Here is a 72,089-nt window from a genome sequence, read left to right as displayed (position 1 = left end):
TGCATGTTGGTTCTCGTAATAAGAACACATTATTAACCACAACGTCTAGTTAGATATTAATATATAACGTTTGGCCGTAAACGCGAACTAGAAAATATTAACATAAATCCATAATAGGTCAGGTGAAGTGCAATGAGGTTTAACGTCGCTTTCGAGATTATTGCTGGTTGTACTGGTCCGGACTTGATAGTGCTGGCCCATTGCAGTATCTTGCAACAGTTGGATACCTTACACAGACACATTATACTGACTCCGAGCCGACCAGTCCTTACCTTAATGCCGAGCGCCAGACAGAAAGTACATCTTTTGACGTATTTTGGTTTGACACGGCCAGTGGATCGGACCACCGACCTTCCGCTCTCCCAGCAGACGCACTATCCAGTACGCCACAAAGGCGGGTTTATTCCGAGTAGAAATGTGAAGAGCGCAGCGTCCGTCTGCAATTCTCCATAAGTAGTGACTGGTTGGCAGTGACTGGTTAGTAGTGACTGGTTAGTAGTGACTGGTTAGCAGTGACTGGTTTGTAGTGACTGGTTGGCAGTGACTTGTTAGCAGTGACTGGTTAGTAGTGACTGGTTAGCAGTGACTGGTTTGTAGTGACTGGTTGGCAGTGACTGGTTAGCAGTGACTGGTTAGTAGTGACTGGTTAGCAGCGACTGGTTAGCAGTGACTGGTTAGTAGTGACTGGTTAGTAGTGACTGGTTAGCAGTGACTTGTTAGTAGTGACTTGTTAGCAGTGACTGGTTAGCAGTGACTGGTAAGCAGTGACTGGTTAGCAGCGACTGGTTAGCAGCGACTGGTTAGTAGCGACTGGTTAGTAGTGACCGGTTAGCAGTGACTGGTTAGCAGTGACTTGTTAGTAGTGACTTGTTAGCAGTGACTGGTTAGTAGTGACTGGTTAGTAGTGACTTGTTAGCAGTGACTGGTTTGTAGTGACTGGTTTGTAGTGACTGGTTAGTAGTGACTGGTTATTAGTGACTGGTTAGCAGTGACTGGTTAGTAGTGACTGGTTAGCAGTGACTAGTTAGCAGTGACTTGTTAGTAGTGACTTGTTAGCAGAGACTGGTTTGTAGTGACTGGTTTGTAGTGACTGGTTAGTAGTGACTAGTTATTAGTGACTGGTTATTAGTGACTGGTTAGTAGTGACTGATTAGCAGTGACTGGTTAGTAGTGACTGGTTAGTAGTGACTTGTTAGCAGTGACTGGTTTGTAGTGACTGGTTAGCAGTGACTGGCTAGTAGTGACTGGTTAGTAGTGACTGGTTAGCAGTGACTTGTTAGTAGTGACTGGTTAGCAGTGACTGGTTTGTAGTGACTGGTTAGCAGTGACTTGTTAGTAGTGACTGGTTAGCAGTGACTGGTTAGTAGTGACTGGTTAGCAGTGACTGGTTATTAGTGACTGGTTAGAGTGACTGGTTAGACCTGTATGTACACTGCCTGCCATGCATCAAGTTTGATAGTGGCTACACAAAAATGGTTATTGAATGGTGATCGATGTATTTGATACGGGGATCAGAGTTGTGTTTGCAGTGTTTCGGCGACTGTTTTCAGCCAAGTAACCATGAGTTGTGAGTGAGTGAGTATGGTTTTACGCCGCTTTTAGCAATATTCCAGTAGTATCACGGCCGGGGACACCAGAAATTCAACATAAGTAATTGTCATGATGATTGTATGTAAACGTATGTTTTTTTATGTATTTATGCATGGATATTATGTTATACTTAGGCGATGTACTTAAACGATATGTAATATTGTAAATAGGGGGAGAGCCCATATGTGTGTTACCTTTGTTCATTTATCTGATAAAATTTGTTTATATTATCTAATTGGACATATACATGTAAAACAAAATCGAAAATAATTTTTCCTGTTGGGTACAGTGCCAGCTAAACTTTCAGACCATAAATGATTGTGTCCAATCAATAATTACTTTACAACTTGGGGCACGGATTGCCCAGTCGCCTTAGGCGCCGCGGTGCGCTGTGCAGAGTTGCGTCCCTTGGGCACACCAGAAACCTATGATTCTGGGTTTGAATCCCGGTTCGCCCCGATTATGTTTCTAGGTTTGTCAGCACCATACCCGTGCTCGTGGGTTTCACCGAAGTGGTAAACGTCTGAGACCTGCATCACGCCGTGATATAACTGGAATACTGTTAAAAGCGGCGTTAAACCCAAATCACTCACTCACTTTACAACTATTGCACTGAACAATGTAAGGAGGCGTGCATTTATTTCAAATTTGATATATGTTTGGAAATTAACGTCTCTTGAGCGATATATAATTTAAATAAAATATTTTGTGAAACTGACGTGTTTCATCAAATTAAAATCAACAAAACCCTTTCATCATAAGAGTCAATTGTCTGATTGCGTCTATTTCGTAATCACGTGTTCATGAATCACTTTCAAAGAAATCTTATAATTACCTTGAAATGAAATCCGTAAAAACGTGATTGTGAGCCCTGGTGACGTGAGATTTGGGGAATTGTGAGAGCTTCACATATCAATTTCATCAATATAACATTATCAGACTCTATAGGGAAATCATGCTGTTAGTTAATGTGAAATGAATGTATTATGACCCTATAAACATAGTACACTCTTGTTACACCGTGGTAAAGCAGTCCTCAGAGGCGGCCTTGTCACATATGTCCTAATAATGCGGGAAAAACACATATCGGTGGAGGAGAGCATTATTTAGATGTCAGGTGAATGCGATTTAACGTCGGGTTTTAGATTATTGCACTCATTTAGCGAATACTCCACTCACTCAGTATACCGACTCCGAACCGACCAGTCCTGGTTTTATCCCCTCAATGCCGAGCGCCAGGTAGGTTAGCAACAAACTATCTTTTCAACGTCTTTAAGTATCATAGGGCCGGGAATGGAACACCCGACCTTCCGCTCTCTGGACAGAAGCCATTTCACCGCTCCTCACAGCCAGTGATGAGCCCGGTGCTATGGTGTGGTACTGTGGACAACTTTGGAACCCAACTCTTGATGTCGTTGTATGTGGAAGAAGGGTTGTTTTCACAAGCCCATGAAGTATTGACGATGTCACATTAAATGTCTTGCTGTTTATAGAGGAAGTATTTTGGGATTCTAAGTATTGGCGATGAAATAAAGTCAGTGGACACCTTTACCCCGAAAAGAAACTCGTCATCTGAAATTCAAAGCGGGTTAAACCCACATCATTCATTATCCCTTATCCCAAAGGATATAGGCGACACCATTCCACGCACCACAACGGCCACCGTGAGCATACATGCAATACAGGTACCAGTCACAAGCGTGTTTACCACACACAATACTGTCATTTGTTTGCTTGTTGTTTAACGCCGCACTCAGCAATATTCCAGCTATATGACGGCGGTCTGTAAATAATCGAGTCTGGACCAGACAATCCAGTTATGGGCATCATCAGAATCGATCCACACAATTGGGATCGAATACATGCATCAAACCAAGTCAGCGAGCCTGACCACCCGATCCCGTTACTCGCCTCTTTCGACAAGCATAGTCACCTTTTACGGCAAGTATGGGTTGCTGAAGATTTATTCTACGCCTTATCTTCATGGGTAACAATACTGTCATGAAATATTTACATGAATATGCAAACGTGGTTATATATTCAGCTTTGCATTACAGTGGTAATGAAACATTAACGCATTAGTCGTAATCTGTTGAAGAAACACAGGCAATGGCAGGTGGAAACATATATAATGTATGAGGTCTAGATTGCTGTAATGAAATCAGTGATATTAGATGTTTTGTCTTGTCGGGGGAGTAAAAAGCGTATACTACATGAAACAAAGAGTTCATGCAATGTTACGTTACAAAATGAATGGATGATTATGATGATGATGATGTAATGCGACACCTCCACGCCCATAGCGTTACATTCCTATCCCGGTCAATAGATCAGTGTGCACTGGATTTTCGTTCTCGGCTCCCTGTGGAGTATACGACCCAAAATACCCTATAAGGTGCAAGAAGGTTAACAGTCACATTACGATCTCATCCTACCTGGTACCCATCCACTGCTGGGTGAACAGAGGCATATTTCAAACAAAGTCACCTGACTAAGGTGACACCAACACCGAAGCCCTAGAACGTTGAACGCAGTCACCCATCCAACTTCTCTCCGTAACCAACGTTGCTTAACAGTGCGTCACTGATTTGTAACCTGTGCGCTGTGCAAAGGACAACGTGCACGTGCCTTCAGCTGTCGTACGTCTATGTTAAAGTATGGCAGTTACGCCTTTAGTGCTTCAACTGTTGTAAGTCTATGTTAAAGTATGGGAGTAACGCCTTTAGTGCTGCAACTGTCGTACGCCTATGTTAAAGTATGGGAGTGCCGACCTTAGTGCTTCAACTGTCGTAAGTCTATGTTAAAGTATGGGAGTAACGCCTTTAGTGCTTCAACTCTCGTACGCCTATGTTAAAGTATGGGAGTAACGCCTTTAGTGTTTCAACTGTCGTACGCCTATGTTAAAATATAGGAGTAACGCCTTTAGTGCTTCAACTGTCGTACGCCTATGTTAAAGTATGGGAGTTACGACCTTAGTGCTTCAACTGTCGTACGCCTATGTTAAAGTATGGAAGTTACGGCCTTAGTGCTTCAACTGTCGTATGCCTCTCGTAAAGTATGGTAGTGCCGACCTTAGTGCTTCAACTGTCGTAAGTCTATGTTAAAGTATGGCAGTTACGCCTTTAGTGCTTCAACTGTTGTAAGTCTATGTTAAAGTATGGGAGTAACGCCTTTAGTGCTGCAACTGTCGTACGCCTATGTTAAAGTATGGGAGTGCCGACCTTAGTGCTTCAACTGTCGTAAGTCTATGTTAAAGTATGGGAGTAACGCCTTTAGTGCTTCAACTCTCGTACGCCTATGTTAAAGTATGGGAGTAACGCCTTTAGTGTTTCAACTGTCGTACGCCTATGTTAAAATATAGGAGTAACGCCTTTAGTGCTTCAACTGTCGTACGCCTATGTTAAAGTATGGGAGTTACGACCTTAGTGCTTCAACTGTCGTACGCCTATGTTAAAGTATGGAAGTTACGGCCTTAGTGCTTCAACTGTCGTATGCCTCTCGTAAAGTATGGTAGTGCCGACCTTAGTGCTTCAACTGTCGTAAGTCTATGTTAAAGTATGGGAGTAACGCCTTTAGTGCTTCAACTGTCGTACGCCTATGTTAAAGTATGGGAGTTACGACCTTAGTGCTTCAACTGTCGTACGCCTATGTTAAAGTATGGGAGTGGCGACCTTAGTGCTTCAACTGTCGTAAGTCTATGTTAAAGTATGGGAGTTACGACCTTAGTGCTTCAACTGTCGTAAGTCCATGTTGAAGTATGGGAGTGCCGACCTTAGTCCTACGATTGTCGTACGTCTATGCTAAAGTATGGGGGTGCCGACCTTAGTCCTACGACTGTCGTACGTCTATGTTTAAGTATGGGAGTGCCGACCTTAGTCCTACGACTGTCGTACGTCTATGTTTAAGTATGGGAGTGCCGACCTTAGTCCTACGACTGTCGCAAGTCTATGTTGAAGTATGGGAGTGCCGACCTTAGTCCTACGACTGTCGTACGTCTATGTTTAAGTATGGGGGTGCCGACCTTATACATTCGACTGTCGCAAGTCTATGTTTAAGTATGGGAGTGCCGACCTTAGTCCTACGACAGTCCTAAGTATTTATCTGAAAATGAATAATAGATATATCACTTGAGGAAAATAATACTTCATGTCGGAACTACTTTGAGTCTGCCTCAATAACACTGTGGTTTCCAGAAAAATGTCGTGAAGATAAGTAAAAAATATATAAGAATAATTTATAAAAATATTTCTGGTAAAAAAGCAAGAACATGAACATCAAATTCGTCAGCTCACGCGACAGACAAACATGCTTTACAGCAAGACAATACAAATAACCACTACATGTATGGATTGAGGACACCTTACTGAACGGACTCAAGTGTATAAAATTACCATTATTATAATAAATCATGTAACATAGACCGCACGTTGAAGGCTGTAATGTTTATAGGCCCTACCCGCAACCTATGTGAACATGCTATATGTCAACCTGTCACGACAAGGTACATGTGTATAGGGAGATCTCAAGCTGGGAGTAGGATTTCACATTACCGTCTCCTGGGGACATGTACACTTGGGGACTTGTCAGGACTTTCAGCCGTACTTGTTTTATCTTAACCCGGCACTCTTGGTCGCTTTACAATACACTTGTTATATGGAAACCCGGCATTGACACGCGCCCGTACTTTTTATATGGGAAAAAGAACATTGTTTTTCATTTTACGACATGCCGGGTGTCGGAATGGTCTTTTAAAGCACGATACAATCACCATCCTTTTTATGGGCTTGTACAGTTTTAGAATGTGGCAGTTACATACACGCACATACCACATACTTATGTTCCTGTAATACCTCACGTGTGCTATAAGTTTAAAGGAGCGCTTGATACTGCCGTTTCTTGAGTTACGACTGATTGGTTCAGGTGGAATATGTAATACTCACGACATGCTTCATACGACATTCTGCGTTATGAAGCGTAAATCTAAACCTGCTTTGCTTTTTACGTTAGATATTGTTCCATCCTTTTAGGACAACCTGGGTAAGAATTGGTCTTCAGCAACCCATGGTTTCCGTAAGAGGTGACTATGCTTGTCGAGAGAGGCGAGTTACGGGATCGGATGGTCAGACTCGCTGACTTGTTTGATGCATGTCATCGTATCCCAATTGCGTAGATCGAGGCTCATGATGTCAATCACTAGATCGTCAGATGCCGAATCGATTAATCAAAGACCGCCGCCATGTAGCTGGAATATTGCTGAGTGCGGCGTTAAACAACTAACAAACCTCAAAACAAGAAAGGTACTGACGGCACATTAAAAACACTGAATGGTCACAAGGAACAAAATGAGTCAGAGTACTAACGGCATTAAAAGGTCCAATAGGTACAGATTACACTGACGGATGTAGATACACTAAAAGCCCTGCATGCCTGTTATGCACTACATTATTAAAGCCACTTACGGATTAAAACGCACGACATGTGCAAAATGAACCGAAAACCCGGACATTAACACCAAGCGAAATCACAATATTGTAGCATGCCATTATGGAGATAATCCTTTTCTGGTGTGAACTTGTTGCCATCTCCTTGACAACACAACCCCATCATTATTTTAGTGATGATGTTGTATGCATCTGTTGTTTGTTGCAGTGAAGGACGCAACTTGACGACAAAGCCATCACGTGACACGCCAGCATCCACTCGGTTATACGTAGATACTATAGATAAGCATGGAGAGAAGTCACCATGACAGCGATAAGTAACATGACACTTGTGATGGTCCGACACATGGCACTTATCCTTGACACAAACTCCCAGCTTATCAATTAATGACACAAAAATTCTGACGTCTGTTTAATATATCAACAATCTGCGATATTGATCAGTGTTATCTTAACGCCAGCAAAGATCATCCAACGCTATTTGTATTATTTGCGTGCATTATAACAAGCGTTAGCAAACATTGCATTAAAATGTGGGAGTATCTAAGCGTTGTAGTCGGCAATACCACACTTGTGTATCAGTAGACGTGTTTCTCTATAGCGTTGTAGTCGTCAATGACACACTTGTGTATCAGTAGGCGTGTTTCTCTATAGCGTTGTAGTCGGTAGTGACACACTTGTGTATCAGTAGGCGTGTTTCTCTATAGCGTTGTAGTCGGTAATGACACACTTGTGTATCAGTAGACATGTTTCTCTATAGCGTTGTAGTCGGCAATGACACACTTGTGTATCAGTAGACGTGTTTCTCTATAGCGTTGTAGTCGGTAGTGACACACTTGTGTATCAGTAGGCGTGTTTCTCTATAGCGTTGTAGTCGGCAATGACACACTTGTGTATCAGTAGACGTGTTTCTCTATAGCGTTGTAGTCGGCAATGACACACTTGTGTATCAGTAGACGTGTTTCCCTATAGCGTTGTAGTCGGCAATGACACACTTGTGTATCAGTAGACGTGTTTCTCTATAGCGTTGTAGTCGGCAATGACACACTTGTGAATCAGTAGGCGTGTTTCTCTATAGCGTTGTAGTCGGCAATGACACACTTGTGTATCAGTAGACGTGTTTCTCTATAGCGTTGTAGTCGGCAATGACACACTTGTGTATCAGTAGACGTGTTTCTCTATAGCGTTGTAGTCGGTAATGACACACTTGTGTATCAGTAGACGTGTTTCTCTATAGCGTTGTAGTCGGCAATGACACACTTGTGTATCAGTAGACGTGTTTCTCTATAGCGTTGTAGTCGGCAATGACATACTGTGTATAAGTATACATATATTCCAACTACTTATCTAGGAATAGAATAAAACATCAAGGTCAGTGAACATCCAGTCTCCATTATCTGCCAAACATATTCCACTGTGCTTTAAAGTCAAAATAGTGATGGAAATTATATGAATGGAGCACTGAAAAACATCAGGTGTTCGCGAAAAGGATAGGCATGCCCTACTCTACCGGTGTGCCACTCACACAATTTCATTATAGAATATATATGTTTATTGCTTTTGGTCTCACGGCAGTCCTCCGACCAAAACGCAGCCACATATGCCAACTCGCAGCAGGTCTAATCTCATTTGCTAACTGATACGGGTGATGTAGGTTCCCTTGTCTTGACACACATGTGTCTACTATATATTTCGTGTGTTTCTATGTCATGTCGTGTAATTTGAGTGTTCTGTCTGTCAATGTCAAATGAACATGTCAAAATTTACGATCTCCTGACCACGAGTGTCAAATGAATATATGTTCAAAGACGCATAGGGTCGACTGAACTCCTCTGTGTTTGATATTCTAATAAATACAGGACCACAAGTAGGACCGCCATCAGAAGGTTCTGGAAAGGAAGACATACGTATTTGTAAAGTTTAAATAAAAGTCACAAAACCATTTCTATAAGCATACGATTTCTGCGCTTAACTCAGAGTCCAATGTACGATTCCGACTATATCATAACGTGAGGTGGTGAAATTTGGGTTTAACGTCGCGTCCATGATTATTGCACTTATATAGCGATGTGCATGCACGTGTGTGTGTGCCTGCTTGTACGCGGCCGGGGATCAAATTCCGGACCTTCCGCTCTCCGGGCGGACGCTCTATCACAAGACCACGGAGGCGGTCTCTATATAATAAGCATGTGTTTATGAATAACTATTAAATAGTGCTCGAGGTGTTTGCGAAAAGGTGAACGTATGCTGTCACGCCGAGCCTTCACACATGCAAAGTCAAGTCAATTGCACACCTGCAACTGAGCTCACGGAAACATGCTACAAGTCAAAGAAGAGAGCTACAAGGACATAATTTTGTCACTAATCAAATTTTGAAATTTCTCCATATATCTTCCATTGAATTTTTGAAAACTTTACCCCGGCAATGAAATTTGTAACCCTGATCGAACGACGCTCTTTGAAATCTTCGTAGAAACAGCATGCTCGATTATACTTATAAGTTGGGAAATGTAGAGGCCTAACGCTGCAGACACCAATATTGCTCGACATGAAGGGACAGTTGTCAAGTTGAAGTCATCCCTCTTCTCATACAGTCTTGTGGAGAGTGTTTTGTCACTCTGAATCAATATGCAAAGATCTAACTATGAAACAGATGGGATGGTTTCACTGGTCTCTTAAATTTCCAGCTCAGGTGTGTGAATCAATGGAAGTGAACAAGCTATTTGGCCTTTATTGAACGATATCCCATTGCCGATATACCTGAAGCAATATTCAATGTCTTTATGGTCTGGAGGCAGAAGCCGGCACAATCTGAATGTCACCTCACTGGTCTGCATGTGGATCGTTAATCAATGTCTTTCTTCGCAATGTCTGAAACTGAAAAGGATTGGAGACAAGTTATTACAGCCTTGGCCGCCCAATCCCGCAGGTTTTCAAGCATGCTTATGTCATGTAAAAAGTAAAACCAACAAGCCTTTCCGTAGTTTATTCTACGATTTAAAACAGGATAGTATAAACGAGGGTTCCGAATCTTTGGACTTAATAAGTATACAGTTCATATTATGACAGTTCTAAGATTATCCATTATATTTGAAGCGTGGAACATGGATATTCTTGATAGTGCAGTCTAAGTATCAATAATCTATATGTCAAAATATATATCATCTTTTATCGCCATTTGGGCAGGGATCGAACCCATGACATCCGCTCTCCGGGCGGACTCTCTATCAACTAGACCACGCAACCAGTATACAACGCCCTGGTAAGAGGTGAAAAATGTGATATGAAAAAAATAATATATTGTTAGAGTGTTAGAATCAAAATACAATGATTGAGCACGGGTGATCATACTTCCCGACTACTTGTCTTGTTAAAGCCTGTTTGCCAATGTTATTTCCAACTTCATATAGAAACCAGAAAATAACCAGACTCGATTACCCGTCCAAACAGATTCCATTGGGAGGGAAAGGCAAAATAGCGGTGAAATGGATAAGAATGGATCACTGAAAAGCAGTGAAGACAGCATACGTTCGCGGAAAGGGTCAGCATGTCCTGCCCTACCAGTAGCGCCTGCCATTCCCGTAATTTGAATTTAAAAGTGAGTGTTTGTCTGTTGCCTGACGCTAGGGGCAGTACTCCTGCAAAGTAAAACTGTTTCCTAAAATGCTGGAACCCCGACCACTGATATTTGAGCACGGGTGATCACACCTCAAGACCACATGCCTCGATTAAGCTTCTGTTTGACAATGTTCTTTGCCCCTGTTTGTATGTATAAAGCTCTCGATAACACGCAATATGACAGTATTTTTGCCCGGATTAGGGTTTAGCAAATACACACTGCTGAACGTTGGTGACCATCACCGACATGAAGACATCAGGGCATCCAGTCAAGCCATGCCCGTTTGTTGATGAATTGTGTGTTGGAGCAGCGCATCCTATACTGTGAGACCAAAAGGGTAAGATTTACAAGAATGGGTGTATCAAATCGCAAAGCAGGACGCCGTGGCCAAAGGGTAATGCTAAACGCGGTAGATCTGCTTCGTTCCAAAACGCGATCATAGAGCTCTGCTGTTGTAGTTGCTACACTTTATAAAAGCTTTAAGCGAGCTCTGTGCAAATGGGTCCAAGGCCCCGTTCTCTACTTTAAGATGTCGAAGAGCTGATCCTGCTCAAATGGGTGGTAACCTCGTGGTTGATGATTTCCCTCCACGCCAAAATCCGGGTTCAATTCCCCACATGGGTACAATGTGTGAAGTCTATTTCTGGTGACCCTCGCCGTGATATTGCTGGAATATTATTGCTAAAAGCGGCGTAGAACCATACTCACTAATTATATTGCAGGTATGTCTCGTGCATGCATGTTTTGGTCCGAATCGGTAAGAATATCCAGTTTATCCAAATCCATTTATCCACTTTTCACATTCATCGAAGCAGCAGACGACAGAAACCAAACTTAGAGTTATTCCCCCTAGAGCTATTTCATTCGGAAAATGTCGTAAATATCTGGAGAATGGCGTCTTACATTATTAATTCGAGATACAAAATAGCGGTTGGTATGTAGCAAATGTAGAACTGTAAATTACGTGTTAGTGGGATTCTAATCAGTCAATCATAATCTGACATTTATGTGTGAGATATATGCATGGTTTATGTAGGTGTGTATTCAATATACCCTGTAAATTACGGTTATCTTACTTGTATGTGCATATTCATTGTTATATTCACGTAACCCCGTGGATCTTTCGGGTAAGAACAGGTCCCCAGCAACCTATACTGGGGCGATACTCAAAAAGATTCTAAGAAGCTTTGTGTATACCGCCCCTGGTCGTCAGCCGCGGGCCAATCTCATAAAATCTCATAGTTCTCGCTTAACAAAGACCTGAGGTCATCCCATTACGGGTCACGTCAGAATTGCCTTCATCCGACCAACCAGAACCTCGTTTACCAGATCCGGAAAGAGACAGTCGGAATGTGTTTTCGAAATCTCGAAATGGTTATTCCGACAGTCAAGGGCTGTACTATTTCTTCAAAATCATCGTCTATATCTAGAGTCAGTGGGATACACATTGGGACGGAGACTTTGCAACGCCCCTGGTAAGCACGGCAATATTTTTCGAGTCTATCTATCAGACATTCCAGGCTATCCTTTCGTTCAGTTTTCAAATTTTGAATCGGAGACCTTTTTTCAAAATATTTTTCAAAGCGATTATTTACAGACCTTGGTCATTTAGCTAGAATATTGCTGATTTCTGTGTGTGTTTTTGTGTGTGTTTTTTCGTGTGTTGTGTGTGTTTGTGTGTGTGGGTCCAAGGTTCGATCCCAGGCCGCGTCATACCAAAAGACGTTAAAAGATGGTACTTGTTGTTACCCTGACAAATTCAGAGGGTCATCCGAGATATTTTATAATGTTCAGAGGCAATAACCTATTATCTCAACTTATGACCCATGCTTCCTGGTAAAGCACTGAAGTGCGCAACGCACAACATACGTGTATATACACCGACATAACGTGTGTGGTAACGGGACTAGTTCCTGTCTTATCTGTAAATACTATCCAGGCATGTGACAACGAAATACACGACGAGTATGCAACATATTCTAACTGACAAATGCACTTATAGTTTGTACCTCATACATGCTATATACGTAACTAAATATATGGCCCTTGTATTCAAGCTGATGTTTCACTGTTTTGTCAAACAGGATCCGTTTTGACCACGTTTTGAAAGGCGACTAACGGGTTCAGGTAGTCAGACTCGCTAACTGGGTGATGAATGTCATCGTAACCCAAATACGTAGGTCGATGCTCATGATGTTAATCACTGTATTGTCTGGTCCAGACTCGATTATTCATGTTGCTGGAATATTGCCGAGTGCGGCGTTAAACAAAAAACAACAACAACAAACAAAACAAACATTGTTCTGTACACACAATTCTACTATGCACCAACACCTCTGCCCTATACACACACCACTTTTTAAATAATTTATATTATGTAACTCGTTTTTGAGTTAAAGTTATGATTCAAATTTAACATTACAACACTGAGTAATATTTCCTCTTAAAGGGCGTAATTTATACCTGGTCCATCTTTAAGATGAACAATATAGTTGTCACAGGAATGAAATAAAAAAACACACTTTTCAACGTAGTTTACGAATGAGATGATTTGTCTGAATTTATCAATATATGTTGGTCAAAATAATGCTTAATACACCCCCCGTTCTTCACTCTTATGGCATAAACATTCAAGACTACAGTTTTCAGTCAGCAGAAACAACAGACAATTGACTTGGTTGTACTTTGTTTATTTAGTATTTTCATTAATAGCATTTTTGCTTATTTCGACGTTTTTACGCACATGCAATAAATGAATGAATGTTTGTTTGTTTGTTGTTTAACACCGCGCTCAGCGGATTCCAGCTATATGACGGCGGTCTGTATATAATCGAGTCTGGACCAGACAATCCAGTGATGGACATCATGAGCGTTGATCTACGCAACTGGGATACGATGACATGCATCAACCAAGTCAGCGAGCCTGACCACCCGATCCCGTTAGTCGCCTCTTACGTCAAGCAAAGTCTTCTTTTACGTCAAACATGGGTTGCTGAAGACCTATTCTACCCCGGATCTCCACGGGTGTAATGAATGAATGAATGAATGTGTCGAGTAAACTGCATTCGTACCATGCCTTGTATCACGGTGTCGGTGTGTGGGGCATCTGGCTATATTTCGTGACGAAATAACAACATAATGGCCTGTCAGACTCTCGACAAACGGGATTCCTCATTCATTCTGGCGTTCGGGTTTTATGTTGTTATGTAGAATAGGCACACGGCTTAATTTAAATTACTTGATGAATTCAATATCATATTTCACATTCAAATGATATATTGTTTGACACCCTTCTGTCTGGAGCACCTGGGAGTTGGGTTTTATTTCTAGACACGTGTCTACAATGATGTCAGTTGACAACTGTGTGCAGTCAGTCAGTTATAGATAATGAATGTTATTCATCCGTGAGAATTTTCGCAAGTAGTACAGCGTACACCCTTTCTGATATCAGAAACACGTTAATACCACGCAATAAAGGCAACTTGAGGAATAGAATGTGTGATTGAGTGGATATAATCATTGAAGCTGAATCGTTAATACTGATACATAGTAACATTAAATATCACAATGGAGACATTTGTATTCCGTGGGTTTGAATGCCATTGCTCCAATAACAGTCAACGTCTATAGACTGTATCAAATTGTTGACCAATACACAAATACAAATCGATGACAATCACTAAACACATTACACATCCGTTGGGTACAGACGGTTTGTGGTGATGTTGGATGACATTTTAATGGAGCTAGGGAATATGGCGTATGGCATTATAACGGGGTCAGATGATAGAACATATAGCATTATAACGGAGCCCGGTGATACAACATATGACATAACTGGGTCGGGTGATAGAACATATGGCATTATAACAGGTCCGGTGATATAACATATGGCATTAATCGGGCCCGGTGGTAGGGCGTATGTAATTATAACGGGGCCCCGTGGTTGGATGTATGACATTATAATAGGGTCTGTGGTGGGACTTTCATCATTATAAGGGGCCCCGTGATAGGATGTATGACATAATAATGTGGCCCCCTGGTATAACGTATGATATTATTCTGAGGCCCCGTGGTGGGACGTATGATTTTATAATGGAGCCCCTGGTAGGACGTATGACATTAATATTGGGCCCCTGGTAGGACGTATGACATTATAATGGGGCCCCGTGGAAGGACGTATGATATAATAATGGGGCCCCGTGGTAGGACGTATGCCATTAATATGGGGCCCCTGGTAGGACGTATGACATTATAATGGGGCCCCGTGGTAGGACGTATGCCATTAATATGGGGCCCCGCGATAGGACGTATGCCATTAATATGGGGCCCCTGGTAGGACGTGTGACATTATAATGGGGCCCCCTGGTAGGACGTATGACATTATAATGGGGCCCCGTGGTAGGACGTATGACATTATAACGGGGCACCGTGGTAGGACGTATGACATTATAATGGGGCCCCGTGGTAGGACGTATGCCATTATAATGGGGCCCCGTGGTAGGATGTATGATATTATAATGGGGCCCCGTGGTAGGACTTATGACATTATAATGGGGCCCCGTGGTAGGACGTATGACATTATAATGGGGCCCCGTGGTAGGACGTATGCCACTAATATGTGGCCCCGTGATAGGACGTATGCCATTAATATGGGGCCCCTGGTAGGACGTATGACATTATAATGGGGCCCCGTGGTAGGATGTATGATATTATAATGGGGCCCCGTGGTAGGACGTATGACATTATAATGGGGCCCCGTGGTAGGACGTTTGACATTATAATGGGGCCCCGTGGTAGGATGTATGATATTATAATGGGGCCCCGTGGTAGGACGTATGCCATTAATATGGGGCCCCTGGTAGGACGTATGACATTATAATGGGGCCCCGTGGTAGGACGTATGACATTATAATGGGGCCCCGTGGTAGGACGTATGCCATTATAATGGGGCCCCTGGTAGGACGTATGACATTATAATGGGGCCCCGTGGTAGGACGTATGCCATTATAATGGGGCCCCGTGGTAGGACGTATGCCATTAATATGGGGCCCCGCGATAGGACGTATGCCATTATAATGGGGCCCCTGGTAGGATGTATGATATTATAATGGGGCCCCGTGGTAGGACTTATGACATTATAATGGGGCCCCGTGGTAGGACGTATGACATTATAATGGGGCCCCGTGGTAGGACGTATGCCATTAATATGTGGCCCCGTAATAGGACGTATGCCATTAATATGGGGCCCCTGGTAGGACGTATGACATTATAATGGGGCCCCGTGGTAGGATGTATGATATTATAATAGGGCCCCGTGGTAGGACGTATGCCATTATAATGGGGCCCCGTGGTAGGACGTATGCCATTATAATGGGGCCCCTGGTAGGACGTATGACATTATAATGGGGCCCCGTGGTAGGACGTATGTCATTATAATGGGGCCCCGTGGTAGGATGTATGATATTATAATGGGGCCCCGTGGTAGGACGTATGCCATTAATATGGGGCCCCGTGGTAGGACGTATGACATTATAATGGGGCCCCGCGGTAGGACGTATGACATTATAATGGGGCCCCGTGGTAGGACGTATGCCATTATAATGGGGCACCGTGGTAGGATGTATGATATTATAATGGGGCCCCGTGGTAGGACGTGTGATATTATAATGGGGCCCCGTGGTAGGACGTATGCCATTAATATGGGGCCCCGTGGCAGGATGTATGCCATTAATATGGGGCCCCTGGTAGGACGTATGACATTATAATGGGGCCCCGTGCTTTAACGGATTATATTTTCTATTCAGAGGCCCCGTGCAAGGACGTATGATATTATAATGGTATAATGATAGTATATAAGACAGCTACGCGAAGAACAATGAAAAACGAAGCGTGGTTTATTTCATGATAAAACATTGATAACGCTGTAAATTGGACGACATTATTTTTGAGAGGAAATGTTTCTTTTGTGAGTTGTTCCCCATAGATGTAGCTGGGCAACTAAAAAGTATCAGACAATAATGAGGGTTTTCACTATGGGGTAATCATTCAGTTTTAGAGTGCAATAAATGTTCTGCGTCAAACCGTGGCAATCGAAAAAAATGGATAGTGAGGCGTAAAACCAATATTGCCAGACACAATGGCGTCCACATCGTACAGCGAGGACGAACTGGCTATTCAGAATTACGGGTGCATGACTTTGCCACTTCCGTCTAACAAACGAGAAGAGAGTGAGTGAATGTTGTTTTATGCCATATGTAGGAATAGTCCAGCTGTATCGCGGCGGACTGAAAATACTGGTGTCTGAGTTAGGTGAGCCCAGTCTGCTCCAGAATCTTCACAGCCTGACAAGCACAGACCTTTGGGGTATAGGGTACCGGAGATCTATTCTGTCCCGGAATCTTCACGGGGAGATAAGTAAGGGGAACCGGGGACCTATTCTGACCCGGATGAGTCACAGGGAGATAAGTAAGGAGTTCCGGGGATCTATTTTGGCCCGCATTCTTCACTGAGAGACAAGCATTATGGTACCGGGGATCTATTCTGGCCTGCAATCGTCTCAGAGACAAGCATTGGGGTATCGGGGATCTATTCGGGCCTGCAATCGTCTCAGAGACAAGCATGGGGGTATCGGGGACCTATTCGGGCCTGCAATCGTCTCAGAGACAAGCATTGGGGTATCGGGGACCTATTCGGGCCTGCAATCGTCTCAGAGACAAGCATTGGGGTATCGGGGATCTATTCGGGCCTGCAATCGTCTCAGAGACAAGCATTGGGGTATCGGGGATCTATTCGGGCCTGCAATCGTCTCAGACACAAGCATTGGGGTATCGGGGACCTATTCTGGCCTGCAACTGTCTCAGAGACAAGCATTGGGGTATCGGGGATCTATTCGGGCCTGCAATCGTCTCAGACACAAGCATTGGGGTATCGGGGACCTATTCTGGCCTGCAACCGTCTCAGAGACAAGCATTGGGGTATCGGGGACCTATTCGGGCCTGCAATCGTCTCAGAGACAAGCATTGGGGTATCGGGGACCTATTCGGGCCTGCAATCGTCTCAGAGACAAGCATTGGGGTACCGGGGATATATTCTGTTCAGTAAAGGGGTGCCTTTAACCTAATGTATTTGAAGCCTCAGGAGAGCCATGAGGTCACGAACATGACGGGAGAGCTCCTACTCCGCTACAAGTAATATATTGCCTTTACATGCACTTTGCAACACGATAAATATGTACATGTTTCAACGTGTCCATAATCAAACCCTAAAAATAGCCTAACTTCTTGAAGTATTACACATGTCACGAGTACTCTAAACCCTTCCAGAAGTATCACTCAGTATTCCTGCAAAGCTGTACAACAGGAAGCTCACAATGCCTATACCCCTAGCCTACTGGCGTAGATACGCTGTTTATAAACCTCTAACGATGTCACTCCGTTATAAAAATAAGTTCGTCTTTTCTCGGGTAAACTCGTAAAGGACTTATTCTCTCAGAATGCCGGGGTAAACGGTCATTCCAGCTAAAGTATACCCGAGTAAGCGGGCATTCAGTGAAATTTAACGTTTTATAAACTGGCCTCTTGATGTGTTTGGTGATTGGTTAAAAGTCAGAAATTTGTTTTGAACATGAAATTTCCATGACGTGAATCGAACCTGCAACCTTACATATCGTGTTCAGTTTTGTAACCCACTGTTACAGGGGATGAGAATGTGTTCAGATTATAATGCCATGACTCCATCTAGTCCAGGCTGCACGCGATTTTTCTCTTTGAGCGAATTCCTTTTATACCGCGATACACTGTATTGTTTCACTATAAACTATGTCAATGTCCTCTTTATTTTCCTGCTATTTCTTGTATTTAGACGGTTCATAGTTCGACCCTCCCCTATTTCCCTACTCCCCGGGCGTACATTCTCCGTCAAGACCTCGTGGGGAGTTTATATCCATAACATATAGACCTCACGTTATCACCGTTATCAGGATATCGTTTTTTATATACCGCAAAGTATTCAAAGAAGTTACTGTGTGGGAAACGCGCTCCTTCAAGCGGGATTAACATGCCACACACATAACCCAACTGAGGAGACAATTAATTATCACGTAAAGATTACCCAAAATATTGAAACAGTTCTCTGACATGACGATAGGAATATTTGATTTTTGTTTGTTGTTTAACGCCGCTTTCAGCAATATTCCAGCTACATGATGGCGGTCTGTAAATAATCGAGTCAGGACCAGACAATCCAGTGATTGACATCATCAGCATCGATCCACGCTACTGGGATACTGGGATGACATGCATCAACCAAGTCAGCGAGCCTGACCACCCGATCCCGTCAGTCGCCTCTTACGACAAGCAGAGTCACCTATTTTTTCGTTAGGCTCCAACCAATTACGTCATGCCCAATAATACACCAATAAGGAGTAGCAGGATATTACTATATATAATACACCATGAAACGAAACAATCGAACAGGAAGTACTTTTCGCCTAATCAGCAAGGAGTAATTCTTCCACGATCTCAATCGTCACATAACATGTAATGTAGACAGTTTTGCAATCACGTGACCTGATAGCGTTATTTTTTTGCTGTGTTTCAGGACCCCTTGAGTTTTACGTGATATGTGTGCACAGCTATCAGGCCAGGTAAGGAGGACAGTCTCGCCAAGCATTCGTCTAATGAGGAAAGGCCTATACCCTGTGTGTTCATCAGATATATTTCGCCGCTGATATACTTCTACGGATATGTTTACATCTGATCAACGTGAGGGTTTACCTGAAGGCATATGGTACAGATGGTGTAAAGGAATCGTCCGCGACCTTTGACTGATAAAGCTGTGTTGATATGCTGTGTAAATATGCTGTGAATGGATGCCTACTTGTGGAATCATATGGCGGTTCTAGCCTATGTATTTGTGAGTTTTATTTGGGATATGTCTGTATTTTGAAAGCTGAGCGTCATATATTCATACTGCTATGATGACTGATATTTCTTACACTTCAAATCATGCAGTACCTGTGCTAAACACCTCGCTCGGTCCCGATACTAATGGTACACCAGTCTTTGACGTCTGCAGGGTCAGCAACGTCAATTCCACCAACGATGTCCAACCGGACACCCTCGACGAAGTCATTGTTTTTGTCAATTTGTATATCCCCCCGATACTCATCATATTCGGGAATGTTTTCAACGTGCTCGCCATCATGGTCATGCGCCACAAGTACTTCCGGAATCTGTCCACTTCCGTTTACATGATGGCTGGAGCGGTCAACGATGCTTCAAGTCTTCTGATCTCCTTGATTGCTCATTGGGTGTCAGTAAATTTCCCAGAAGCCATTGCGAGGAACAAGGCAATGGATGTTATGTGCAAGTTCTTCAACTTTTATGGTTGGGGAAACTGTGACTTCAGCATTATGGTGACAGCCGCCATGACGGCTGATCGAGCGTACGCAATAAAATATCCTTTAAAAAACTCTTCAGCAAACAGTATCAAGCGGGCTAAGATTGTCATAGCAGTGCTAGCAGTTGTTGTAGTGCTAAAGGAGTTTCATTTCTGGTTTACGTCCGTCATCGTGCCGGCGGACAGGAAAGACAGAATGTGTGACGTCGATCTATCCTCTCTGTCGTACTGTCATTTCTATCACCGGGTCTGGCCGTGGATCCATATAGCATTCCTGTCCTTGTGTTTCCTCGTCATCATCTTCAGCAACTGCATCATAATAAAAAGTGTCAAAAACGCCGGTGGGAAAAGTTTCCGAAAAACTATGAAAAACAACAATTCGGAAGTTTCGGCTAGAAGAAATACAAAATCCCGGTTAAAATGGCGGCAAATAACGGCCATGTTGTTGGCCGATTCGTTTGCTTTGTTACTTTTGACGTTTCCATTCTCGGTGCATCTTGCCGTGACCTTGACAATGAAAGACGAAGGTCCGGAGGTACAAAAAATCAATGGATATGTGTTTTCTATGGTTCTATATCTTCTGTATTCCAACAAGTGTGTGAACTTCTGCCTTTACTGCATGACTGGATCGCGATTCAGAATGGCGCTTCGCGAGGTCATCACGTGCAAGAGGTTACGTTGCCAAGGGGGAAAACTCTTTACCGTTCTCACAAAATCCCAATATCAGGGGAGCACCTTCACTGGGAATAATACAAGCACGCCTAACTCATCGTCTCCTGGCAGCTCTCTGAAGAGAGAACATGGGGAATGTGAAGAGACGGACAAATTCTAAACCAGTTTCAAAAAGGTGTCTGGTCTTGAATTAATTCTCGTAAGTCTTTGACTGGAATCAGTCTTAGTTTTCTCAGAAAAATTAAATCAAACACACCTGAAATATTTTTTATCAGTGCTGTGTTCCGATTGCATTAAAATAACATTTTTATGGATTAATATTGTGCCATTTATCATGGTTTGTTACACATGGATATATACCCACAACGCCTTTGTCAGACAGACAGACAGACATGTTTATTCAGTATTTCGGCCTTGTGGCCCAGAGTATAATTCATTGAACAGAATAAAGTATTATAGACATTTGCTAACTTAAAAACTCTTTGAAATATACCGTTCTCATCCAAAGAGTCACGTGACTGCAAATGTACTGACAGAAGGCTAAAGTGTCGTCATTTAGATGGTAATATCATCATGTAGCCGTATTGAACCATTGTGCGGGAGGAATATTGCTGTGTATGTCTTAGAAAATAACGATGCCACGTTGTTTCAGTTGGCCTGACTCAATATGATACATTTTCTTGTTTGCAGTGTCATTTTTCACCACTCGCCCCTTTCCGTAACGTGCCGCTTGATTTGTGTGGAATGGCACGGGTGGTCACGAATGTAAGTGGTATACAAAGTGCCCGCACAAAATGCACAACAGGTAAATGTTAATTCCTTTAGAAAGATTGAAGGATTTTAGAGACGCAGCTTCTGATAATACTCCCGGTAATTCTCCACAGAACAGCTTCAGTGATCATTCATCTCAATCGATCTCGGAAGGACATGGCGGAATCCATATTGGAACTACTTTCCTTCACGTGACTATCACGTGACACAACACAACTTTCAGACAGTTCCTGCCCTTGTCTTCATGTTTAAAGTGTTTCTGTTCGCGTTTTGCTCCATATCTAACTATATACCTACAAAATTGACAAACAGATGTTTCTCCAGGCGTCTGCCATGTTATATGAAATAATAAGCGTTGGTTGGTTTGTTGTTCAATGCCGAACACACCAATATTCCAGCTATATGACGGCGGTCCGTAAATAATCGAGTATGGACCAGACAATCCAATGATTAATATCATGAACATCGATCCACGCATCTGGTATCGATGACATGCATCAACCAAGTCAGCGAGCCTGACCACCCGATCCTCTAAGTCGCCTTTTACGCCAAGCATAGTCGCCTTTTACGCCAAGCATGGGTTAATGAAGACCTATTCTACCCCGGATCTTCACGGGTCGAATAATAAGCGACAAGATATGACAGTTCACAGGCAACGGTCAGCTCACGTCATTTCACTACGCTAGTTTTGTCAGAGGTGGTATATAGGGAAGTAAACCGACCCGAGTGTTTCTATGATGCAATATACTGAGGAATTATAGCTGAAACTACTGTATAATGCATGCATGCATAACTTCTATATGGATAGTTTCTTGAATATTCAAATAATTACCTTAAAAAGTCAAGACGCTAGCATTAATATCCAAGAAGGTATATTGAATATTAAATATTAATCCTCTTTATCTAATTGAATTTCAAGATGCAAATTTAAAGAACCAAAGGGAATTTAAAAATAGGCGGTTGAGTTTAAAGGAAAATCACCGAGGCCACAAAATGTTTCTTTTATTCTATTTTTTCACGAAATAGTTCACACTTGCATCTCATATAGGCAACAATACTTCTATGACCCTAATTGGTTTCCGTACTTTCCGCTCAAAACATTCCTGAACATCTGTTTCGGCTGATAATTGAGACTGATTGGTCTCTGATGTTTGTGTGTTATATTATATGGATGCGTTCATATTGTCAGACATTGTTTATGCTGGAATGTACTTGTGGTGTGTCATCGTTAAAATGGTCTCAAGTGTGATCAAATGGTCATAAAACACCTACTAAGGTCATGTCTCACGTGAGACGTGGTGAGGGTTCTTTTTGTAAATTGGTTTATATTGTTGTGGCAAATTGTTACATCTGTTTTTCTGTTGTTGTTTTTTTTCTATTTTGTGAGTACAAAAAAATAAAATATTCGGTATAGTTCAGATTCGTGTTTTTATTTTGTATTATTTTGATTGTATGATTACAATGGTGCAATCACATCGATAATTATATTTCAGCAAAATCCCGACAAGCTACACCCATAATGGGCCTCGTATAAATTACGGAGGCGGGCAAAACGACACTTTTTGACGTTCATACTTAATCAGGAAACTGTTATTAAAATGACGTAAACACAAGTGTGATCTAACATGCCTTTCACTGATGAGGAAGTCCTTATGAGTTTGCACAATTTACATGCAAATAATACACCTAAAAGGCCGAAAAGCTATTGAAATTGAGGTTATGAAATCAACATTATACTGCACCTGTTTTTAAAAAAAATGTTCATCAGAATCCTTCACACGGCAGTTTTTCTCCAGAGGACAGGGGAAAGTGCATAAACTGTCACATATTCAAGGAGACCGCCTCCGTGGTCTTGTAGTAGAGCGTCCGCCCGGAGATCTGTTGGTGTAAACTAGGGGAGATAACTCTTGCAACCATAGTGAGCCGGGCTGTACATGCATATCTGTCGCAGCAGGTATTTTACATCCCAGTGCGATAAGTCTCCATGAGAGGCTGCCCAGTCTAATCACTCTCTTGTCCAGAGCTGCTTGGGTCAACCCAGTAACTCTACTACAGACAAGCGAGATGGGACTATTCGTCACACCTTGCCCAGTCCATTCAACACAATACCAGAGACAATATTACCTTCGCGTGACCTTGATTCGTGGATGTAAGCAGAGACCGTATAATAGATATCTATAATATGGTCTCTGGTATAAGGAAAGTTCACCCAAATTCGTGGTTTAAATGTCCGATTTCATTTTGTATACTCACTTACCATTTAATTCATCTATTCAACTCTAAGAAAATGACGAAGATTCCACTCGTGACTGTAAAGTTTGTTTACAGAAGCTATATGCATTCAACAATCATTCATTTGCACACAAAGTGTGACGTCACCTTGCTTCGTGGATTACGTAGTAGATTATTGTATCGCTACGTACGATAGACCAGTACCGTTACCGTTGTAAAATGTGTCATGAGCGCGCGCACTGGACAACAAACAATACTGTAAGTGCACCCAGTGGGTACAGTCATGATACATGCATGTGTATAGTAGATTAATCGCACGGACCGAAACATCCTCTACGTCCATTGGCTGAAAAATATGATTGGTGTGAGCCGAGAGGACAAACAACACAATATTGTGATATTTTGCCCAGTCTATCAGAGACGGAGACATGTGCCATCGTACAGAAGAAGCAACGGTCTATTCGGCGTTGCTGGAGATTCCTATCGAAGGAAATGCCTGTCCATGTAATCTTGGAAAATAACACCATTTGACCATCCCGATTCAGAAACAGTTCCGTCACTTCCCGCTGTACAGCCTTCAAGCAATTTCCTGCGCATTCTAGCACCCGCAAATACCAAGAAAGGTGGAATAATGCCCCGAGCGATTCCCCATCCCAACAGTGTGACGACCGACGATCTCGTAGGCCCCGGATTTTCCTGAGCCAACATTTTTGGGTGCGACATGGGACTGGTTGATTCATTTAAATTCCTTTCGGTCTTGATTGTAAACCGTATTCATTCATAACCATGGCAGGTTCATCAAAATACTTGTTGATACATTCCTCTGAACTAGCTTTGGCACGGTGTTCCGTGAAAGACTTGGCATTTCTAACTTTCAACTCCGGCCATCGCTCAAACCGAACACATCATCACTTCACAGATAATGGATGGGCCAGGTCACGTTTTCCCAACTGACAAGCAAAGTTGTACCCTAATTGGATAACCTTTTTTCTGGTATATCCTTATCCGATGGATACCATGTATTTTACATGGTCAACATGTCTAGTTTATTGATCCGCATAAAGAAATTAGAGTCGCACCTGTTTTGACAGTGTCAACATCGATCTTGAATTTTATCCTGTCCCTCAGTGTTTGAACGGGTACTGCGAAGTTTAATGCTGCTTTATGAACTGCAACCTTATTGTTTTTTACTTCTAAGTGAGCATTAGTCAAAGTTATAGGCGAGTAACTTTTGTATCCCTGTCGTGAAGGCGTCGGTGAACCCTATGAAAATGAAAAAAAGGCTATGCGAGATGGTCCGAAAATGTTGCCATAGTTTTATAATTTTAACAGAAGAAGAAAATTGTTTTATTAGAGTGTCACATGCTGCAGTACAAAATATATGGACATATAAACATTTCATTTAAAAAAAAACACCCGGCCAGTTGGCCTACGAGACACTAATTACATAATGGTACATTTAAAATATGAAAAAAAGCCAGCCAGCACCCCAAGTCACGTGACTTATGTTTATTGACATCCAGACAAGCAGACGACGAGATGTGAGAAGGATATGGTGCTTACTGTATATTTTTTATTTGACGTTTTGTAAATCTAATGTTTGGTATTAATGATCTGGGGCTATGTATCTCAGTGTCGGAATTTGCTTTTTCCTTTACCTGCAATGCAGCGAATCGGAACATTTTTGTCAGCAAGGCGTGGCAGGGTCTACATCAAAAGTACCGCTGTGTGACGTCATACGAGACCTAATTTACGAGATATCACGATAATTACTGCGATCCGTGACTCAAGGTTGTCCACGAATCAAGGTAATGGTTCTGTATTCGTTATGGTGTCTTTAGTTGCCGTATACAGTGTCATATTAGGTTAGCAGATAATAGTGGGCGAGGCGTTACCCGAGCCCAATATGTTTTCTTCTAACCTAATATGACACCGTATACGGCAACCAAAGACACCATAACGAATTTATTAAGCTGAAAGTTTACGCAGTCTTGTATCCATATCGCACATATCATGTCAAAATGTAAACTTGACACTTACAATCCGTACGTTGAGGGTCAAAGGGAGACTACTCTTCAAACCTTAGAGGCCAATCCTTGTTGAAAATTGTAACTATAATCTTTATCAATAAAGTCACGAACGTGATCTAAAGACAGATCAATGCCATTGCACATCACAATTAATGATTTTAAAACACAAAACAGTGTCAAATAACGAATTTCGGTACCAGAATTTCCACGTGAAATATGTGAGGTGGGTGTTGGAAAATCCAAGATGACACCTCGCCCGATATATTTCTGCTAACCTTATATAATACGGCAATTAAAGACACCTTAACAAATAATATACGGTCTCTGAAATTACACATGTGTTTCATCTTTTAAAAGATATCTATTCATTCAGATAAACATGAAATTATTAACTTTCATTGAGAAAATATCCTAAAGTGTGTGAGGTAGAACATTTTACTTCCGTATTCAATCTTTGTTGAACATGGTTGTCCGGTTCCATGTGCTGTCGTCGAAGCCCTAAGGATAGCTAGCGTTACGGTTATTTCAATATGTACCGATATATTGGTATACTCCTCAATATCACAGCTGTAGTAGCATATCTTAATAATTAAGCAAACAACCTGTACATTGCACAGAAGATCTTCCACAAGGCCGGACCGTTATGATTTCAGAATAAGCGTGTTTGTTTTCAAACAAGAGAAAAGTCCGGTCACGTGATACGCAAATTAGCCTGTGCCAGCGGCGTAATAAGACATCACTCCGCCTGAGCGTGTGTCTAAATGAGAGGTACGTGGGTTCTTGAGCCAATCGGGTGTCAGCTTTCTAAAAGGATTTGTTAAATTTCTTTACCATCTTGATTCGGTAATTTCGATCTCAACAAAAGAAAACCCACCAACACACAACAACTACAAATTTCCGCCAATAATACGCCCTTTTGAGTGTAGATGTTACGGTGCTCAGAACGTTTGCACATTTGGTTAAACCTAATCTGAGAAAAAGTAGAACCACATATTTTCACAATGTCTATGACAGCCAACAATAAGTGCCAGACAAACTTGAATTATTAGCTTTTACCTATAGCCATTTTCGTTCCTGCAAGTTTCAGTTCTATGAGGCCATTTTAAATGAGCAGGTTGGGTTTTAACACCGCTTTTAACATTATTCCAGTTCTATCACGGCGTGTAAGCTTAATGTGGGACCGGAATTCGGACCCACAATCATAGGTTACTGGCGTGTCCAAGGGACGCAACTCTACACAGTCTATTTAAGACACCGACCATTTTTCTATTATGGGGTTTGCGGGGGATGCGATTGTTATTTTTCAGTCCGGGCCTCAAAACATACCATTTTATCTCTGAAAAAGAGGAGTCAAACAAGTTTCGGGGACCCACAGCATAGTATGTTTCAGAACATCAAACAAACCAATTTGGGGTGTGCAAAACCCGAGGACAAATTATATTCCCAGCATTTTCGGGACAAGATCCGTACATAGGCCAGAATGTATTTTGAAAAATACATGAATGGTCCAAATACAAGGACCAAATCACTTGTATTAAAAAAACCCAGCAAAACAACAAAACATGCGAGCCTCACAACAAACTACACATGAGGGCAATTTTAGAAAATCCGAGTTGAACATTGGTTGTACGGCTCCACGTGCTGTCATCGAAGCCCAACGGAGAGCTAGCGATACGGTCACTTTGATGTATAAATATATATTGTCATGCAAGTCACTGTCGCAGTTGTAGTAGCAAAACCATATAATTATGCAAAACAATATGTAAAGCTCCCCAAAATACTTGCATTAGTCCGTTCTATACTGATTTCTGAATAAGCGCGTGTTTACAAACAAGAGAAAAGTCCGGTCACGTGATATGCAAATGTGCTGGTATTAACATTAATGTGGGACCGGAATTCCGGAATGGTGTTATGCTGAGTCACCACAGCGCCGGAGTGTGGGCTCAGTTGGTGATTTAACATAACAACACCACTGCCGCAGGCTAGTTTGCATATCACGTGACCGTCCGTCTCTCTTGTTCGCTAACAAACGCGATTTTTCAGAAATAAGAAGAGAACGGACTAATGCAAGTATTTTGGGGAGCTTTACATATTGTTTTGCATAGTTATATAGATACGCTACTACAACTGCGACAGTGAGTTGCATGACAATACATATTTACACATCAAAGTGACCGTATCGCTAGCTCTCCGTTGGGTTTCGATGACAGCACGTGGAGCCGTACAACCAATGTAAACATAGGAAAACTAGGCAAATGGAAATAGTTTTTCACGATTTAAGATGTTTTCTCAATAAAGTTAACAATTTTATGATATATGCTTATCTAGATACGTAGCGTCACATGGCGCTGGCCTTTGGCAGAGTCACTATGCTGGTCGCATGGAACTCTGGGTTGGAGAGTTGCAATTTCATTGCACCTAAGCGATATCTCCTGTGGGAGCCAGTTTTGGATGATGAAATTAGGTGTGATCACGGATGGGAACTTACAGGCTATGGTTCCTGTAGCCACTGGGTTCTGAGAAGACCGACAAGTGGTGTCGGACCGGGAAGCAGAATGTAACTGTACTGGTATACCCGGACGCTGAATGTCGGTCAATACCGAGATGCAGAATGCAGTTAAAATGTTGAGTCAACAAACCTTCATATTGAGGATTTCTTTCTTACACGGGCGCTGCAAATAACCATTCTTTGGCGCTGTATGTATCTACTCAATCTAAATACTTTTAGTTGGATAGTCAAAAGGATATTGGGTCAAAAGGACCACCTTCATCACAGGTAAAAGATAACTGAATCTCTCAATGCCTCTATTTTATTCTCCAAGAATAGAAATGAGATCACAATTATAGGATACAGAACAATCTGGCGTCATGCTATTGTCTACCTGGGCTGTTCTAAGGTAACAGGTCGCTACCTAGCTGGGCATCCAGCTGGAAATGTTGTTTTAAGCAGTCTAACAAATGGCTGTCTGACAAATGGGAAGTTACAAACTGCACCCTTGGCCAAGTCGCTTTGTGACTTACTTAGGTATTACGTGCACTCAAAATCCCGGATCCGCCTCCGTGCCTATATGTATTACAATTACCGGGATTGGCGGTTGGGTCTTACAGGCTTAAATGTCGTTTTACATAATGTTGACACATTATCAGGAAATATAACACATATTTCAACAATATATGCCTAATTTTGTCATTACACATGGCCTTCAGTATAGGAATACTGAAGATAATAAACGACGTTAAGTACTTATAATAAATAGTATTTAATTCATATACTAGAAACAGAACCACTGATAAAAACTGATTGAAGAGAGAGAGAGAGAGAGAGAGAGAGAGAGAGAGAGAGAGAGAGAGAGAGAGAGAGAGAGCGTCATCGCGGGGCACTGATTACCTGTAACTGGATGCAGAATTTATACTATCACTCAACCGAAGTAGGAGTAGTTGGTACAGCGGTACGTAGAACGGTATTTTGAGACATGGAAAACCGGAAATGCACTCCGTGACATAAGCTCTTCAGTTAGGCGAGTACTGTCTAGGTTCAAGGCAGGTCGCCAACTGTATCTTTGTTGCTGGTTTGTTTGTTTATTGTGTGTTTGTTGTTTAACGCCGAACTCAACAATATGTTTTTACATAAAAGAGTCTGGACGAGACAATTTAGAGATTGATATTACGGTCCAGGCAGTCGAGGTAGGATAACATGCCATAAGCCATGTCCCCTAGCCTGGCCACCCGATCTATTTGGTCGCCTCTTATGACCATGGGTTGTTTGGGATCTATTCTAACCATGAATATCTGGGGGAGGAATCAGAAAATGGCCTCACATACTGGATCGATCCTTGTGTATAATCGAACCTGGGAGATAGGCGTGACGCGTCAAAAACTCCCCCATTGCCCCTGACCGATCTAGGGGCAATTATATGTATTTTCACAGACTTCACACAGATGAAATGTTCCCCGCATACCTCAGCCCCGCCACCCCAACCCCTCAGTAAGCTACCACCCCTGACGGGCACGTTCGACCTCACATTATGTGTAAATGCATGGACACGGAGGACTAATTTAAATTATAATATTTATTTCGATTTTCCAACTAATTAAATACACTGCCTGGAAAAGAATCTATACGCTTGAAAAAGGGGTTTGACCCCCAAATTCCAAACGTTACAAGGCTGAAACTGTAGCCTGTCGTGACTTACTTATGTTTTATCGCCTATTATCTCGTACCAAATACATCACCACCGAATAACAATTTCTTTTTTGTTCCACTATCAGCCATCCTCAAACAAACACTGGAGTACACTTGCGTTTGCCAGGCCAAAAAGGGTCTTCAGCAACCCAAGCTTGGCCCTGTTCCCAACTTCAATTCTTCTTATTACTTCAACCTTGAAGATCCGGGGTAGAATAGGTCTTCAGCAACCAATGCTTTCCGTAAAAGGCGACCCGTGAAGATCCGGGGTAGAATATGTCTTCAGAAACCAATGCTTGCGGTAAAAGGCGACTCTGTTTGTCGTAAGAGGAGAATAACGGGATCGGATGATCAGGCTCAATTGCATGGATCGATGCTCATTATATCAATCACTAGATTTTCCTGACCAGATTTGATTATTTAGAGACCACCGTCATACAGCTGGAATATTGCCGAGTGCGGCGTTAAACAACAAACAAACAAACATCACCACCGAATAACCATTCTTCTTTGTTCCGCTGTCAGCCATCATCAAACAAACATTGGTGTATACTTTCTTTAGTCCGACAGTATATATATAACAGCTGAATAAAATGAAAGCAATGAAATAAAGAAGTAGATGATGTTTATCTGCGTGGCCGTTATTAGAAAATATAAAATATATCCACCTCGTCCCATGCATGCAAAAAACACACATTAACTTTCGCCAGCGATAGCAACTAACATTTATAGTCCACCAGTCCTTATAATGATGGCATATAGCAAAAATGACAATTTTCTATTACTCCTTCTGATACCTTAACTATTGGACAGTAGGTCAAGGTGTCCAGGACTGGTGCCGACTTCTATCGCTGCTTTCAGGTCGGACTTTTTTTCGGAACAAGGAACTTTTTAATGTGGCCTAGCCTACACTGTCAGTATTGAGTTATACACTTGTGAGAATAAAATACCCCTGTTTACTTGAGATGAAGGTAAATGTTAATATGATATGGAGTTAACCGGTGGTCCTTGTTTCTTTAAACTTGATTACTCATTCTCCAGGGTCACGACGACCTGGCTTGCCAGCTGAAGTCATGGTCCGCATCCGCAAGGTCAAGGTTGATGAGATCGAAGTCCATGCGATAAGGACAATGTGTTTTGAGCGTGTTATTTTTATCTGGCGTAGAACCCACGCACATATTTTAAGGGCAACTGATTTAATATATATGTACTGCATTGATCTTGACTTGGTTTTTTTGTTTGATTGTTGTTTAACGCCGCATTCAGCAATAGTCCAGCTATATGGCGGCGGTCTGTAAATAATCGAGTCTGGACCAGACAATCCAGTGATTGAATCATGAGCATCGATCCACGTAATTTGGATACGATAACATGCATCAACCAAGTCAGCGAGCCTGACCACCCGATCCCATTAGTCGCCTCTTACGACAAGCATAGTCGCCTTTTACGGTAAGCATGGGTTGCTGAAGACCTATTCGACCCCGGATCTTCACGGGTTTGTAAGGTGAGATAGTCTAAACATATAAGTACACATCCTAGATATTGTACTCGGGGTAATCAAGAATGGGAACACGAAGACATATTAAGACTTAAATTATTAATCTTATTTTTCTAAAATTTGACCACTTCATACCTATATCCTCACGCGCATTTAATAGAACACAGTATTGTGTGAACATACAAATGTACACGTTTGGGATTATAGGGCCGGTATATACGCAACACCTATATCAACATATGTGTACACTTCTTCGTGAATCAGGAGCTATATTTAGAGTAATGCACACACATGAATAATTCATCTGAGGCCCGTTGTGCTGCTGATGTAAACCTCGGTGTCGGCTCGGCTATGTAGTAAGACATACACGTAAACACATCGTTGTTCTGATGACATGGTCATTGGGTTGACCCAGTGGTTAAATTGTTAAGCCTAACCCTCTCTTCCTGCCGATTATGAACATTTAACAAATAGAGACGTTGAAGAGAGTAGGATGGAACAAGGGTGCCTTGAAGTAGTCAAGTTGGTTGGTTTGTTGGTTTACACCGCACTCAGCAATAGTCCAGCTATATGACGGCGGTCTGTAAATAATCGCGCCTGGACCAGAAAATCCAGTGATTGATATCATGAGCATCGGTCCACGCAATTGGGATCGATGACATGTGAAGTAGGTAAGAAAGGGGCAGTGAGGTCGAAAAGCTCGACAATACTGATTGACTATGAGTTTTAAGGGCGCTTCTAGTAAGAACTGATATCGCACTTGAAATGTATACCTCGCCTCAAGGCGAAATAACGCACATGCCGCGTCCAAGACCCTGCTGTCTAGAGAGGCAGAGTGAGTGAGTGAATGAGCGCCTCGCTCCCGATCGGCGTTCTGTTCATCATTCAATCAGGGTACGGTAAATCAGCATAGTTGAGCAACGATTGAGTGAGGGAGTATTGTTTTATGCTGCAATATCAAGTCGGGGGACACCAGAAATGGGCTCCATGTGGGGAATCGAACCCGTGTCTTCGGCCTGACGAGTGAACGCTTTAACCACTTGACTACGAATACCCCACCACCCCTCTGAGCAACGATCATGGTACGTTGGCACAGAATCACACTTGGTATTTTACCAACAATCACCTGGAACTGGGGCGTACAGGAAGGTCCAATGACTACTACCAAAACAAAAAGATGTTAACCGGGAGCAGTTTAACGTCAGTTGACACAATTTCTATTATTTCGTCGCAGCACCAAAATCATCGAGGCTGGCGAGGTAAGACATTCTTTGACCCTAGAAACTCGGCTGCCGGAAGGGGTACACACTAATTTTGCATATGTTTGTGCATTAGGGAAACATTTAAGTGCATGGCTGGTCCCAAAATTTCCACTGAAAGATAACACTTGCATTGTTGACCCTCGATCAGAAGGGGTTAGTCGATAAAACACGTGTTTCAAGTGAAGACCTTGTTAGTGATTGGGACATGGAAGATTCTGATGGCTAGTTTGACTTTTCAGTTTGGACAGTGTAAGACGTGTCGTGGGATACTCCCACACAAGAGTACAACTTACGTTATCGTGCCTTTACAGGGGCATTATTCAGAATTATAGACACATAATGTTACCATAACAGGGTAATAGGCTCGCTGACTCGCTGACTTGGTTGATGCATGCCATTGAATCCCAGTTGCGTGGATCGATGCTCATGATGTCCATCACTGGATTGTCTGGTCCAGACTCGATTATTTACAAACCGTCGTCGTACAGCTCGAATATTGCTGATGCTGCGTAAAACAACAAACAAACAAAACAAATCAATATCACTGCAGGACATATACATTGCATCAGTTGTCCTTAAAATGTATGCGGCTTTAAAAGAAAAAGGACAAAGAAGCATATTGTACAAAGTTTAGGGTTAATAAACGGACCGAATTTTCATTGGTTCATTTCGGTTGTTCATGTTGAATATTCCATCATTATCAACCCTTGATCCTCATTCCGCTGTTTTTGGAAGCCATGAGTTCCTTCAATCCAAATTTGATCTTATACTCCCAATTAGATACCTCCATATTATATGACGATATCAGGGCAACTCTTTTTAATGAATGTATTGCTAAATCTTATAATGTTTTAGATATACCTGATATCGACAAACTTTGTTTAATTTTCAGTGACTCCAGTGTGTGTTTTATACTTGCCAAAGTCTGCTTTCTAATACATAATCGTAGAAAACATATTTTATATGGATAGCGTTTTACTATATCATCTTTATATCATTTATGTATAAATTTTATGATAATTTGTCTCTCACAATTCTATTGAATGGTTGTGTACATTCTATCTATGTCAAGTTGTACAAAGCTGTTTTATGTATGTACAGGAGTGAAACGTTAATAAACTATTGTCTGTCTGTCCATCCATAGGAGGTCGCGTCAGGTGAACTTTAAACCAATCAGTCAGCCAACGGCAAGGCTTCTGACTTCACGGGACGGTGGGAGCGAAGCAAGCAGACAAGGACACGTGATTTCTACATCTCGAAAACGAATATGATCGAGGACTTCGACTGCAAAAAATAAAGCCGCGCCATGTTGTGGATATGTCACACACTCTGTGGTTTCTGAGCACCATGGCATCCGTGTGTGCATGAGCATGTGCATGTGTTTGTGTTTGTGCTGTACTTGTCCAGACCAATATGTCTGTCCAGGCGGGTGGTGATAGTGCATGGTCACTGGGGTGGTGTGGCTGTAGCACACACACACACACACACTCACGCGCGCGCGCACACACACACACACACACACACACACACACACACAGACATAAATACACACTCGCACACACTGTCCTTTACAGATGATGTGCCCCCACACGCCATATATAGCATCGGGTATCACATCGAAGTCTCGGGACGAATGCACCCATACATGTTGTTGTTTATCCTCATTTTAACTGGCTGGGAAAAAAAGTAGGTGAACCTATGTCAGTTAACAATTGTAGATTTGTCTCTGAGTGTCAACGTATCATTATTTCAATTTCTGCAACCTGAAATGTTCGCCTTCGTGCATCAGATTCCTTCAAATAATATGTAAACGGTAATTGTAACAGGCAAGATTTATTTCTGGAAAAATAAAAACGACAAAGGGAAGTGATCACTGTTGGGTAAAATACACAGTCCCACGAACGAAAACATCAGTAACCTGGACTGGTCCCAAGTCCTCTTGCAGCTGGCTGCACACAGCTTTGTGTGACGTGCGCAACAGAGGCAGGGGACCAGTCTAATACGCAACCTTCCTCGTGCTATCTGCGCCAACAAAATGACCAATGACAGTTATCATTGCATGTCGTGCCGTTTTATAGTTGCAAATCATAACACTATGTTGTGAGGTCGGTGCATATAAGTGTTTTGCAGCATATGCAGTGACTAGCAATCTAATCATTGAACACAACATATATTGATGTGCTATATTTAAACAAGACGTCTTAGCTACTTACAACACGGCCAGGCTTTTCATGTCCGAAGCCGTGAGTATTGAGCGAAGCCTTTTATACGGTGTGAGGAGCTTTCTATATGGGTCAAACTGACCGCATTTAACCGACCGTGACACACAAGGTTCATCAGTGTTGTTGAGTTTGGTTCGATGTGTTGACGTGTTGAATGCTGACGCAATTCGGGTGAATAGACTCAATAAGCTGGTTCACCATCAGGTACTGTCATCCTTATCTCAACTGATTAAGCTAGTCAATGAGAACACACGGGACAAACCAGAACACCAGGCGATTGATCGGAAAACAAGCTCGGTCTCCGAGACAGCTGGGGCGACTTGTTTACAGTGAAATTTCTCTCAGTTTCACGGCTTATTCGCTGCTTGAGCTGCCGTGGGCTGAAGATAGATAGTCGGAAGAAGCCAAGTTTGTCAGAAGTTCATTTCACCCTAACTGTCAGTCTTTGTTTAAAGGAACTGACAGAAATATACAGCATCGAGGCGAGACTGATCGGCTTCCAACAATGGCTGATCCATTGAGACGACAAACTCGGGCTAAGGTACGATTCGTGATTTCGTTGTTTGTTTATGAAATTGAAATTAGTCATTGTTATGGTTCTGAAAAAGCAATTAATGTTAATTTTATTGGAAAATCCATATATATATATATATATCCACTTACCTTCATGCGATGACGTGAAAACAGATTTATTCATTAAAACTTTAGCATGAAAAATGGCAGGAAACTTGACGAGGCACAGTCAGCTGAAAGAACATTTGATTGAAGAGAGCGTCACACTTTGCTGAAGCTTGCCACGTCTGATTGGACATGTAGATCTATATGATATTGTAACAACCATACGCAAACAACTAGATCTCTATCTGGATTTAAAAAAAATAATATTCGAATCGTCACTTGCCAAAAACTCAGAGTTGTCATGTCATAGGCTAAAGCTGTCTTCTGTTCTGATTGTAGTGTTATCGCGTTGTGTATTGTGACTTGTCAATGACATATGTAAGCGATGTCGCCTAGCTCCTTGTTGATGAATCAATCCTGTGATAACACATTAGGTATATACGTGTAGTTCATATTATTTATGATAGAGCATATATAACTGGTTATATCACCCGTGAGGATCCGGGGTAGTATAGGTCTTCAGCAACCCATGCTTGCGAAAGGCGACTATTCTTGTCGTAAGAGGCGACTAACGGGATCGGGTGGTCTGACTCGCTGCATGTCATCTTATCCAAATTGCGTGGATCGATACTAATGATGTCAATCACTGGATTGTCTGTTCCAGACTCGATTATTTACAGACCGCCGCCATATAGCCGGAATACTGCCGAGTGCAGCATTAAACAAACAAACTGGTTATATTGTTCGTGTTCATAATGATAATATAAAAATACATGTATTATGCCATAATTTTCCTCAACTCTTCCACGAGACTGGCTATGCGCATTACAAATGTTTTGGAGTCATTTTCAATTTTTATCTGTATTATATGCAAATGTACATGTGTTTTCATTAATTATGACAATATATTGTATTTTTGGGAGCGTCAGGTATGTTTTTGTTCAGTAGGCGGTCGGCAGGCTAGTTTATCAGAGGAAGCTGACGTCATACGCTCTATAATGTGTACTTAGGTGTAAAAAAAAAACCAATGAGTTGAGCTGTTTGCAGGGTTGTTAGGAGTGTAGGTACGTTTCAACGGTATTTATAAGCGTTTTCATGGATAACATTGCTTGCACGGTCGCTGTCAACCTGTTATAAAACCAAACTTCGTTTTGTCAACAGTTCACTGTGACTAGTGTAATTTCCTGTAGATCTACTAGGTGTTATTGTCAGAAAGAGTTATACAATTTATTTACCGCCCGAGTACAATTAATGCCACAACACGAGAAACCATTGCGCCTTATTTCGTAAAGAGACATATCGCCATCTTGTTTGATATTGAAAGTAGCAATTAAAACGCTAGCTTTGTGACGTGTCTGGAACAGCTGTCAAGCGGGATTACAGGTAATCTCACACAAGGGATTAATTGTGTAATGTTTTACAAATTGTCAAGTGGGGGGTACTTTCGCAGGCAATTGTTGCTTTCGGGAACATATCCCAGGCGATATACACAGAAGTCATGTACATAATACGAAGGTGTCAATGTCAAGCACGTTTCAAAGCGTTACATGTTATAAATACGTAACTATTATACCAGTCGTACTTATAGATTGTGTCCATGTGACGTCAGAGTGTCGACTTGATCAAAGCTCTTTCGAATTGTAAACTATTACCCCGTTGACATGCGCATCTTTACATGTGTGTGTGTGTGTATGTGCATACGTGTGTAGAAATACGTACGTGAGTATACTTTTCACGTGAACGCGTTTACTCATGTGTATATATTTACACCAGGAGCAAATTTGCATCATGTCTGGCGCAGATGCAAATGTATGTGTGAATTTGCACTGTGTGTATTTGTTGCAATGTGAACGTTTATGTCAACGTAAGAGGATTATCTATAATTAAGATCTGTTCTTTTGCCAACAACAAACAAATTGTCAACAGTTGCCAACTTTAATGCGTATATACAGAGTTGAGAGGACGGTGTTTTCTTTTGGTTTTAAGGAGTCAAATCTTTGTGTACAAATTAAATCAAACACATGTTGCTGCACGCGAAAATCTTCTCATTCAACTTTGAATAGCTTGTGCATGTAGTTTAACACCGCACTCCGCAATATTCCAGCTATATGACTGAGGTCTGCAAATAATGTAGTCTGGTCCAGACAATTTAGTGGTTGACATCATGAACATCGATCTACACAATTGGTTTTCGATGACGTGCATCAACCATGTCAGCGAGTCTGCCCACCCGAACACGTTAGTCGCCCCGTAAGACAAGCATGTTGCTCAAGACCAATTCTAACCCGCAGTTTAACGGGTATGTGGCTTTTAGCAGTATTCCAGTGTTATGGCTGGAGATATCAAGAATCGGATTGACACGATATGAAAATTATGATAAACGATGGAATGAATATCATGCACTGTGCAAGCCACCTAGGGTGACATGCAACATCTGCCGCCCAGTGTTACTAACCAGCACGTTCATCCCACGCACATTGCTACGTCTGTGCTTACAGGGGCGAAAAGCAATATTATTGCTTAAACCTAACCAAAAAAAGCACACCTATTTTTTACCTAAAAAGCCAACATATTTGTTAATAAGTAATCCTCAATTCATCATCTATGCAGTATATTATTAACTCAAAATCTGCACGGTTGAACATGATTTTTTGTGTCTAACTTGAAATCGGAATCTTCACACACACACGAATGAACATGTAAAAACAGACAAAAGTAATATCGATTCGTTTTAAATGTTCAGTTTTCATATGTCATCATAGATGTTTCTTGAATGAAAGTCGAAAAATGTGGGTGGTTGGGAGGGGACACGTATATATATATATATATATATATATATATATATATATATATATATAAGTAATTAAACATAATAAATAAATTACCACTATTTCTAACAAATAAAATCTAACATAAACCGTCCCAAAATGCAGGGAATAGCGTTCTAGTATAAATTAAAAAAAAATTCTGGGGAAGCATGAACCTGGACTGTCTGGACAAGATACTGATTATTAGTGGCCGCCGTCATATAGCAGAGGTGAGGTGGGTTTAACGTCGCGTCGTAGATAATTGTACTTGCATAGCGACAGAGATAGTGAATATAGATGTTAATCGTCCTTTACCTGTGTCGTCTCTGCCAGGATTGAGAGGAATCCATATCCATTGATAATCCATTAAGGAATTTCACTCGTTCACGTGACTATCACATTAACCCACACAATGTGACAGATGTCGTGATCCATTACACAAAGGTTGCTTGATATCTGTATACCTAAATCATGTGAAATTTTACAAGCTTTCTTCGAAATCGATTGTACAAACCCCATTCGGAGGGATCGGGCGTTATGTGGTTTCTGAAGAACTATTCTACCCCAGATCTTCAGGGGTCGTATTGATCTTGAACACTTGATGGTTGATTATTGTACTTGTCATATAATTCTTAAATATGTATTTTAGCGATTGGAAAATTAACGTCTAACGTCGGAAAGATAATAACAGTTTGCACTATGATGTGTCTCTAATAAGCGTGTGGTACATGTCACCTAGTTATTGTAAGGAACGGGTCCAGGGTATGTATCATACTAAGCAGAGAGATAATACCCTGGATAATCGAGGCTGTGTATCTCTGTAATATTTGTTGGCTGAAAATACCGTGTTTCCTGCATTAATTGTTCCGGGTATCATTAGTTTTTACCATACGAACTGTTCTGTCCCTGAAAGCAATATTCCAGCGTTTTGACGTCGGCCTGCAAATAGTCAAGTCTGAACCAGACAATCCAGTGATTGATGTTACACGCCATAATCTCACCGAGCCTGACCATCGGATGCAATACGACAAAATAGGTTGCAATGGACCAATTCTAACCGGACCTCCATGTTCAATTGCAGGTGTACGTGACACGCACGGTGCCCCAGCGAGGTGTTGACATTCTGCTGGAGGGATGTAACGTGTCCATGTGGAACAGCGAGGAGCGGGTCCCCCGGGGAGAGCTTCTGCAGAGCGTGGTGGGTGTGGATGGCATCCTGTGCATGCGCAGTGACCAGATAGACAGAGAGGTTTTAGACGCGGCAGGTGAGTTATTCCCTTTGAGGTCAAACGAACACGTGCGAGATCATTCATCACCACTCGCACATTTCCCTAGAAAACACGATTTTGTCCCGTCATGACTCGAGCTGGGCCCGTTCCACTAAGCGATCGTGGCGCCACGACAGTCGTAAGTATGTATAAGTATGGGAGTTACGATCGACCTGAGCGCTACGATAGCTTAGCCGAACGCAACCCAGGTCACGAAAGGCGCGAAAGCGGCATTTGCTTGAAGCTCTCTTAAAATTAGGTTAAGAACAATAAAAGAAAAAGTGTTCTTTTTACTGAATAACATGTTACTTCAGAATTCTTTTCCCATTAGCTATGCACACGTCTCATGTATGTGCCCAATGTTTGTTTCTTTGTGTATTTGTTGTTTAACGCCGCACTCAGCAATAGTCCAGGTATATGACGGCGGTTTGTAAATAATCGAGTCTGGACCAGACAATCCTGTGATTGACATCATGAACATCGATCCATGCAATTGGGATACGATGACATGCATCAACCAAGTCCCGACCACCCTTTCCCGTTAGTCGCCTCTTACGACAAGCATGGGTTGCTGAAGAACTATTCTACCCCGGATCTTCACGGGTCATATGCCCAATGACTGTAATTAAGTTCAAAATACTCTGGATGTAGTTTGTCAAGGTTCCTTGAACATAGGCTGATATATCATAAATCAGAGGTAAAGAATGTATGAGGTAAAGAATTTAGTTTCCTTGATGTTAATGCAGATAGGTTACTAGTCACGTGTATTAGCATGCGGTTAAAAACACGGGCCTGCGTGGTTAGCCTCGTGATCACTCGTCAAGCCAGAAACAAGCCCTGGCTCGGTGTCAGTATGCTGTGTGTGGGCCGGGTTTCCATGTTAAACAGCGGTATGGTATCTCAGTGTACAAATATTATAAAATCGGCCTAGGTGAGGTGAGGTGAAATTGGGTTTAACGTCGCGTCCAAGATTATTGCACTTATATAGCGACATGCATGTACGTGTGTGTGTTTGTGTGGCTGCTTGTACTAGTCCGGACTGATGCCGATTTATAGTGCTAGCTCACTGAGATACCATGCCGCAGTTTAACATGAATACCCCACTCAGACACAGTATACTGACTCCGAGCCGACCAGTCCTTGTTTTAGCCCCTTAATGCCGAGCGCCAGACAGGGTAACAACAAGTACCATCTTTTAACGTCTTTTAGTATGACGCGGTCGGGGATCGAACCCCGGACCTTCTGCTCTCCGGGCGGGCGCTCTACCACAAGACCACGGAGGCGGTAAAACCGGTCTAGTATCCACAACCACGCACGCGTGCGCATACACAGACACGAGATTAATGCAATGTTAAATCCATTTTTCGTGAAGATCCGAGGTAGAATAGGTCTTCAGCAACCCGTGCTTGCCGTAAAAGACGACTGTGCTCGTTCTAAGATGCGACTAACGGGATCAGGTTATCAGGGTTTGCTCATGATGTCAGTCACTGGATTGTCAGGTTCAGACTCGATTATTTTGACCGCCATCATATGGCTGGGGTATTGCTGAGTGCGGCGTTAAAAACAAACAAACAACCTCACCTCATGATTGACTCTCTTTCCTGGACATCCTAGAACCTTGTTCGGCAGTTGACCTTGACCACAGAATCAGACCTGCAAACATTCATCAGCTTACTTCTAATTACTACCCGAGAGAAAGTGGTTCTTTTTGCCTTGTTTACCTGTGCTGCTGTTCTGCTTGTTTCTCAACGACCTAGCCATGTCCCTGTAACCTGTTATATATAGACGTCGCGTGGCAACGACATATCATGTATTTGGAAGGTGCACGTTTTGTTTTCGAGGAACTAGCAGCTTGATGTCTTATTGAGTTTTAAGCATGCCTGAGCATATACTGCGACTCAACATTATAACGTTACCTCCTTCGTTCGACCCGTGAAGATGCGGTCTAGAATAGGTCTTCATGCTTGCCGCAAAAAGCGACTATGCTTGACGTAAGAGACGACTAACGGGATCGGGTGGTCAGGTTCGCTCACTTGGTTGATGCATGCCACCGTATCACAATTGCGTGGATCGATGCTCATGTCGCCAATCACTGGATTGTCTGGTCCAGACTCGATTATTCACAGACCACTGTCATATAGCTGGAATTTTGCTGAGTGCGGCGTTAAACAACAGACAGACAGACCTCCTTCGTTCGATGGCGCTCTGTTCTCTGTTCACGAATATACGTGTCGTGAAAGACTCTGGGTAGTCAAGTGGTTCGCTCGACACGCCGAAGACCCAGTTTCGACTCATCACATTATGAAACGTGTGACGCCAGTCAGGGGCGTCCCGGGTCGAGTGCGTGGATGCGTTGGTCACAAGTAGTCCACACCCGTCAAGGTCACATGATGTGACCGTCTGGTACTCTGTGCTAGTGGCCTTCACAAGCATGTGGTATACCGGTTATGTACCGAGTCTGACCGAATTCTGACAGGGATGAGACCAGCAAGTGTGTAATGTGAATACCACAGTTTGTTATTCAATGATGTAGTTCCGCAATGTGAGGGGGGCATATTCTGGCAACGTTCTCACGTGCCAATCTGACAGCCAACAAAACAAATTACCATTTCAACAGATAAGTCACTTTGCTGAAGGCTTCAGCTCTAGGGCCGTCCTGACCTAGGTCTCGCTCAGTTTTGTGTGTGTGTGTGTGTGTGTGTGTGTGTGTGTGTGTGTGTGTGTGTGTGTGTGTGTGTGTGTTGTTTACCGTTGCACTCGGCAATCCTCCAGCTATATGACGGCGGTCTATACATAATCGAGTCTGGATCCGGGGTAGACATGATAGAATAGGTCTTCAGCAACCCATGATTGCCGTGTAAAAAGCGACTATGCTTGTCGTGAGAGGCGACTAACGGGATCAGGTGGTCAGGCTCGCTGACTGTTGTTGCATGTATTCGATCATAATTGCGTGGATCGATGCCAATGTTGTTTAATAACTGGATTGTATGGTTCAGACTCAATTATTTACAGACCGCCGTCATATTGCTGGAATATTGCTGAGTGCAGCGTAAAACAACAAACAAACAAAACAAACAATCATTCAGTGTCAAATACTGCCTGAATTAGGTGACCCACAATGCATGTAACTGGGAAACGTTGGTCGGCGGCTGGCTGTTTTGTTATGGATATAAACTCCCCACGAAGTTTTGACGGGAATGTCAGTTGGAGTTGGAATATAGCTGAGTGCGGCGTTAAACAACAAACCAACAACAACGATATTCCAGAATAAAAAGAGGCGTAAAACCATCATCACCCACTATCAATAGTGAAAATTGAGTAAATATATCATATAATGTATCATGGTGAATACACGGCGTGCATATACAATAAAATACATCTATAACGAACACGCTTATAACGAACTGACGGATATAACGATCTTTATTATTGGTCCCGGCCATTTGCTGTATAGATGTTGTATATATGCTTATAACGAGCTACGGTTATTACGAACTAAAATTAGTGGTCCGTTTGAGTTCGTTATAACCGTAGTTTACTGTATACGTACGAAACACCACCAAGAGGGACCACTTCCTAAGACTACGATACACTGCAGTGTTTCCATACAGAATACCCCGTGTATGTTAACGGACACTGTAAACACAGAACCATACAAATGCACCATACAATGTATCAATGCAGAATACGGCGAATACCATATACTATCCAAAGCGAGTTAGTGAGGGATAAATATTTTAGGGGTATGTCAACACTATGTTGTTGGAATATTGCTTAACCTATTAAATCTACACTGCTCCCTTGTTTGACGACCATATATAGTACATCTCCCAGATAAGCTTTCTCGCTTCGTCATTACTTATCAAGTGCCATCAGTTTTGCTCTGTCATTATGACCACTTTATTTCCAGCTTTAAATGACTGGAAATGCATTGTCATCCCTATTGGGTGAATACTCTTTGAGTCACCGATCAGATAAGCGATGTTTTTTCTTAAACCTTTTGTCTGTTTACAAGTCGGAAATGGCGCTTTAAGAAAGCCTAGGTTAAAACGTTCTCTCGCCGCGCCGAAAGCCTGTTATATTTCACCACTAGGCTGTGAAGCCTGAAGCCCATTTCTGGTGATGTTGCAAAATGGAAAGTCATTTAAAAGTCTATAATATAACGTTTGTTTTGTTTGTTGTTTAACGCCCCATTGATAAACTATATGCCATCGGTCTGTAGATGATCGAGTCTGGACCAGACAATCCAGTGAGCATCAATCCAATTGGGATGCTGTGACATTCAATAAACCGAGTCGCGGACACGGGCGGTCAGATCCAGTTGAACCCTCTATGGACAGTTGTGAAGATCCGGGGTAGAATAGTTCTTCAGCAACCCATGCTTGCCGTAAAAGGCAACAAACGGGATCGGATGGTCAGGCTCGCTGACTTGGTAGATGCATGTCATCGTATCCCGATTGTGTGGATCGATGCTCATGATGTCAATCACTGGATTGTCTGGTCCAGGCTCGATTATCTACAGATCGCCGTCATATAGCTGGCATATTGCTGAATGCGGCGTTAAACAACAAACAAACAAAACAAACAAAAGCATAGGTTGTTTGACACGTGAACTGTACGGGTTTGTGATACGAAGACACACACGGGTCAGCATAGTCCTGCACCATGACCTTGGAATATATGTATTTTATGTAAACAAAACCAATCTAGATTTATGTAAAAGCAAGCCTAGCCAGCTCTATTTCACAAATCAACTTATTGGTTTTGATTTTAGAGGAGAGAAAAGTAACTGTTTGATTGGCATTCTAGAAGTTGGTGAGTAAGTAAGAAAACCTTTCTTGATAACAACCTCAAGTTTATCGCTAGAAGTTGTTATTCAGAAAGAAATGTATTGTGTAATAAAAGGTTTCATTTACAATGTTAGTCTTAGTCTGGGATCAGCAACTAGGCGATGGTCCAGAGAGTGAGTCAAGTTGGAATTTGTCTTAATGACTTTACTTTAAAACATCACGTATATCGTTGTTTTTAATGCATACGTGTGTATGTTGATGACATGATTCAGAATGTAGGCTAATTGTCTTCTTAAAGTGCAATGACATGACCCAAATCTTTGCTCGCACAGGCTCTAAATTCGAAAGGGGAGAGATTGATATCTAAGCTGAAAACCGTCCCACAACAATACAAATGTCCCAACTGTTAATATCCCCGCACAACGATATAAAGAAACACTCATACGTACGCATACGCGCATAAAAGAGAAGTCATGCGAACCAGAACGTTTTCAGCTTTGAGCGACGTGTTAGTGTTCAGTCAACCGTGCGATGTCCTCTGTACCGACACTGTGGGATAAACTCCTGCACAGTCTCAACAGGTGGATGTCCATTATCTACCAGGCTGCTTGTATTCTGTGCTTTCATTTCTCGCCGTTTCTAACTTATCCTCCTTCTCGAGAATTAGAAAAGGTTTTCATAGTCAACCATAATCCTCAGTACTTCGCTCTATAGAATAAAAATGAACAATACATACATTCAAGCTGTCTTTTCGGAAGGATTCGGAAGGCCGATTTTTAAAACCACATGTTGATACACGTGACTTGTTATATATCTGTATCTGTGAAGATCTAGGGCAGAATAGGTCTTCAGCAACTCATACTTGCTGTAAAAGCCGACAATGTTTGTGGCAAAAGGCGACTTACGGTATCGGGTGGTCAGGCTCGCTGACTTGGTTGATGCATGTCATCGTATCCCAATGGCGTGGATCAATGCTAATTAATGTCAATCACTGGATTGTCTGGTCCAGACTCCATTTTTTACAGACCGCCGTCATATAGCTGGAATATTGCTTTTCGGAACTGTCCGTATACGTTCATATGCGAGAAACTGCAATCAGATATGCTGCACCAAATGCTTCACACGATCGTTCCAAGATATTCGAAACATCGATGTTGATTGGTTGTTTAGAAGGTTTACCCGACTCGACATCCCATGAGGTGTGTCGGATCATCACACAGAGGTGGAACTGACCCTAGTATGTCCTCCCCACTCTAGAGAATTAGAAACGAGTCCAACTCAAGTCTTGAATGATTTGGCAAGTCTAGATTGCCTCAGCTCTGAAATTAAGGAATGTTCTGGGCTCCATTTGGATTATGTTCTTTATATTTTGTAGATATATATTTCTAAATAAGATTATTTTATTTTGGGGACTAAATGTCAGTCAATAACAACCCTCTGACCTAAAGTTGATCTTGTTTGTCGCCTTAGCTTCGCGCTATGATTGTCAATCCCTCGAACACACATCCATGTGTGTCATTCGTATTACGTGAGCGTGTCAGTGGGTCATAGTTGTAGGATGTAGTATACAAGTGGCATCGTGATAGCCGCACAGTTACACCTATACAGCCGTATGTCAACAATTGCGGCCAGTGTCCTCAAGGACCAAGACTTGAACCCAACCAACATACCTTTCACAGACCGACGTGAACTTTGGACATCATTTGACCATCAGACGACCATCTGTGGAAGGTCGGGAAGCTGGGGCGTGATTATTATCAGATATCGAGCAAATATGCAGACGAAAACCCGTTATCGCGTCTGTGCTCGTGAAAGTGCACAGATACCCGAGCGTTACCGAAGAACCGTGTTATCAAATCGAGGCGACAACCAGGTTGTCGGGTTTCTTATCACGAGGTGTCTGGTAGCTGTAACACGTGTTGGATGTTAACCTTGAGCAATGAAACAGTTGTGTAGGGACGGGATGGAATGCGTACTCTCCACTCTTCACAAACGACGAGAGCAACATGTACGAAAAAGTGCTTCTTCTTGCCGTTTGGCGCGCCAGAAATCTTTGATCATGGGTTCGACATGGTTTGTCTTGGTTATGTTTTTAGGTTTGTCGACCCGTGAAGATCCGGGGTAGAATAGGTCTTCAGCAACCCATGCTTGCCGTAAGAGGCGACTAACGGGATCGGGTGGTCAGGATCGCTGAATTGGTTGATGCTTGTCATCGTATCCAAATTGCGTGGATTGTCTGGTCCAGACTCGATTATTTTCAGATCGCCGTCATATAGCTGGAATATTGCTCAGTGCGGCGCTAAACAACAAGCAAATAAACAAATCTTAGGTTTGTCAGCATAATACCGTGGGGTACACGTCTAAGACCTGGAAAAGTTTCCGCTTTCTTTCGACAACAAGCTGCACACCGTGATATAACTGAAATACTCGCCGTGATGTAACTGTAATACTCGTAATATAACTGAAATACTCGTGATATGACTGAAATACTCGCCGTGATGTAACTGTAATACTCGTAATATAACTGAAATACTCGTGATATGACTGAAATACTCGTGATATAACTGAAATATACGTGATATAACTGAAATACTCGCCGTGATATAACTGAAATACTCGCCGTGATATGACTGAAATACTCGTGATATGACTGAAATACTCGTGATATGACTGAAATACTCGTAATATAACTGAAATACTCGCCGTGATATGACTGTAATACTCGTGATATGACTGAAATACTCGTGATATAACTGAAATACTCGTAATATAACTGAAATACTCGTGATATAACTGAAATACTCGCCGTGATATGACTGTAATACTCGTAATATAACTGAAATACTCGTGATATGACTGAAATACTCGCCGTGATATGACTGTAATACTCGTGATATAACTGAAATACTCGCCCTGATATGACTGAAATACTCGCCGTGATATGACTGTAATACTCGTGATATAACTGAAATACTCGTGATATGACTGAAATACTCGCCGTGATATGACTGTAATACTCGTGATATAACTGAAATACTCGCCCTGATATAACTGAAATACTCGCCGTGATATGACTGTAATACTCGTGATATGACTGAAATACTCGTGATATAACTGAAATACTCGTGATATAACTGAAATACTCGCCGTGATATGACTGTAATACTCGTAATATAACTGAAATACTCGTGATATGACTGAAATACTCGCCGTGATATGACTGTAATACTCGTGATATAACTGAAATACTCGCCCTGATATGACTGAAATACTCGCCGTGATATGACTGAAATACTCGTAATATAACTGAAATACTCGTGATATGACTGAAATACTCGTGATATGACTGAAATACTCGCCGTGATATGACTGTAATACTCGTGATATAACTGAAATACTCGTGATATGACTGAAATACTCGCCGTGATATGACCGTAATACTCGTGATATAACTGAAATACTCGCCCTGATATAACTGAAATACTCGCCGTGATATGACTGAAATACTCGCCGTGATATGACTGTAATACTCGTGATATAACTGAAATACTCGCCCTGATATAACTGAAATACTCGCCGTGATATGACTGAAATACTCGTGATATTACTGAAATACTCGCCGTGATATGACTGAAATACTCGTGATATAACTGAAATACTCGCCGTGATGTAACTGTTATACTCGCCGTGATGTAACTGTAATACTGGAAGCGGCGATAAACCCAACTCACTAACTTGTTGTCATGGATTAAAAAACCCATTCACAATTCTTCTTGCTGTGGTGGTAAGGCGATACACATACTGCGTTTTCAATGTAGAGCTTGGCCACCTTCAGATTTAATTGCGCTAAATTGATTTGGAACCGAACACACAGCGTGAGGTTTCAAGTATTAATTTTGCGCGGGTACATCTGCAGGTAATCCAGCTCCACATCATGTGTGTAGTTGTCTACCGGAAAACTAAATTATTTCATTACAAATGTAAAACCTTGAAACGTAAATTCTCCCTACTTAACATACAGGGACGGTTCACCACCTCTTGTATTTGCGACTTAAAATAGTTTTGTGTTTGCAAAATCTTAAAAAATATAAACAAAATAATGAAAAAATGTTTAGGGTCACGAAAATTCTTTATCATACATTTACATATGATTATGTACAAAATCAATTCGTATATGCAAAGGGTTCGGTGAAGTGTTTTAGGTAGGAAGTGACAACATCAAATAGATGGCTTGCGGTATATTCAAATATACAAATACGAACTGAGACTGAGAGTCTTTTGGGGATTTCCTTCCACATCAAGCTGCCACGCCTTGGGGGGAGAATAGGTCTTCAGCAACCCATTCTTGTCGTAAAAGGTGACGTTGCTTGTCGAAAGAGGCGACTAACGGGATCGGGTGATCAGTCTCGATGAATTGGTTGATACATGTTATCGTATTCCAATTGCGTGGATTGTCTGGTCAAGACTCGATTATTTACAGACCGCCGTAATATAGCTGGAATATTTCCGAGTGCGGCGTTAAACAACACACAAACAAACATAAACGATATCAACGACCGCTCACCTGCGCCAGGCTCACGCCAGGCAGTGAAGCCGTGTTCCGAGACCATTTCAACCCGCAACTAAATTTTTGTTAACGTGAGTTCTTTAAATGATACCGTTTTCGACCGAGCTTAGTGCAGTGTATTTCCGTCGTCAAACCGAGTTTGTTCTTGCGCCCCGATTATTTTTTTAGGTTTGTCAGCACCATACCCGTGCTCGTGGGTTTCACCGAAATAACGTCTGAGACCTGCATCACTTCGGTCATTCCTCTCACATTAAGTGATATAACTGGAATACTGTTAAAAGCGGCGTTAAACCCAACTCACTCACTCACTCACTCACTCATCCATGCAGTTACTAATGTTATACAAGTATTAACATAAGGGTCAATAGACATACGGCAGGGGTGGCCCAGTCGTCTAAGGCGTCGCCGCTCGCTGTTCAGAGTTACGTCCCTTTGCCGTTCCCGAAACCAGAGTTTATGGGTTCGAATCAGATGCTGATTATGTTTCTGCATTATACAAGTGGTAAACGCCTACGGGTATATATTAACGCTGGATAAACCAGGATGTCTTGGAGGAAACCAGTTTGTTATCCCCCTCCACGAAGTGCTGTCCGTCTGTCCGTCCCGTTTCGTTTCGTTTCGTTTCGTTTCGTGAAAAATATCTTAACCAAACTTGGCACATAGGTCTAGTGGTAAATTGGTGCCTTAAGATAGTTTGGGATTTTTGACAAATTTATTTTTCGAGTTTCCATAGCAACTACTTTGACTGACAATGGGGGTAATGCTCGTTTCCGGAGCAGATTTTGAAAACCGTCCAATATTTCTTGCCTTGCACACAACCCGACATGTCATTGTGGAGGGGGAAAGGAGTATCTCATGCCTGTTTGTGTTTGTCTTGTAATGTAAAGTTTTGTCAAATTGTGTGTTCGTCCACCAGGGCCATCTCTGCGAGCGGTTGCCACCATGTCGACAATGACGGATCACATCGACGTCAAGGAATGCAACAGACGTGGCATCCAGGTTGTGGTCAGTCCCGTCCAATCAACGCAGGGATTAGCCGACCTCACTCTGGCACTCATTCTTCTTGCCTTGAAGACATCCAACGAAGGTAAGAAAAATCCCAGTGCGTGTTCTCTGTTGCTCCGTTCCCGGTACAAACACTCTCATAACACAGTTGTCACACACAGTGGCCCAGTCGTCTATTCGCAGCCAATAGTGGGGCACGGGTGGCCAAGTTGTCTAAGGCGACGCGATTCGCTGTGCAGAGTTGCGTCCCTTGGGCACGCCAGAAACCTATGATAGTGGGTTCGAATCCCGGTTCGCCCCGATTATGTTTCTAGGTTTGTCAGCACCATATCTGTGCTCATGGGTTTCACCGAAGTGGTAAACGTCTAAGACATGCATCACTTCGGGCTTTCCTCCCACATTATGCTGACACGCCGCGATATAACTGGAATACTGTTAAAAGCGGCGTTAAACCCAACTCACTCACTCACTCGCAGCCAATAGAAAGTCTTGTTACGGCCAATTGAAACCTACGATTGCGATTGCGGGTTCAAATCCAAGATTTGCCTTGATTATGTTTATCAGCACTATGATGTGCTAAAAGATTTCACTAAAGTGGTAAACGTCAAATACAGGTCGGGATGCAATTGAAATACACCACTCTAGTTTTGATAGGGATATTGCTGTCTTCATGTCTGATTATCCTTAGTGAGTGATAGAGTGAGTATGGTTTAACGCCGGTTTTAGCAATATTCCAGCAATATCACACAATGCACCCATGTCGGGAATCGAACCCGGATCTTCAGCGTGACGAGCGAACACTTTAACCACTAGGCTACCCGACCGCCCCGATTATCCTTACCAAAGTTGAGTAGCATACTTTTCAAACCTCTCAGCCATGTGTACAAATAGAGTGAAATCACAAAAAAACCAGTGATTGTCTCGCATATACATATGGGTGTCCTCCGATTTGTAAATACGTTTTTAGAACATCTATCTTGTTTTATTTCTAATTTTTCGTTTGTAAATATTGATCTTAAGGGTCGGTGTTATTTTGAGTGAATTGATGTTGGCTTTCAAATGACGTACATTTGTTTCGATTTAATTGACATGGTTTGTCACACACACAAACACGCTAACCTTCTTACCTAAAACTAAGAGAAGAAACTGCACTAGACGCACGATACATGTCGAGTCTATGCAGGTTGTGTGTGTTGAAGGTGTGGGGAGAATATACGACCTTATGGCTTGTCAAATGCAGTGAAGATATAACTCAACTGAACTTTTATGAGTCGCGGGCAAAAAGGCATTCTAGTACGACTACGACTATTCTTGAAGTGGGGTTGGAAAGGCCTAGCGGTTTTAGTGTTCGCTCGTCACGCCGAAGACAAGGGTATAATTTGGAAGCTCATGTCTACTGCCCCCCCTCCCCGCCGTGTTACTCATTCACTAATATTCTTTGGGAAGGGATTGCAACACGCAGCCCAGAATGATGTTAACAACGGTAGCTAGACAATAGAAATACATTTTTTTGCCAATTTGTTAATGAAATATGTATATTATACAATGTTGTTTGTTTGTTTGTTGTTTAACAATATTCCAGCTATATAGCGGCGGTCTGTAAATAATCGAGTCTGGAACAGACAATCCAGTGATTAATATCATTAGCATTTATCTGTTTTTCAGCAACCTACTTGGACAACTGCAATTTGGCAAACGGCACGGTTAGCACCGTGTGCCTAAAGAACCTTCGCAACAAGACTTTTGGTATATACGGCCTAACCATCCTCGGTCACGGCGTTGCTAAGCGACTGAAAGACCTGGGCGTGACCTGCATCATAGCAGCAGATTATCTCTACAGCAAGCAGACCTGCAACGCTGACATTGAGATCGTTTCCTGGAAGGAGCTAATCAGTCGGTCAGACATTATGTGTATTTGTGTACAGCACGACAACAACCCACCGCAGGTGTTCTCGAAGGAAGTGTTCCGGCAAATGAAGAACACCGCCGTCATCATTGATTGCCAGAACGGCAACGCCATGAGCTACGTTGATCTGTATGAAGCCCTTCGGGGCGGGCACATTGCTGCTGCTGGCATTAACGACTGCAACCAGGAACCTGTTCCCTTTAAGTACCCCCTGACCGGTCTCCACAACTGTGTTTTCCTACCTCAGACGGACGATAGGTTGTATGACATGCGCCACAAGTTGTCAATGACGGTGGCAACGAGTCTGAAGAATGCCCTGTACGCTGAGGACCAGACCAAGGAAGTGTGTTAAAGATTGGTGTTTTTCATGGACCACATGCTGAGCTTATAACACCTGCGAGCTTCTATTTCCCTGGCTACCTTGTGCCCGTGTTATTGTTCGGAAGGCTGGTCACAGGACGAGGCACTCGTGTCAGTCCGGAACTAGCCGAATGGCGACTCGTGGTCTTCTCGTGGCAACTTTATAAACTTGGTTCCGTCTTCGCGCAAATGGGGCAATTTTATAAACTTGGTTCTCGCGCAAACGGACATAATTAGCCGATTGCTGGTTCCGGGAAGATGGCGAGTGGTGAAAATTCACGGAGTTAGAATAGTCATTGGAAGTCAGCATTGCTGCGCCGTATTCCACTGCGGCAAGATTTCTCAGTGGCAAATGTTAAATGTTATCCAAAAATACGCATCTGTGAAATGTTCTTTAATGTTGAATTTGTATTCTGTCGGTGAAATATGGTGCACAGTTATATACAACTCAACTTTTGATAGGGACACTGTAAGAAAAGCTTTCAAGGACTTGTATAAGATATGGCGTATAATGGATTAACAGGTATAACCTATCAAAAGTTATAAATATTTTAAGGAGTTGAATGTAATATTTTTATTTTTATATTTGTCCCCCCCCCCCCCCATTAAAATAAAAATATATAAATAAAAATAAAATAAAATAAAATAAAAAATAAAAACTGGCCCCACATTTTGTTATTGTGCAGGGAAATCCCCGGTCCTTTTACTCCTGTAATCTAGCTGTGTGGGATTTGGATTTGAATTCCCTAACTTTTTGCGTTTATGTGATCATGGTGCAATTCGCTACTAGGACTTTTGTACCTCATAAATATTTCCTTGTTATTTAATGCAATGCACACTCGATTCACTGCCATACTTAGGTGGTATTATTTCCAACTATTTGGTTACCCGGATGCAGTCACAATGTGCAATAGGTTCATGCAAGCTGTATTCGGCGTATTGCGGTATAGGGCTTTCCACACACCTGGCACTACCTGGGAGGGTGATAGTCACTGTCAGCTGTGTACGGACACCTGTCACATGTAGTGCGAAAAGTATGATATTCGATTTTGAAACCAGTTTGAGATATTTCATTATTGATTCCCTCCCAGTGTTGGCCGAGATAACATATGGGACAGAAGCGAGCCGAATGACAGCAAGTGTGCCTACAGTTATTGCGCCAGTCGAGTCCAGAGGAGCTTTGTACATAGTTTTATGCGTCTTGTCTATGGATTTTTCAGCATTGTATTCCGCTGGTAGAATTGGTCGAGAATGACATATAATGTTAGGACGGCAAGGGAGGTAATCACGACAGATGCTGTGTATCGAGTAGTGTCTTGTAGTGTCAAACTCGGTGTCTTGGACAACTGCCTTGTCTGGTTCAACAACAAACGCTCTAGCGGAAAAAGCCAAAGCGTTTTAGGGTTCAGTTATACTCATTGTAAAGGTGATCAGAAACAGTAAGACCTGTTGACTGATGGGTTTATGATACAGTAATATTCACACGAAACATAACTCCGTACACTCTCGGGATAGAACTCTGTGCACACTAGGGAGATAACTCCGTGCTTTCGATTCATTAATCCGGTCATTTGTACCTGCGGACGGTTTACAAGGGGGTGTACCGTCCGGATTAACGGCGTTTCACTGTGCATTCGTAGTGATATAGGACAGTAGCAGACTGATACTTGATCTAAACCAAGCACGTTACACACAGTTGCTCTATTTTTGAGTCAGACCACATGGCTATATACAGGTATATATTATAACAATATTATTCATTTCAGAATAATGACAATTATGCAAGCCTTTCTGTCTTTTGAGTTTTCTACCTTTTGTACGTTTCTAAGGACGAAGACTGCTTTGGAGACAAAATTCAGCTAGGCGACAAAATACTACTAATTCTTTGTTCAAGTCTTTTGGTGAGGAAGGGAAAAGGGGCGATTTCTCTCAAAAGCAACGAATTCCAATTGGGAATTTGCCATTTGATAAAGCATTTGTGTTCGCAGAGAGGTTTGTAGCAAAATGGGGTGATGGAACACTGCATATGTTTTGGTAAAAAAACAAAGAACGGGTAAATAATACGAGAGGTGTATATTGTTTGGTGGAAAACAGTAGAAGGGGTATTGTATATTGTTTGCATGTTGCTGTTTCGATCGGGGATTCACGTCATCATCCAAGAATTACATGTTGGATTTCAGATTTTCAGATCGGGGATAGTTGATCTCGTATGTGGGCGTGAGAGAGTATTGGTAGTATAAGGCATGTTTGACGTGCTTACATTGAAGATTGTTATGTTTGTTTTGTCAAATACACGTTCGCAGAGGGCATGATTTGTACATATAGCACATTGAGGCTCCCTTTTAATGCCTATGTATTTTAATGCAAATAAAAAACATAAAACTTGCTTAAGTCTTCTTTTTTCTCTCCACACTGTACGTATTCATCCTTGGTTAATCTTCGTTCGTTCGTACGTTTGTTTGTTTGTTTGTTGTTTAACGCCGCACTCAGCAATATTCCAGCGATAGTGCGGCGGTTTGTAAATAATCGAGCCTGGACGAGACAATCCACTGATTGATGTGACGAGCATCGATCCACGAAATTAGGATCGATGACCTGCATTAACCAAGTCAGCGAGCCTGACCACCCGATCCCGTTAGTCGCCTCTTATGACATGCATAGTCACATTTTACAACAACTATGGGTTGCTAAAAGGGGGCTGAGGGTAATGTTCACCTAACTCCAGATCTACCGCTAAACAAAGATCTAAGGAAATCAAATTACATGTTAAATCAGGGCGATATTTCGACCGACCAATGAAATGACTAACATGAAGTCGACATTAGCCAATCAGTAAGCACCTTTCTCGACCTTAACGGCACTAGTTTCAAACAGGTGACTCATTCCAGAAAACAATAAACAAAATTTGAAAACTGAACAAAAGAAAATTCTGGAATGTATAAGAGATGGCCGAGACTGGCGGTACTTCCTTCCGACAATGGAAAGTCTCTTCCGGTCCAAATGTTTATCACATTGAAGTGAGAGACAGATGATGACGGAATCAGTCGTACAGTCCGTAACTGTCGTTCTGAAAACCCCTTATTAACCTTTTCGAGGTTGCATGATTAAAAACGCAGTCCGACTGTCACTTTCCCGATCTGGTAAGCAGCGCTCTGATTGGGCCGATTGAAAGGTAATGGGATGTCCTTAAATCTTGTTTTAGGTGTCTGATTGAAATGACACCTCTTCAAATACCAAGCCTACACCACAACAGCTGAAGATGCAAGGTGCCGCTGCAAATACTACTTCGTTGTTGTAAATTTACACATACCGACCTGTGAAGATCCGGGGTAGAATTGGTCTTCAGTAACCCATGCTTACCGTAAAAGGTGACTATGCTTGTCGTAAGAGTCGACTAACAGGATCGGGTGGTCAGACTCGCTGACTTGGTTGATGCATGTCATCGATCCCAATTGTGTCGATCGATGCTCATGATATTAATCACTGGATTGTCTGGTCAAGACTCGATTATTTACAGAACGCCGTCATATAGCTGGAATATTGCTGAGTGCGGCGATATACATCAAACAAACAATTTACATGTACATCGTACTGCGCAGGAAAAAAAGTATTTTGTTACCAGATATCCATGTCGGTTCATTAAAAATACCGTTGGTCTTTTGTTAAGTATATTTATATTATCTTGCGGGATTTGGTGGTGGTAGGGTAGCCAAGTGGTAAAATCGTTCGCTCAACACGCCAAGGAGCCGGGTTAGATTCCCCACTTGGATACGAGTCCAATTCCTTCCCCCTGTCAAGCTGATTAAGCTTAAAACAGCGTAAAATTCATCCTACCGGGTACCCATTTACTGCTGTCTGATCGAAAATATTTTGAACAAAATCATTTGCCTAGGGCGGCACAAGATGAAACCCGTGTTTCAGTTTTGGACAGGGACAAAGAAACTCTCGAGTCAAGCTGCCGAACCCGGTCACCCATTAACCTACTCCAAAAACACCCTTTGAAAATGAGGTTGAAAAAATGCACCAGGGGATATTTTGGTTAAACAAATTACTGAACCGGAGCAGGCAAGCACTCTGTTATCTGCTATCACTCATCTGCATCTGTATTTGAAGCACTTTGGAGGGATGTTTTATATTCGCTTCAAATGAACCTAATGTGATTTGAGTGCAGATAAATGGGTGACGGTAATGTGAAAACGTTTTATACCACTTCTCAGGCCCTGTTGGCACTCATTCTGGGGAGGAGATTGACCCACAGCGCTTTATTGTGTTGTAAAAGTCAACTCAAGGTCTTCATGTGATTATGATAAATTGTATATAATGTCTCACATGTCCTTGAACAGTTCAAGCAAAACGTTCAACAACAAAATCACCCTTTGAAACTGTGTCACGGAGCTGTGCTCCAATGATTTGGGGTGTCACGATCTCATAAAATCAGATCTTTGTTCTCGCTACCGCTAAACAAAGACCTGACGACATCCCATTAGGGGTCACGTCAGAACGATCAGAGCGTTTTGAGGGGTCGCGTCCGACCAATCAGAGCGTCGCTTACCAGATCATGAAAGTGACAGTCGGAATGTGATTTCTAAACACGGGGTGTTCCGAACGATAGTTACGGGCTTCACGACTGAATCCATACAATATAGGCCATCTATTAGCCATTCCAGAATGTTCTTTTGTTCGGGTTTCAAATTTTTAATCGAGAATTTGTCTATACGTTTCGAAGCGTAGTCGCCAATATGAAATAGGTGCCGTAAAGCACGAGAAAGCTGACTTCTGTTTGGCTAATCCTTGTCTGTTATTCCAAGTTCGCGCTAGGTCGGTCTGACGTGACCCGAAAATGGAGTGTCCATAGATTTTTGTTTTGAGGTAGCGAGAACTAAGAACTGATTTTAATGAGATTGTGGGGTGTCATAGGAATAAAACAGACAGAGAGACAGACAGACAGACCAAATACTTAGACAATCACGGGAGGCTGGTTATCCACGGATTACCAAAAAACGGAGTATTGGAAACACTGAGTGCCTAGAAAAACGCGGGAAGGTTAGTCATCCACGGATTACTAGCAAAACTAAGTATAACAAACTCTAGTGGTTTAGTTCAATTCAACCAAACAAAGTCAGAATCTTGATCGACATAGCCCCGAACCCATTTACTGACGAGTTTCGACCGTGACCACTCCAGTAGCGAGACAATCGTGAACGATTTAACTAAGTCTGGAGGGTGAAGAAATATAATCTAGAAAGATTTTAGATATACAGCGCGCGGACGTCGGAGGAGACATCATCTCATGGACCGGAATACGACTGCCTGGGGCGCCTAGCTAACCTTTGTTTCTAAACACGGGGAAAAAACGAATAGCAAACTAACTACTACATCTACACTGAACGTAAGTATCAAAATAAAGCGCCGAATATAAGCTATCCAACGGTATCATTAAAGATTCACAACAAGCTATGTACAAATATTGATGAGGCAAAAACGACCATAAGAACATGAGAAATATCTGAATGTAGATACAAATTCCCTTGATGTTTGCAAGTCATAAATACAAAAAACATTTTCACAACAAGAATACAGTAGCGAACATATAAGAGATAACATACATCTAGTCAATATATGGTACATTAACAGAGTGTCATTCGATCACAAGAGAATGAAATAAGTTGGGCCACTAATTCTCTAACACAATATGATCTCACACTGTACAATGGCGACCGCCGGACTTTGCCGAGCGGTGTCGGAAATAAAGCTCGGGAACAAAGCAGTCACCAGATCGTGATATGGGTAAATACGAAGTACCGTGACCATCTGTTAGTTGTAATATCATGTGTGCGTGCTTATGCCCCGTTAATTATATATCTTCATTTTGCCTCAAACATTGAGATTTTACTGATATTAAAATGAGGAGTTTAATTCATTTCAATCAATCAATGAAAATGTATATTGACTGAGTAAAATTTTATAATGCCGACGCCAGGCAGGGCAACAACAAGTATACCATCTTTAAGCGTCTTTTGGTGGGACACAGCTGTGGGATTAGACCATCGACCTTCCGCTCTCCCGGCAGACGCTCTATCCTCTAGACCACTCTAGGCGCACGGAATTCAATTGTATCTCGTAAAAAGTTCGCTTTCTCGAACTTTACGGCACTCGTTTCAACCTGGCATGAAACCCACGTATGAAAAATATGTTGACACAGTTCTCAATTAAAAGTTTGAAAAGTGAACAAACGAACATTTCAATATGTCTTATATATCGTTGCGATTGTATGGCAATGCTTCCTACGTACTGTGCAACGCCTCCTCCGTTCAAATGTTTATGCCACGGAAGCGAGAGATTCGGGCCGTAACTGTCGTTCGGAATACCTCGTGTTAACGTTTTCGAGGTTTGCATTATTAGAAAACACATTCCGCTTGTCACTTTCATGATCTGGTAAGCGACGCTTTGATTGGTCGGATGAAAGGTCGTTCTGACGTGATCCGTAATGGGATGTCCTCAGATCTTTGTTCAGCGATAGCGAGTAAGATCTGATTTTAATGAGATTGGTTTAAATCCAAGATTCGCCGTGATTGTTGCTCTCACCTTGTCACGTTACTCTGCTGGTGGGTTTGACCACTGTCTTGCATCACTTGGGGCATCGACCCGTAAAAGGCGACTATGTTTGTCGTAAGAGGCGACTAACGGGATCGGGTGGTCAGTCTCGCTGACTTTGTTGATGCATGTCATCGTATCCCAATTGCGTACATCGATGCTCATGATGTCAATTACTGGATTGTCTGGTCCTGACTCGATTATTTACAGATCGCCGTCATATAGCTGGAATATTGCTGAGTGCGGCTTAAAACAACAAAGCAACCAATCAATCACTTGGGGCATCCGTCCTACATCAAGGTAACACGCTGTTATATAACTGAAAAATATTTCCGCTCCCTTTGTTAAACCACTGGGTCACGTCTGCTGCTGTTAACGAATTGTTGATGATGCACATGGGAAGTTATGGGGGAAGTGGCAGGACCTCTGAGGCATTCAGACCCTGTGCACTTGACCGACATTGTTTTGTCGTGAAGGACATAGCGATTTAAACAAGGAACTGTCAGCGGAAACAGCGCAGCGATACATCTCCTGCTGTAACTCTCCTGGTGTAACTCTCCTGGTTTAATTCTCCTGGTGTATCTCTCCTGCTGTAACTCTCCTGGTGTATCTCTCCTGCTGTAACTCTCCTGCTGTAACTCTCCTGCTGTAACTCTCCTTCTGTATCTCTCCTGCTGTATCTCTTCTGCTGTATCTCTCCTGCTGTATCTCTCCTGCTGTATCTCTCCTGCTGTATCTCCCCTGCTGTAACTCTCCTGCTGTAACTCTCCTGCTGTAACTCTCCTGCTGTATCCCTCCTGCTGTAACTCTCCTGCTGTATCTCTCCTGCTGTAACTCTCCTGCTGTATCTCTACTGCTGTAACTCTCCTGCTGTAACTCTCCTGCTGTATCTCTCCTGCTGTAACTCTCCTGCTGTATCTCTCCTGCTGTAACTCTCCTGCTGTATCTCTCCTGCTGTATTTCTCCTCCTGTAACGCCCCTGGTTTAATTCTCCTGCTGTAACTCTCCTGCTGTATCTCTCCTGCTGTAACTCTCCTGCTGTAACTCTCCTGCTGTATCTCTCCTGCTGTATCTCTCCTGCTGTATCTCTTCTGCTGTAACTCTCCTGCTGTAACTCTCCTGCTGTAACTCTCCTGCTGTAACTCTCCTGCTGTATCTCTCCTGCTGTATCACTCCTGCTGTAACTCTCCTGCTGTATCTCTCCTGCTGTAACTCTCCTGCTGTATCTCTCCTGCTGTATCTCTCCTGCTGTATCTCTCCTGCTGTAACTCTCCTGTTGTATCTCTCCTGCTGTAACTCTCCTGCTGTATCTCTCCTGTTGTATCTCTCCTGCTGTAACTCTCCTGCTGTATCTCTTCTGCTGTATCTCTCCTGCTGTACATCTCATGCTGTACCTCTCCTGCTGTAACTCTCCTGCTGTAACTCTCCTGCTGTAACTCTCCTGCTGTATCTCTCCTGCTGTATCTCTCCTGCTGTATCTCTTCTGCTGTATCTCTCCTGCTGTATCTCTCCTGCTGTATCTCTTCTGCTGTAACTCTCCTGCTGTAACTCTCCTGCTGTAACTCTCCTGCTGTATCTCTCCTGCTGTATCACTCCTGCTGTAACTCTCCTGCTGTATCTCTCCTGCTGTAACTCTCCTGCTGTATCTCTCCTGCTGTATCTCTCCTGCTGTATCTCTCCTGCTGTAACTCTCCTGCTGTATCCCTCCTGCTGTATCCCTCCTGCTGTATCTCTCCTTCTGTATCTCTCCTTCTGTATCTCTTCTGCTGTATCCCTCCTGCTGTATCTCTCCTTCTGTATCTCTCCTTCTGTATCTCTTCTGCTGTATCCCTCCTGCTGTATCTCTCCTTCTGTATCTCTCCTTCTGTATCTCTTCTGCTGTATCTCTCCTGCTGTAACTCTCCTGCTGTATCTCTCCTGCTGTATCTCTCCTTCTGTATCTCTCCTTCTGTATCTCTCCTGCTGTATCTCTCCTGCTGTATCTCTCCTGCTGTATCTCTCCTGCTGTAACTCTCCTGCTGTATCTCTCCTGCTGTATCTCTCCTGCTGTATCTCTCCTGCTGTATCCCTCCTGCTGTAACTCTCCTGCTGTATCCCTCCTCGTGTATGGACAAGGTGTATGGTGGTGAATGACGCAAGTGAATATATCCGTGATCTCAAGTCGTGCCATATTACTGCATGTTACCAAGAAAAGAACATAGAGATTATGATAATACGAGCATGTTTGTCATACTGATTTTACGAAACGAGAGTCAGAATTCTTGTATTTACCGAACGAGATTTCATCATATAGGACTACAAAGTTTAGACAAATATTAACTCGACACATCCGATTTGACTTATCTTGGGCCAGATAATGATACACTGTAAAACACTTATTATGTTTTTTACGGTAAAAGGTTGGCAGCCATGCTTCAGTTCTTGAAATACTGGCCAAAGTAGACTTAATCGATTGTACATGGTCACTGCAATCTTTTCATATTGTCATCGTCGTAATCAAATGCTGACGCATTCATTGATCATGGAGATAAAAACAAATAGAAAACACAACAAAATAACGAACATTCAGTCACAAACACAGTTTATTCAACACGAACTGAATTTGTTTTGCTCACCCAGCTTGTTCCTCACGTGATATTCATAACCTGCTATAACAACCCCACTCCAACGTACGCCGCTTCAACAAGTCAAACTCATATAGAGGCGGTGGGGTAGCCTTGTGGTTAAAGTGTTCGCTCGTCACACCGAAGACCCGGGCTCGATTCCCCACATGGGTACAATGTGTGAGGCCCATTTCTGGTGTCCCCCGCCGTGGAATATTGTTAAAAGCGGCGTAAAACCATACTTACTCACTAATGTTCTTTGGGAAGGGCTTACAACACGCAGCCCATGCCCATGCAGCATCAGAATGAAATAAAATTTGCAGAAAGTTCACTGTACAATAGAAGGCTATTTGAGCACTAATGTTAACAACGGTAGCTAGACAATAGAAGTAAGTTTTGTTGACAATTTGTTAATGAAATATGTATTTTATCCTATGTTGTTTGTTTGTTGTTTAACGCCGTACCCAGCAGTACAGTATTCCAGCTATATAGCGGCGGTCTGTACGTAATCGGCGTAAAACCATACTTACTCACTCACTCACTCACTCAACCACTCACTCACTCAAATGCATATTTGTTTTCCTGAACTCAGTTACATTTCAGCTTTTCTGCGATATGTTTTAGTACAATGCTTCCACTCAAATCATCCAGAGATTGAAACACAATACAATTGCCTGAGTTGAAGGTACAGGAAGTAGGTGTTTGGCTTCTTATCGCAAGTTGCAAGAACAGGCTCCTGTTCTGTGGTTATGCCGTCATTCCCTGACACATGAAACCAGGAACTGTTTTCCCCATGTGTCGCATGATGAAATCGGATGCTAAAAGGTTCACGTGTTCATGTTAATGTTTCCTTGTTAAGTGTGATGGAAATGATGATTTTGAAAATTGTGAATTACGATGTGGAAATAGACATTCAGTCTCAAATATTTTAGCAGACCATCTAATGGACATGCAGTTGTCTCCCCTTTCAGTATAGGTTGTCGCAAATATTTCAGCAGACCATCTAATGATTGAAACGGATGATCAAAGTCGTGCTTACACATTAAAGTAAATCTAGACCTATGAAAGGCAGGCACATTTGTGTTTCTTACTGAATGACAAACACTATGAGCTAAATGCTGCGAAGGTGCCCAATTGCCGGATGCAGTTCTCTTGACAGCAAGGGAATTGTAAATTTGACACATTTTTGTAAAGTTCATCCTGCTTAACCTTTCGTTTCAGACTGACGGCGTCAGACAATCAGTGTCTGCACGTGTACATGAGGCAAAATTGGCGACCAACACTGGCAACAGGTTACCGTCTCGTCACAAAGACATTATCACTGTTTATGAGTTGTGTAAGTGCAATTATTGGCACTAGAATGTTACATGCACTACACTGTCTACACGACTGGAATACTAGCTTATGACTCAGATTTCCGATTATTAAAATGGGTTTACCACATTTCTGGCAACCAGGGTTGACTATCTTTAACCAGTGCCAATCAAGGATAACTTAAGGGTAACAAATAAAACGCCTAACACGCAAACTTAGATTTAATAATGGCTGCCAGGAGACTGATAAACACAACAACCACGAGCTACAACACACAATGAGAAGTTAAAAGAGAGAGAGAGAGAGAGAGAGAGAGAGAGAGAGAGAGAGAGAGAGAGAGAGAGAGAGACTAGTCCGGACAGATGCCGATATATAGTGCTAGTACAATTAGATACCATGCCGCAGACTCCGAGCCGACCAGTCCTTGTTTTAGCCCCTTAATGCCGAACGCCAGACAGGGTAACAACAAGTACCATCTTTGAACGTCTTTTGGTATGACGCGGCCGGGGGCGCTCTACCACTAGACCACGGAGGCGGTCGAGAAGATAACCCGTGTCTCATTGCTTGACAAAGCTGTCGTTGTATCTTGTCTATTCAAGAACGTTCATAACACGTATAACATCAGGTTGCATTATCATTTCTGAAGTTTTTATATCAACAATTGAAAGTTCCCTTTGCCTGACGTATTTCAGAATACACACATACTGTCAATACCCAGTTGATATTACTCATTAAAATGCTTTTGTGCATGATTGAATCAATAAATGAAAACAATTTTATTTACCGATGATGTCACACGGAGGCTGCTAAGGTTCAGTATGTTTTGGCAACGTAGGTCAACCGACGTATGACGTAAATGGGTTAACATGAGCTGACATTGGTCAGTCAGGGTTAACTTGGGTTATACCTTGATCAACATGCGGTCACCTGGGTTGTCCAGGGATTTCAAAATCGAACGCAAGCACTGATTTTCACTGAGCGTGCACTTCCACTTAATCTTTGAAGGGTCATGACAAATTGACAAGAAGATGGGAGGGTCGAAAAACCAATCCATATTCACGGCCGAACTAAAGGGCATGGCCTCAGCCCTACACAATCAGCAATCTAAATCGATAGAATAGTTACTAAACTACAAACAGGCCACGCCAAACTAAATAACCACCTTAAAATAGCTAAATTACACGCAACAGGAACCTGCCCCCACTGCAAGCAACAAGAAACACCAGAACACGTTCTCATACACTGCACACACTACCTTACACACCTAACAACACTACAAACCAACCTAAATCTTAATAGTGCACTTACTCTAGAATCAACCCTGAATCAACAAAATAAATTAGAAAAATTCAAAGCCTTATGCATATACTTAATTAAAACAGGACTACTGTAATTAGTCGCATTTAAACCCCAATTAAACTAATAAAACCAAAATCACATAAACTAACAAACCACCAACCACACACAGCTCCATTAGTTCGCACTCTACCCGCTCTTGGCATTTTTTCCAAATCTCCAAATCTCCAAATGACTATATAAGCAGCCCTTAAACCCCCTCCTGGGTTGCCCCACCACTTCCTTTCCCCCCTTTCGGAAACACAGTAAATGGCCTGGCCGGGTCGTGTGCGACATACGCTTGCAGTCGGAAAGCGCACGTAAAATCTCCAATATAAGTAAGTAAGTAACGGCGTTAAGATCACTGGAGCCAAGCCTGAGACGGGAGTGTATAACCTGACAGAATCTTGATCCATAATTTGTATCAAAGTATATACCTTTCCTGTCATTGCCCTTAATAAAACTTTTAAAACTTCCTAAGCTACTGGCATTGGTGTATTCAATAGGTAGTGGGTTCCAAATATTATGATTATGATAAATGATTTGGCATAATTATTTGATTTACACTTTATGGTTTGCAGCTGTGAGCAGTTTCTCAAATTATAATCACTTGCATCCGACACTCTATTTGGAACTAAGGATGAAAGATAGTCCGGTACTAGACTGTTAACCATTTTATAAAAAAATATTTAATTTTTGAAAATGCCATCTTTCTTCTAATGACGTAAGATTTGTTTCTTTATAACGTTTACCGTGACTTGTGCCACGAACAGCCCCACAAATAGTTCTGAGTGCATCTAGATTTAGTTTTTCAAGTAGTAACGCCTGTTCTTTTGTGCAGTTGTCCCATATGTGGCAACAATAATCAAATATCGGTAATATGAAAGATTTATACATAGTTTCCAGTGTTTTTCTATGTAAACGATACTTGAAACACCTGAGACAGTTAATCATTGGACTAACTTTCTTGACTACGCTATCAGTGTGATCGTTCCACATACAATCTTCTTGGAGAGTAAGTCCGAGATGTTAATGATCAGTCGACGTATCCATAGTGGATCATTAGGTCTAACTGTTACACATTTGTCAGGAATATGATTATTTCATACGTCAGTAATTGTCCGGGTAAAACATTCTGCCATAACGTCAACATTTCTGGATGATAACAAATGATCCCACTTTGTCTCAGTTAAGCTATCAATAATTTCTTCATTATCAGCCATGTTGTAATTATAGATTTTTCTTTTAAAATTTGCATTGCTAGGTATGTTTGCCCTAATTTTGACGAATATAGGACAATGATCACTGGATATAGGATCGGATACAGCCGAACTCCACACACTGTCTGCATTAGTTACGAACAGTAAATCAATCAGAGTTCTGGAGGTAGGTGTAATCCCGGTTGGCTCAGTTATAATTTGGGTCAACCCATATGTTGCTTGTCAGTGATCTATATTGCTCTTACTTTCTCTAAGAATAACTAGATTAAAGTCCCCAGCTATAATAGTTGGTATATTCAAATCTATTGCATTGCATATTGACTGATCTATCAACTCCCAGTAAGCCTCGCTTTTATCTGCCCTATAGGTGTGAGGTGAGGTGAAATTGGGTTTAACGTCGCGTCCAAGATTATTGCACTTATATAGCGACGTGCATGCACGTGTGCGTGTGTGGCTGCTTGTACTTGTCCGGAAAGATGCCGATTTATAGTGCTAGCTCACTGAGATACCATGCCGCAGTTTAAACATGAATACCCCACTCAGACACAGTATTCTGACTCCGAGCCGACCAGTCCTTGTTTTAGCCCCTTCATGTCGAACGCCAGACAGGGTAACAACAAGTACCATCTTTTAACGTCTTTTTGGTATGACGCGGCCGGGAATCGAACCCCGGACATTCCGTTCTCCGGGCGGACGCTCTACCACTAGACCACGGAGGCGACATCTGCCCTATTGAGTGTCCCTACTACGTATTTACTGGTCTTGCATCTTACCTGTACCCATAATGCTTCGAGTCCATTTACGAACAGATGATCCATGTTTTTAACATATACATTGTGTTTTTACATATACAGCTACACCCCCGCCTCGACTTGGTCGATCTTTTCTAATTGGCAAATGAAAACCTGGAATTGAAATATCAACAGTAGGTATGTACTGATTTAACTTTGAAATTTTACTGCATCCGCCATCTTTGTTGATTTGACTTATATACTTTTGCCACAGACTTAATGCATTTGTTAGTATGAATATTGTCCAAATGGCACGAAATAGCTAAACATGCAATGTTTGAAAAGGTTCTGGGGGCTCAGCCTAATATCGTTTGCAAAGTCAACAACCTACGACTGTAAATATATTGTACAACCGATGCAAGAAAATGTTACAAATGCAACTTATTAACAGGTGGAATATGAATACTAATACCTGTACTTTTTAGAACACGGATTTGACACATTAACGTATTCACATTTAATTGATATTTTATATTTTCATTACTTATGTAAATACGAATATTTTTTGTGTTTCTTCATTTACAATTCCACAAGGCACAAAACTTGCTTAAATTTAAAAGAAATAATCAATCAGTGAGATACTCTGGTTATTGCGCAAAGAAGAATCCAGTACCAATGTAAGTGAGCAGCATGCATGACAAAGCAATCATATGACACATCGCAAGTCATAGTTGTTAACAATCAGGCAGTCACATAATGACGGTATCAGTGGACATATCGTAGTATTTGAAGTTAATAAATGATAACTTTATACTTATACTCATACAAAATGAACTCTGATATTTGCACAGTGGTTGAGTTCATGCTTTCAATGGCAGCTTCAAGATATTAGATGAGATATATTGTGTATGATTAAAATAGATCAGAGAATAACAGTATCGCTCATTTCGTATATGGGATACTAAATGATCCCCCGTGTCGCACCATTTCCAGAAACAAGTGAACAGTTTGGTATCAACTGTTTGGTTTCGCTAGGTTCATAAAACATGGTACTACACATAGGCTCAGCGGCGACAAATGCCTTAGGTCACAGGGTTAGTCGACAGACAGTGGCCAGGAAACTCAGGGCTCATGGAATCAGGGCTTTTAGACCATACAGCGGACAGCTATTGACAGCGCAACATCGTCGTCTGCGATTGAGATGGGCCCGGACTGTACGACGTTGGCAACGACGTGAGTGGCAGAGGGTTGTCTTCACTGACGAAAGTCGATTCTGTATGTTTAGGGCTGATGGAAGACAACGTGTTTACCGCCGAAGGGGTGAACGAACGGCGGCGTGTTGCGTGCAGGAGGTCGTACCATATGGTGGAGGGAGTGTCATGGTGTGGGGAGGGATCTGTGGGCAGGAGAGGACACCGCTGGTCATCGTTGACGGAAACTTGACAGCTCAGCGTTACATGGATAACATTCTTCGTCCAGTTGTCCTACCATTTCTCCAACAGCAGCCACGTGGTGTCATTTATCAACATGACAACGCTAGAGCCCATACAGCCAGAATTCTCACTAACTTCCTCGCAGCCAACAACGTCAACGTCCTGCCGTGGTCTGCACGATCACCCGACATGTACCCCATAGAACACCTCTGGGACTTGATGGATCGTCGTGTTCGACAACGACCACACTCTCCAGCCAACCGGCAAGAACTGATCTTGGCCCTCCAAGAAGAATGGCGTCAAATCTCACGTGATCTCATCAGACGACTGACTTTTTCTGAGCGTCGACGAGTTTTTGCGTGTATGGAGGCATTTGGTGGTCACACACGATACTAATGACTTGTTATTGAACGTGAGCGATTGTTTATGGAATCTGCCTATTGTCCATGATTCTGAAAGCTCGAGTTTTGTACCACACCCAACTTTGGGGGGCTCTGACGTCATTCTCGGTCGCGGTATGATTGTCATTTTCAGTGTTGATTATGTTGATATATTGATCTTCTCAAAACACTTTACTTCATGCATGTATGTTTTGTTGTTTTTGAGCAAGAGTTATTTCAAACTCTGGTAAAGTTTCTTTTGGACGTCAGTTTATATGCTCATGAGCAAAGGAGGAAATTCAAATTCAAGTTTATTCCGATAACCCTTTGTTGTTGTTGTTTCTTTAAGTGTTATACAGCATATTGCGGCTGACCTGCCGATTACATCCCATTAGTTAGACGTCCCAATTGTTAGACATGTTTATTTGGGCAAAGAGGGAATATACCTACATGTGTAATGGATCGGTCCTAATTAGATTAAAATACTGGGTAGGGATAGAGGATTCACAGTTTAGGGAGTATATATGTTATAATTTCGTTTAATTAACCTAAGTAACCTTACTCTCAGCACAGGTTCAATAGGCATGAGATTTCCTATGTAAACTATGGAGTAGCTTGATTGTCTTACTGTATGATCAGTTGAAGGAGTTGAGTTTAGATTATCTACTCATCAAACAAATAAAAATGATCTTGGGGTACGTATCATTATCAGTATCGATATGGCTGGTTTAAGGAAAGTAGAGTACCTCACCTCTCGGCGTGGAAGTGAGCAGTTGATATTAGATGGATATATTTACAACAGAAACCCCGAGAGGCAAACCTGCACACATTGGAGATGTGTCGTCAAGACGTGCAATGGGAAATGTACTACTGTCGGTGACTTTCTTCGCAATCAGTCGGAACATAACCATCCGCCTGAAGATGAAACCAGAGTGAACTTTGTCAGCAATCTTCGTAAAAGAGCGCGAGAAGAAACCACACAGATGCAGGCATTGAACGAGGAGCAAGTCACTCAAGTAGATGAAGCCAACATGCCAGCGATGCCATCATTTCAGAGCGTGAAAAGTGCACTTTACAGGTAAATATCATCCCGTATTTTTGACTTGGTTAGAATTTACTCTCTTTTTTTTAGGTCCCACATAACTTGTTTCGCTCTTAAACATTTTAAGTTAATGAAATCATTATCAATATTTCATGTAACATATGTGTAACTGTTCCTTTGCTCTTGTTCAGGCGATACATTCCAGCGTTACCCAGGTCGCGGTCAGCAGTAGACATTGAAGACAAATGGTCAGAGACAACAGATAGACGTCTCTTTCTACTGTTCAGCGACGGCGACGATGACAAGATCCTGGCGTTCTCCACTGCAGAACAGATACAAGCCCTCCAGGACGCTGACACCCTTTACATGGATGGTACCTTCACAGCATGTCCAGGTTTATGGGATCAAGTATACATCGTTCATGCCAGAGTTGGTCCCAACACCTTCCCTCTAGTGTTCGCCCTTTTGTCAGATGGTCAAGCAACAACCTATGGCCGGCTTTTTCGACAACTGAAGACAGAAGTTCAAGAGCGACTCAACAGACCTCTGTCACCTAGCACACTTGCTTCGTCTGGGATAAATAAACTGTAAAAGTTATTAAATGAATAGTGCACATTACCAAAAACTGTCACAAAGTGTTGTTACAAACTGTATAAAATTTATCAAATGTAATGTGTCATTAAATGTTAAGTATAATATTAAAGCATCTATTTAAAGCTGCTTTGCTTTGTTTGTCAGATCTTATCTGGACTATTCCATTTTAAAGTCTGAGGTAAAAAGCATAAGGATTAGTGTGCACTCAACCGTTTAAAGTGTTGTTATAAGCTGTCTAACTATTGGGACGTCTAACTAATGGGAGGACACCGACCTGCCCCACTTTGGAACTCATGCGTGTCAGTGTTATAGCTTGATTAGTGTATCAAAACAACACTATTCAATAATGGCAGGCGCTACCGGTAGTGTTTGGCATGCTTACCATTTTTGAAGATTCACTCTTTCTAATAAGACATAAAACGGATTATATCACGCACTAAGTAAACAATGTCATTTTACCCATTTATACCGTGAGAAAGCTTACTAAAGATTGAATGATACATAAGGGGCCGTGTCTGCATTATATAGCCTGCCAGGGTGAATGAGATGCATAACAATTGACATATTATATTTCGGTAGAATAAAATCATCAAAGTCTTTTGAAATAACTTCAGAATAGACGAGATACCTTTTTAAATATGTTATAGTTATCCGACATTTTTATCAAGTCACGAGCGGTGTCGGATGCGATACAGTCTAATTTTCATTTAACTTTATAATGCACCTTGCTGCCTTTGAGAGAGTCTGTGTATGTAGAGCTGGTTTGGTCCTTGTCTATTTGGTATTCACTCGCTGGAACACAAATAGTGGATATTAGCCTTGAAGTGTGATTTTGAGCCTCCGGGTGCGTATATAACATGTAATTAATATATTTCCGATTATAGTACTTGGAGTTCATGCATATGTTCTAGCAATAAGAAATTTGATAGATATTCGGTTTGCTTATTTTCTTTGAAAAACTTCGTTGGCGCTCTAACACTTGGCGCTGTATAATTTAGCATGCGCATGGCTGGGTGCAAACCAAATTATGTTTATTTCTCATAAAACAAACCACCAGCGGCGGTACTCGAGCATATATCTAATGTCATAAATACAGCATAGTACATCAAGATGGCAGTTTCCATGTAAAGTATTTCTAAAGCTATGTACAATATATCTTGATAATAGTTTTTTACTGTATTTAATCTTAGATCGTTTGTGAAAAAAAGAGTGGAAATGGTGAAGTACATGAATTGGTTGAGTGACGTATTTTGCATTAAAAATGACTTGATTTACACCATTAAGATATAAAAGAATCTACACAGTGATACAAGTATAAATGGCGAGTTCTTATTTATTTAAGAACGAAGGCAGTAACTGGGGATTTAACTTGCGCTTTCCGACATTATGCGTATTTCGCACACAGTTAAGAATGAATTGTAATTCATCTATTCATACCAAGTACAAATGCATCAATCCGCCCACGTTGTATCTACTTAAATGTTCTTTAATGCCAAAGGACACCAACATCACAGGTCTAAGTACATAGTTTGTTGTATGTTGTTTCGTGAATACACATATTGCGAAACAAACCACAATGGCCCGTCCTTTGTGACAGGTGTAAATTAGAGAATGTAATGACACCACATTAGGTCCCGGCATGTTTTTGACATTTAATGAACCTAGTCAGTCCATGGACCTGTAACAACTTTATAAAATCAAAGTAACATGAATGTTACGTAATTCGTATTAAATCAAAAATTGACTTATAACATGAATATTTTTGCGCTTTTGAGGATAAAAGTGAAACTTTTTTGGGGGGATAAAAGTACAAAAAAAGCCTTGATTAAAGAATTTCAGAATCAACTGTATGATGCACGACTTCACACAAACTGAGAAAGTATACATATGTTTTTAGAGCTATACATGTAGTTACATGCAGGGCAAACAGATTAACATGAAATAATATTGTTGGTCATGTTTGTTAATTTCTACATTTCTTTGTTATTGGTATTTTGAGGATGTTGTAATTATACACGGGTTCTGATCTTTTTTGACGTAGAATACATGAACTGGATGAGTGACTTTCTGCCTTCAGCGTTAGAGGATTAATCATACATATACCCACAAGCCTTTGACAAAGAGAAAGAAAGGATCATAAATCCTATAGCTATCATATCTACCTGGTACTAAAAGTTCACTATCAATCTCCTCTGATAACAAACTGTTACATTTTATATCCCCGAGCACCAATACTCAGTGTGCTCATGGAGGAATTGTCAATATCAGAAAACCGAATGATATCCTGTCTACATGGTCACACACGGTGATTGTTAAGATCTACAGATCTACTCAGACAACATGGCAGTCTGTATTCATTTCCCATATCCTTAAAGTCCCTGACCAAACCAAACAACAAAAAAGTGGGATTGTGGGAGATGCCCTACTGTTAATGGGAAAATGATCATGCTTTTAACATATTTTTATTCAGTAAATCAATCGGGATGGGTAAAAACTGCTCAAGAAACAAAATTATATTTATCAAGTTATATTGATATGTGTTGGTTAATATATATATGTTACAGGAAACAAGTATAATCAGTGATTAAGTCTAATGACTG

The 72,089-nt window shown here is 42.0% G+C and overlaps 4 protein-coding genes and 2 pseudogenes across 5 annotated transcripts in view; 3 read left to right on the top strand and 3 right to left on the bottom strand.

Annotated features, from left to right (window-relative positions):
- Nucleotides 1-19,259: 19,259 nt before the first annotated feature.
- Nucleotides 19,260-22,882, top strand: LOC139470827 (neuropeptides capa receptor-like). Its single transcript, XM_071253135.1, has one exon. It carries the CDS (start codon nucleotides 19,628-19,630, stop codon nucleotides 20,882-20,884), a length of 1,257 nt encoding a protein of 418 aa, XP_071109236.1. The 5' UTR covers nucleotides 19,260-19,627; the 3' UTR covers nucleotides 20,885-22,882.
- Nucleotides 22,883-23,316: 434 nt separating this feature from the next.
- LOC139471072 (uncharacterized) lies at nucleotides 23,317-31,058 on the bottom strand (annotated as a pseudogene).
- A 3,933-nt stretch (nucleotides 31,059-34,991) lies between these two features.
- On the top strand, nucleotides 34,992-54,619 carry LOC139470777 (glyoxylate reductase/hydroxypyruvate reductase-like). Of its 2 annotated transcripts, XM_071253068.1 has the most exons (5): nucleotides 34,992-35,126; nucleotides 35,378-35,463; nucleotides 39,429-39,612; nucleotides 49,889-50,059; nucleotides 51,643-54,619. In XM_071253068.1, the coding sequence occupies exons 2-5, from the start codon at nucleotides 35,428-35,430 to the stop codon at nucleotides 52,233-52,235; spliced, it is 984 nt and encodes a 327-aa protein (XP_071109169.1). In that variant the 5' UTR covers nucleotides 34,992-35,126; nucleotides 35,378-35,427; the 3' UTR covers nucleotides 52,236-54,619. The 2 variants fall into 2 exon arrangements, with proteins under 2 accessions (XP_071109169.1, XP_071109168.1); XM_071253067.1 differs by having other exon boundaries at nucleotides 34,993-35,463.
- A 5,068-nt stretch (nucleotides 54,620-59,687) lies between these two features.
- LOC139471071 (trichohyalin-like) lies at nucleotides 59,688-61,007 on the bottom strand. Its single transcript, XM_071253374.1, has one exon. It carries the CDS (start codon nucleotides 61,005-61,007, stop codon nucleotides 59,688-59,690), a length of 1,320 nt encoding a protein of 439 aa, XP_071109475.1.
- A 7,530-nt stretch (nucleotides 61,008-68,537) lies between these two features.
- Nucleotides 68,538-69,486, top strand: LOC139470976 (uncharacterized; annotated as a pseudogene).
- Nucleotides 69,487-70,263: 777 nt separating this feature from the next.
- Nucleotides 70,264-72,089, bottom strand: part of LOC139471070 (KRAB-A domain-containing protein 2-like) — a 3,024-nt gene continuing 1,198 nt past the window's right edge. The window contains exon 2 of the mRNA XM_071253373.1: nucleotides 70,264-70,281. Coding sequence (XP_071109474.1) covers nucleotides 70,264-70,281 — 18 coding nt within the window. The remainder of the gene's footprint in view (nucleotides 70,282-72,089) is intronic.

This window comes from Haliotis cracherodii, unplaced genomic scaffold, assembly GCF_022045235.1.
Source record: "Haliotis cracherodii isolate W230 unplaced genomic scaffold, xgHalCrac1.p SCAF_21, whole genome shotgun sequence".
NCBI lineage: Eukaryota > Metazoa > Mollusca > Gastropoda > Lepetellida > Haliotidae > Haliotis > Haliotis cracherodii.
Note: the sequence above shows the minus strand (reverse complement) of the source record. Positions and strands in the feature narration are given on the sequence as shown.

What these genes read in the sequence shown, in the direction of transcription:
- LOC139470827 (XM_071253135.1), top strand. Translation starts at nt 19,628, where the DNA reads ATGATGACTGATATTTCTTACACTTCAAATCATGCAGTACCTGTGCTA.
- LOC139470777 (XM_071253068.1), top strand. Translation starts at nt 35,428, where the DNA reads ATGGCTGATCCATTGAGACGACAAACTCGGGCTAAG. An exon ending in AGAGGTTTTAGACGCGGCAG is followed by an intron (nt 39,613 to 49,888) that starts GTGAGTTATTCC and finishes TTCGTCCACCAG; the next exon opens with GGCCATCTCTGCGAGCGGTT. An exon ending in CTTGAAGACATCCAACGAAG is followed by an intron (nt 50,060 to 51,642) that starts GTAAGAAAAATC and finishes TCTGTTTTTCAG; the next exon opens with CAACCTACTTGGACAACTGC.
- LOC139471071 (XM_071253374.1), bottom strand. Translation starts at nt 61,007, where the DNA reads ATGGCACGACTTGAGATCACGGATATATTCACTTGCGTCATTCACCAC.